The sequence below is a fragment of the Piliocolobus tephrosceles genome, chromosome 8 (assembly GCF_002776525.5).
Source record: "Piliocolobus tephrosceles isolate RC106 chromosome 8, ASM277652v3, whole genome shotgun sequence".
NCBI lineage: Eukaryota > Metazoa > Chordata > Mammalia > Primates > Cercopithecidae > Piliocolobus > Piliocolobus tephrosceles.
The window spans coordinates 73,367,471-73,439,559 of record NC_045441.1 but is presented as its reverse complement, the minus strand read 5'-3'; the positions used below and the strand labels follow the sequence as shown (position 1 = coordinate 73,439,559).

At 38.6% G+C, this 72,089-nt stretch overlaps 1 protein-coding gene and 2 pseudogenes across 2 annotated transcripts in view; 2 read left to right on the top strand and 1 right to left on the bottom strand.

Moving 5' to 3' along the window:
• UMAD1 (UBAP1-MVB12-associated (UMA) domain containing 1) overlaps positions 1–117 on the top strand; it is a 240,687-nt gene extending 240,570 nt beyond the window's left edge. For both annotated transcript variants that reach the window (XM_023224888.3, XM_023224889.2), the window contains one exon: positions 1–117. This exon is cut by the window's left edge and continues 1,832 nt beyond it. The gene's annotated coding sequence lies outside the window, so the exon portion shown is untranslated.
• A 30,197-nt stretch (positions 118–30,314) lies between these two features.
• LOC111551091 lies at positions 30,315–30,427 on the top strand (annotated as a pseudogene).
• A 2,682-nt stretch (positions 30,428–33,109) lies between these two features.
• On the bottom strand, positions 33,110–34,271 carry LOC111551050 (annotated as a pseudogene).
• Between the last annotated feature and the right edge of the window lie 37,818 nt (positions 34,272–72,089).

The following is a 72,089-nucleotide window of genomic DNA, read 5'->3' as shown; positions in this document are numbered from 1 at the left end:
ATTTATGTCTACCATGTTATCAATGTTTATAAGTACCTTCATGTGTCTATAAAAATGTTATATTTAAATAAATGTGAATTAAAATAAAATATTTTATTATTTTGAGATCCAGAAAAATGGGTTTTTTTTGAATCATTTACATCTGAATGCAAGTTGTTAATTCTTTAGGAGCCAAAAAGTTTAAGTTTATAGTTTGTATAGTGCTTGGAAAAATACACAATTTCCTCTTACATGTAAGTTTTAAGGAATAACTTTGAAAATGGTAAGATCAGTAGTCCTGGCTTAATAGGACTGGAGGGATTTGAGAGAGACGACATGAGCATTTCTAGATTGATCCCATCATCACAACATTTAGTAAGGGCCAATGTTAATGATCTTCTTTTTTAAGCAAAAATATTGTGAAAATGACCATTTAATTTTTTATTCAGTATATAAATTAATGTTTCTATGAAACATTAGAAATCAATAAGCTAACTTCATTTTACCTAAGAGAAAATTGAAGCCTAGAAAGACTAAATGACTTAAATCACTTAGTGATAAATAAATGCCTACCTTAATAGTGTTAGTAATTATAATATATGATAACAAAGCCTTATGATATGGTGGGAAAGAGTTCAGGCAATTGAGGCAGCCAGACAGAGCTGATAATGGCTCCCTCCCTCATAAGCTGCGGAGCTTTCAATCAGTCCCCTAGCTTCTGGTGCCCTCAGTTCTCTCAGTTGTTAAACACTAATTGCTCATAACTTGCAGCGTTATGCTAAGTTATAGTTGGTGTATGTCAAATGCCTGGCAGCCTAAAGCCTAGCGCATCATCAGTATTGTGAGAAACGGATTGTTATAATTCTCGTTATTGACCATACATACACAATACTATAATGAAATGCAAAATACATATTAACTGAACTTCTTGAAGAGTAACATAAAAAAAACAGCTACCTACATTAACTGTAGATCCCACTCCTTCCCAGTATTTTGTTCCGTATTAATACCTTACTATGAGCAATATTCCTAAAATATGTTAGTTGACCGTTCTGCCTTAGCTAAGAATTCCATAGTGAACATTTTGTTCTTTTTCTCATTATTACAGTCTTTTTCCTAATATATGTTATTATTGCAAAGTACTATAGGTATACAATGTGCAGGTGATTTTACTGAATCTTATTTATTTCTTTATTTGTGATGGAGTTTTACTCTTGTCACCCGGGCTGGAATGCAATGGCATGATATAGGCTCACTGCAGCCTCCTCCTCCTCCTGGGTTCAAGCGATTCTCCTGCCTCAGCCTCCCAAGTAGCTGCGATTATAGTTGCCTGCCACCATGCCTAATTTTTTTCTTTTTAGTAGATGTGGGGCTTCACCATGTTGACCAGGCTGGTCTCGAACTCCTGACTTCAGATGATCCACCTGCCTAGGCCTCCCAAAGTGCTGGGATTACAGGCATGAGCCACTGTGCCCAGCCTTGAATCTTACTTTCAGCCCTAAAATACGTTCAAGACTTGCATGTATTTTTTTCCCAAGCTTTCTTTAAAGACATGTGCATTCTTTCCTAAAAACAGAATGAGAGAGACTATTCTGACCATGTATTGCCCTGGCTAATTAAATTTTGATCAACTGACCTTTAAAAATTGTACCATTAAAACATTAGCAAAGGCACAATTTTTATTAACCATTGCAGACAAATCTATAATAGTTTTTTAAGTTAAACATTCATTGACATCAACACTTGTTTTTTTATTTTCTTAAAGAAAAATGGTAAATTGAAAACAGTATGAAAAAATTCTTCTAAAATTCCCAGAGATTTCATTTCTCATAATTCTAAATGACAGGTGAGGAGAAGCAAGGAAAGAATCTCATCCATGTTCTGAAACCATAGTACATCAGACTACCTCTGTACCTCCCATGGTAACAATTGATCAGTAAATGAACACTGCCTTCAGTAATCTAGCAAAGAATATGTTTCTTTCAGAGATTAATGCATTATCTTATTAATTATGTCAATAACTCACACAAAATATAAGTTTATTGGAAATGTAGTTGAAGGATGTTTTGTCTTTTAAAGTTTGTGGGAAATACAGGTTTATGGACATTATCTTTTGAGCATTTGTCCCATATTACTGAGGGCATGACCTAGGTATTATTGGGAAATCTAAAACTTTCAGAATAAGTCAATTCCATTCATTCTACATTGGCTTGAAGGATTAAGTATTGTTATGTTTCAAGAAAAGAACTCTTTATGCCATATGGTTTGGCAGATAGGTGTGTGTAAGAAAGAGAAAGATGTATTGATTGATGCAAGGAACTCTGTTTCAGTCGATATGACGATATGTCAGTCTTTTAAAACTTTAAATAAACTTTTTATTTTGGAATAGTTTTAGATTTACAGAAAAATTATGAAGATACTATAGAAAGTTCCCATATACCCTTCACTTAGTTTTCCCTGTTGTTGACATCTCACATAACTACAGGACATTTATCACAACCAAGGAATCAACACTGGTACACTGCAATTAACTACACTGCACACCCTGTTCAGATTTCATAGTTTTCCTCTAATGTCCTTTTTCTCCTCCAGCAGCCTATCTAGGATAGTACACTACATTTATTTAGTTGTCATATCTCCTTAGCGCCTCTTGGCTTCAACAGTTTCTCAGACTTTTTATTTTTGATGACCTTGACAGTTTTGAGGAGTACTGGTCAAGTATTTTGTAGAATATTTCTCAAGTGGGGTGTATCTGATGTTTTCACATGGTTAGACCAGGGATATGAGTTTTTGGAGAAATATTAAAAAGGTGATACGCCCTTCAGTGAGATTATATCATATTGAGAGTAGTATGTGCTATAAACATGACTTATTACTGATGACGCTGACTTTGAATACCTGGCCAAAGTAGTGCTTCTCAGGTTTCTCCACTGCAAAAGTTATTCCTCCCAACCTTTCTATACTCTACTCTTTGGAATTAAATCACAAAGCATGACCCACACTCAAGGAGTGGGGAATTAAACTCCACCTCCTTGAAAGGCAAGTATCACATAAATTATTTGGAATTCTTCTGCATGAGAGAGTTGTCTCTTTTCCTCAATTTATTTATCAGTTATTTATTTATATTAGTATGAACTCAGGAATCTTCAATCTTTTTTCCAAGTCTTAATCAGTGCTATCCAAGAAACATATTTACATTTTTATGAAAGTCGATAAAATTTGGAACATTTTACATGGTGCAGATGAATACCATTTTATGTTGGATATGATAGTATATTCTATGGTTTCCTCAAAATTTATCTTCCTGTTAATGTCAGGCATGTATCTCCTTAGCTTATCATTAATAACCATATATACCACAGACCTTCCTTGTAGGGCTAACAGTGTTGCATTGTAAGCAGAGCCCCCGTAGATAACTGGCCTTTTCCTACCTTATTCCTAAGATGGTTGCATCTTATAAATAATGTCATTCTTCAGCAAGTGGTATGGAAATGAGATTGTAATGTCCTTATTTCCTCTTTAAAGAATCAAGAAAACTCATGACACAAAGAGCTCTTCTCTGTAAAAGGTGAGACTTTTTTTTTAGTAATAGCAAAAATAAAATTGTACCTTCTTAATTTTCTAAAGAAAGATGGATTTCATTTTCAACATTAAGAGGTAGTTTTAAGAAGCAGTAGAAGTCAGCCTGGGCAACATGGTGAAATCTCATCTCTACAGAAAAATTAGCTGGGCTTGGTGGTGTGCACCTGCAATCCCAGCTACTCTGGAGGCTGAGGTTAGAGATCATCTGAGTCTAGGGAAGTCGAGGCTGCAGTGATGCAGTGAGCCATGATTGTGCTACTCCAGCCTGGTCGACAGAATGAGACCCTGTCAAAAAAAAGAAGAAGAAGAAAAGGAGAAGGAAGCAATAAAAGGAAGAAGAAGAGGAAGAAGGGGAGGAGGAGGAAGAGAAGGAGGAAGGAAGAAGGAGAAGCAGCAGCAGCAACAGCAGCAATAAAAGGAAACCAAGCTTCTTTTGGAGGGGAAAAGTGCCCAAGAATCTCATAGTTTTACTTCTCATTAGCGAAAGCTCACTGCGTGCTAAAACTAAATTGGATGAGTGGATCTCATTCAGTTTCATTTGGGAAGGACACAAATCAAAACAAAAAACAACTTATGTAGTCTTTACAAGACACTTGAATATAATTCCTTGTCACGAATTTACCCAATCCCAATTTTCACCCTTACAAAAATAAATAAATAAATAAATTTCTTACAATCAAAGGCAAAGCAAAGGGTAATTGCATCCAGAACAAACCATCAGTTGGCTGACTCTGAACCAGCCCCAGCAGAGAGCTTGCTAGTCACTGCCCAGGCCAGAAAGGGAGTCAGACAATAGAGCATTTCAGAGGTCAGTTAAGGAGACAGGTTCCAATTTAGGACTGCTGCCAGGGATGTACAATTCAGTGTCTGACATCTGGGTTCTGCAGCTGCCAAATCTACCCCTTGTGTGGCCACAGGTGTTGGCTATAACTCTGAGGCACATGGGAGAAGGAACAGGGTAATGTCAATGTCATTGTGCATATGTGTGTTTATGTGTATGGTTTTTCTTTTAATTTTTTCAAAAGGTACATAATTTATTTTGTTTTAAAATGAGTGTATTTCTACGTAATGGCTGGGAACATTTGGGAGACTAGCAAAGAAGAAGCTTTTGTTCAAGAACAAGGGCAAAACAAAGCTGAATTTTTACACCTACAGGGTACATTGTATGCTAACATGTTGTGTGTGATATTGTTAACTTAGTCATTTGAATAGGCCTTCTCAGGACAAAAAATAAATAAATAAATGGATGCCAAAACGCACACAGGCAGTTGGTATAAGATGAAACCTAAATACTCATTCTCTTCCTGTAGTCTTCTCCCCTCATCTTTGTTTTGGATCTTCAGGAGAATTTGTGTTTATCCACACATATTTTTGAGCCTGGAACAGACTGTTTGCAGTCTTCTATCTCACATTATACCACTTGTAGCCATCAACTAACACAGCTTAAAACAAGAACACTGAACTTTCCTCTCCTTTTTGCAGGAAAATTAGCTACTGTCTGTAAAGCAAATCTGGAAGTTTCTACCTCAGGTAGCTGTTTGAGTTTCCTAACCCTAAAGATGTAGGCAACAGTAGAAGAAATGAAGATGATTTAGAGAATGGAATGATCCTGGTAAGAACCTTAAAGAACAGATGGTCAGTAGGTTAGAAAAAAAAAAATACAGGTCTATATCTCCACAAATTAATTGGATATTTCTTCCATGTTTTTCCTATTCCATATCCTGAAATTAGAAATTGAACTTCAAGGAGGAGGAGGAATCTACATATTTTATCTTCATATTGAATCCCTTCTAAAGAGAAATGCTTGAGTCCTTGGGCCAATGTCTGTCCTGCTTTTAAAACTAATGTGACCTGCAATGTTTTTTCATTGTATCCTCTATATAATCTGCCAGGCAAGAAGATTTCTGACAGGTTATACTTTGTATTTTCTATTACAAAGATCAAAGGTAAATTGAATGTGCTTTTTCAAAGATTAACTCCCATCCCCTATTTCACTTAAGAATCTGTGCTCTGACTGGGCTTGTGCTTAGCACATGATAACTCCTCAGTCAGGATTTGTTGAACAAATGAGTGAACCAATGAAATAAATCATCAAGTTATTTATACATGAGATTTCCCAAAAGCAAAGGAATAGAATTAAAAAACTTTTGTCATTTCTCCAGCCTTGGGGAGAACTGTATTTGTGCAGTTGAAAATAATGCTTAGCTTACCAGACCTCTACAAATTGTGCCTTTTATCTGTTTTGGGTATTTTCCATGTTTCTCAGGTTGTGTTTTCCTCTGTCCATAATGACTACATATGTCTTCGTGATGAGTAAGAGCTGATTCTAGACAATACAGTGTATGTTGGTCCAAGGTTTTATCTAGCCGCCAAGTTTCCCTTGTGTGTTCTTGGTTATGGTAGTGTGTATTCCTGTCCCAGAATGAATTAGTCCTATCTGACCTGTCCTTGAAAAATGTTTTCCTTTTTCATTTGCTTGCCTCCAAGCACATTTGGGTATTTTTAAACACCTTGTTTTTTTTTAAAAAAAAAGATTTTTCCAGGAGCAGTGGTGCACCTTTGTTTCAGTAGTCTCCTGTATCTCTGTCCTACGTTTCCTACTCAGCCAGTTCTATCCCTTCATCATATAAGCATGTTTAGCGCTTTTCTAACTCCAACTATCCAACTCTTTTTTCCTTCTTTTTAGAGCCAAGCTTCTTGAGAGAGTGGTCTATATTTGTGCCTCCAGTTTCTTTTATTCATCGTCAACTTCTGCAATCAGATTTCACGTCCCTCATTAGAACCTCCCCTGAACTGATTTATACTCGGCCCACCTTTAAAACCTGCCAAATGCCTTTATCTCTCTCTCTCTTTTTTTTTTTAGACGAAGTTTCACTCTGTCACCCAGGCTGGAGTGCAATGGCAGTGGCACAGTCACACGATCTCAGCTCACTGCAATCTCTACCTCCTAGGTACAAGCGATTTTTCTTCCTCAGCCTCCCAAGTAGTTAGGATTATAGGCATGCGCCACCACACCTGGCTTTTTTTTTTTGTATGTAGTAGAGACAGGGCTTCACCATGTTGGTCAGGCTGGTCTTGAACTCCTGACCTTGGGTGATCCACCCACATTGGCCTCCCAAAGTGCCAGGATTACAGGCATGAGCCACCATGCCCGAACTATCTCTCTTTGAGGCAATTAATCACTATTGATTAATCCTACTTTCTTGAAATTGTCTTCCACCCTTGATGTCTATGACACTTTTGCTGGTTTTCCTTCTCTCTCTGTAACCATTCCATTTTAGACCTTTGGGGACGTGTTTTCACTTCTACTTGTAAAATGTTGGTGTTCTTCAGAATTCTGCCTCTGACTCTCTTCTCTACCTTTTCTTTTCCCTACATAATCATATCCATGCCTTATCTGCCAAATCAATCTTCAGCCCAGAACTCTCTCAAGTTCCATATCCATATACATAATTTGCCATCAAATGTCTCCCTTGACCTTTACTCTCGGCTTCTATAACAGATCACAGTAGCTGCTATTTTTATTTGCTCTACACTCTTTTTCATCTCCCTCCCCTCTACCCACTTTCCTTTGAGGAATTCTGCATCACTTTATGTAGTCCTGGTGGGAGCAATGATACTTATAGCCATTTCTATACCACAAGGTGATAAACACGTAACCTAGCCTAGTCCAGTTATCATCCTTCAACCAATACATAGATGTTAGGAGAAAGAAGCACCTATTTTGCTGGGTTACTACTGACAGCCATCCTTTCCTCCATGTTTCAAAGTCTTGACCATGTTATTTGAGGCCCTGGATTACCCAAGCAAGAAACTAAGAATCTATCTATTCTTCTTTCTTACCTCCATACTCAATTGATGATAAACTTTTGTTAATTATACATCTGAAAGATTTGTCTATCAAATGTGTACTCCAGACCTACTACTACTCCTACTTCAGTCCGGGTCTTTATCACTTCACCCAGCTGATCTCCCTACATCCAGTTAAGCCTCCCTCCCATCCATCCTCTACACTAAAGCCAGAGGAAATATGTTAAGAAATACAGATAAATTCCTTAGGGGCTCTGTGGTGTCTCTGGAAAATTGAGGCATTTTAAGGCAAACAAGGGCCCCCCACCTGCCCCTCCAGCCTCTGCAAATGATATTGCAACTCCTATATTCTGTGTTCTTGCCTATTGAGCAATGCCCTGCACTATTTAATATGCCATACCTTATTTAATTATCCTTATATTCTATTTCCTTTCTCTGAAATGCCCTGACCTTCCCTTCTTCACCCAGCTAAATCCTATTACAAGACTTTTTTTCCTGTATCATCTCCTCTAGGAGTCTTCCTTTATTTTTGCTGCGCTGCACTGATGTCTTCGCATGTTTTTGTGCTAACCTGTGCTCCCCTCTTTCAAGGTTCTTGATCCATAGTGTTGTAATTGTTTGTTCCCCGTCTGCTTCATAACTCTGAATTGATACCGACATAGACTTCCTTGATTAACATGATGCCTGACATACAGCATGTGCTCGGTAAAAGTTTGTCCAGTAGGTGAATGATTGAGTCACTACTGATTCAAGGAAATATATGAATTATATATCATCTATATTAGACTAGTAGATGTTGCCTTTGTGTCTGTTGGAAGCCTTTAGGAAACCTTTCAGATATCCGTATTAGAATATGCTACATTTCCTTAATGCTCCCAAACATATCTTGTATTCTAAATAAATTAACTTCTTAAATTTCTACCCCTTTTGTTTGGTGACCTGTATCAGCGTTAATACAATAAAGACATTTTACATTTATTATAATCTTTCAGACAGTGTTAAATCTTCAGATTAAATTTTTGGGATGTAAGTTACTATGAATCTGTGTATTATTATTATTATTATTATTATTATTATTATTATTTTAGAGACAGGGTCTTGCTCTGTTGCTCCCAGGCTGGAGTGCAGTGGTGCGATCATAGCTCACTGCAGTGTCCAAATTCCTGGGTTCAAGTGATCCTCCTACCTCAGCTTCCCCAGTAGCTGAGACTATAGGCACATGCCACCATGCCTGGCTAATTTTTCAATTTTTGTAGAGATGGGATCTCACTTTATTGCCCAGGCTGGTCATGAACTCCTGGCTTTAAGCAATCCTCCTGCTTTAGCCTCCCAAAGTACTAGGATTATAGGCACTGAGCCACCATGGCTGGCTGGATCTATCTATTATAACTTCAGTTTTATTTTTTGGTTTCCTTGGTTTTTTATTTTATTTTATTTTTTTGAAACAGAGTCTCATTGTGTAGCACAGGCTAGAGTGCAGTGGTGCAATCTCAGCTCACTGCAACCTCTGCTTCCCAGGTTCAAGTGATTCTCCCACCTCAGCCTCCCAAAGTGCTGGGATTACAGGTGTGAGCCACCACAACTAGCTAATTTTTTGTGTGTATTTTTAGCATAGACAGGGTTTCCCCATGTTGGCCAAGGTGGTCTCAAACTCCTGACAAGTGATCCATCCACCTCAGCCTCCCAGAGTGCTGGGATTATAGGTGTGAGCTACGGTGCCTGGCCTTTTTTTGGCTTATTTTAATATCTACCTGGGAAGAACTTTCTTCCTCCTTCTCTTAAATTAACATTATTTAATGCCAATTAAATTACATGGCTCTTTTCAAAGCAGGGACTTGAGTAGATTTAAATATGTACCATAAAATGGAATGCCTGATTTTTTAATGGACTGTAGCATTTTGTTTTTATGTAATCTAATCTTACTGAAGGATTTGGGAATGTTAACCCTTTTGGTGATGGCCCATATTGAAAGATAAGCTCATTTTGCTTTTGAGGAAAAATAAAAAGTATTTGAAGAAGGAAAACCATAATTTCGATTTTTCATGCAATCAAAATAGGTTCTAAAATATTCTTTAACTGGTCCATTTATTTGATAGACAGTTTACTGACTGAATTTAACTTTTTAATTTCTGTAATGGATTATAAGGATTTTGTGCAACATTAGTTAACTGAATTTCTAACGAGTTTGGTTACCACGTTAATTATTGCAGCCTCTAAGCTTTCACATTTTCATGGCTCCTCTTCTCTCCCAAGATGCATGTGCAGGTATACAATACATCATTTTCAACAAATGGAGAATAGTAGCCATTCTCTTAAAACTATGATTTAGCCTATAAAAAGAAAAAACAAAAAACAATCCTGTTGTTGGTTAACAAAATTCTCATTTCTGTTAAATAAATAACAAGTTGCAAATACTTTGTAACATCAAGAAGTCTTTCATTAGAAAGAGTTTCAGCAAAAATAGTCTCTAGAACTTAAAAGCAAATTCTTTTTTTTTTGTTTTTTCTTTGTTTGAGATGGAGTCTCCTACTGTCACCCAGGCTGGAGTACAGTGGTGCGATCTCTGCTCACTGCAAGCTCCGCCTCCCGGGTTCACGCCATTCTCCTGCCTCAGCCTCCCAAGTAGCTGGGACTACAGGTGCCCGCCACCACATCCGGCTAATTTTTTTTTTTTTTTTTTTTTTTGTATTTCTAATAGAGATGGGGTTTCACCATGTTAGCCAGGATGGTCTTGATCTCCTGACCTCGTGATCCGCCCGCCTCGGCCTCCCAAAGTGCTGGGATGACAGGCGTGAGCCACCGCACCCGGCCTTTTGATTAAAATGCTAGGTTAAATTAGTGCCAGGGGTCAATAGTTTCTTCTTTTCCAAATTGAAAGACTACCTGCTGAAACTCTCTATACCCACCTTAGTTTTCCCACCTGAGTAATTTTAAGTGACTCTAAGTTTCTACACTTGGCAATATTTAACTATAAGAGAGTGATTGTAGGAATTAAGCCCCCTTTAAGCAACCAATTGTCTTCTGGGTGTAGGTTATTTCCATTCATGCTTATTTCCACTGGGGCTTTTCTAGTATATGTTGAGATACACTTGAGGCATGATTTCTTTTTTATGTGGATTGTGATAAGGGCCTCATTTCCCAGTGTAATTTCTAACCACCCTAGGGGGCGAGACCAGTGGACTTGCTGCTTTTGTTGTGTTGAAGTACAGCAAATGTGATACCCTCCAGCCTGGGTGTGCTTTGTTATGCTTGTTAAGTACAGAGTGCCAGAAATGTGCCCTGAGCATGACAAAACATAATACACAAAAGACAAGTTCTCTATCCTTAGTACTTTTCATTCTAGAGTCTAAAATTACAGGTAGCAGTAATAGTATCAAGTCGACCACTAAAGACAGGTTTGATCATCATGAAATGCCAAGTAAGTGAGCCAGTTTAAATGAAAGTCAGGGAAGGAGGTGATTCAGAGGCCAAGCAATAGTTATTCAGAGCATCCAAAGAAAATTTGTTGGGGCTAGTATTATTTTTTTTAATTACCTTGCCTACAATATGTGATTTATAATGCAACAAGATATAGAAAGAATGGACAAATGGACAGGGGTGGTGGTGATAAAACAATGCAAAGCTACAGCACCTAGACATGAAGCCATATTCTCTTGTGACTAGCCTGGAAATAATGAACTATTGAGTACATGTCTCCTTTTTGGTCCCATTCTCACTATTGAAACTTATTTCCCACAGGGCCCAGTCAAGCCAACCTCTTTTTCACCTACTCATTCCTTACCTCCTTTCTGGTGCCATGTCACTCCTCTGTTGATGGTATATCTCCCTCTTTTGGTCTTATGTCCTGCCTGTGCACACACAAACGCTCACTGCAGCTCTGTTTCCAGCCCCCTCATGAACGTGTTCTCCAGGAATGGCCGACACATGTCATCTCAGATCCCCTCTGGCTCTGGCATTCGGATTTTCCCACTGTTTCTTCCACTTGTTTTCTCACAATATTGTGTGATGAATCTTAACTCTCTAAGTACATTGTAAGATATATAAGGGCGAGCTGACGATTATTTTATGTAATAAAACACATTGCATACAGTAGGTGCTCAATGAAACCTGACTTCCAAACATTATTGGAGTTATTGAATCTCAAATGATTGACCGCCTACGTTAGTGTCAAAGGTCTTCAATGCCGAAGTAAGATGTGTTATAACCACTGTCACTGGAGGGCGATTACTTTCCCTCCTCCCCACCTCTTTCCCACTCCCTATTTAATTAAATGTGTTCTTTAGTATATGCTCCTTCCCCTACAGCAGATCCTCTCCCAGAGATGCACCTCCTGCCAGCTAAAAAGTTGGCCTGCTATGCTCTTCTACTATGAACAGATGTACTCTCAGTATTGCCTATCCTTGCTACTTGGATAAGGAAGTTTGCTTTTCTCACTTAAAAAATGGTCCTCTTCCTGGACCCAGTCATGTGGAACCCTTGTGATTGAAACATTAGGTGCAAAGGCCAACAACATTTATAAATGAATTTATTTATTTACTCATTTATTTTATTTTATTTTTGACACAGTCTCGCTCTGTCACCCAGGCTGTGCAGTGGCTCAATCTTGGCTCACTGCAAACTCTACCTCCCCGGTCAAGTGATCCTCCTACGTCAGCCTCCTGAGTAGCTGGGACCACAGACATGTGTCACCATGCCCGGCTAATTTTTGTATTTTCACTAGATACAGGGTTTCCCCACATTACCCAGGCTGGTCTCAAATTACTGGGCTCAAGTGATCCACCCACTTTGGCCTCCCAAAATGCTCGGATTACAGGCATGAGCCACCGTGCCCTGCCTTTATGAATGAATGTAAAAAGTAGCAGCATGAGGACTTCATAAGGCAGGTGCTTGGTTCATTGATAACTTTGTAGAAACAACATAGTCCCAGTCCTGGGAAGAGTTTTGAAGCTCATGATTGATTGTAGAACTATTTCATCATCTTTAGAAATGGTTAAGTGCTGCCCCTTTTCTTCTTTGTCATTTAACAATTTAATTATGTGTCACTTCAGCTTAGGTTTGAAGCATAGCATTTTTTCCATAGGAGGTACTTAATAAAATCTGGATGGATGGATGGGCAGACAGATACAAGTAGGGTTGTATCCATTATACCTGCACCACAGATGGCCACAGACCTATGAACATATCATTTGCTCCTAATTGTATGGTAGGTCTTGATGACACTTTCAGTGTATCCACGTACTACTCCATTTCCCCTTGAAACGAAAGACAGTTGACAAATTGGATGTGATGGGTTGGTATTTAGTGATAGTAATAATAGTTTTTTTTAGCTTACATTTGCTGAGTTCTTAGGTACCAGCACTGTTCTAAATGCTTTACATATATTACTTATCTTTTAAAACTCTATTATTGCCCAAAGTAGAAATAACCCTTGTCCATCAGTTGATGAATGGCTACATAAAATGTGAAATGTTTATACAATGGAATATTATTCAGCCACAAAAAAGAAATAAAGTTAGAATACATGCTACAACATGGATGAATCTTTAAAACATTATACTAAGTGAAATAAGCCAGACGTAAAAGGACAAATATTGTGTTACTCAACTTATATGAAATATCTGGAATTTGCACCTCTATGCATATTCATAAAGATGGTAATTTGATTATAAATTACCAAGGACTTTAGTGGGAGGGATGGCAGTTACTACTTTATGAGTATAGAGTTTCCATTTGGGGCGATGAAAAATTTTGGAAATAGTGGTGATGGTTGCACAACATTGTGAATGTAATTAATGCCACTGATCTGTAACACTTAAAAATGGTTAAAATGGCAAATTTTGTTATATATATTTTACCACAGTAAAAAACAGTTTTGTAAAACCCTATTCCTAACCTAATTTTAATTTGAGTATAGCTGGAATGTTTAAACAAATAGGAGTTGTATATACTAACATAATAAGAAGTCTAGGAGGGTGCTGTGGCATTGGTTCAGGGTCATCCTGTCCTCGAATCTCTTGGCTTTCCCTAGTGACAGCAGGACGGCTACTGCAACTCTGTATATTGCATCCGTGTTTAAGGTAGGAAGAGGAGAAGAAAGGAGTGATACCAGTCAAATCTTTTCTTTTATCACACACACAAAATAAAAGCTTTCCTAAAGCCTCTAATAAATTTCCCTCAATGTCTTACCAGGTAGAACTGTGCCTCAGGGCTATCCCAAACTGCAAGGCGAGGGAGGCCAGCAGAATGAGTGCTTGGCTTTTCCAGCGTCTGTAATGGAGGCAGCAAGGACGTGGGTTGGAAATGTCTGTTGAGGAATGAACACCATCTGGCACAGTGACAAGAGACACCGAGAGGTGAAATCACAGTTTCTCAGCCTGAGAGTTGACATTTTAGACTGGGTAATTCTTTGTCATGACAGGCTGTCCTGTGCATTGCAGGATGGTTTGCAGCATCCCTGTCCTCTACCCACTAAATGCTGGTAGTCTCCCATTTCCAAGCTGTGACAATCGAAAATGTCTCCAGACATTTGCAAATGTATTGGTTGAGTGGTGGGGGATTGCCCCAAATTGAGGACCACGGGGTTAGATGATTAGCTGAAGTTTCATTGCTGATACGTGGTAAATCTGAGGTTTGCACCAGGACATCTGACTTTACAGCCTTAGTCCTTCTTTGACCAGCCTGTGCAGTTGAACAAATGGTCTTGTAGCTAACAGGAGTCACAGATCAGCTGAACTAAGTTACCATTGACTGAGTTAATTAGGCATCCATGAAATAGTATACTGACCATCTACAGGCCATTCCTGAGTGCTTATTATTTAGCAATAACCTCCTACAATTTAGAAGGAATAGAGAGTATATGATGGAGGAACAGGGATCAAGTCACTGTAACCCAAGTATTCTCAATGGGAACACTGGTTTTGGGGAGACCAAAAATATCTTAAATATTAAATGGTTTGTGGCCATCCAAAGCTCGTCCCTACCCAAGAAATCTTATCCCTTAGTATTTAATTCTCTCATAGTATTTAATTCTGTCATAAGGGAGTATTTAAATTAAATTCTTTTTTCTCTTTTGGAGAACAGTAATGAAAAAAAAATTGAGAAACACTTTTGTAGCCTAAGGAAGTAAGTGGAGCAAGGGATATTTTTTAGAGAAGGTGAGAAGTACTGTTTCCTAAAATGAGATGATACAGTTCTCTAGAGTATAAATGGTGAGTGATTTTTTTTTTTTTTTTCTGAGACACAGTCTTGATCTGTCACTCAGGCTGGAGTGCAGTGGCTCCATCGTGTCTCACTGCAGCCTCAACCTCCTGGGCTCAAGTGATCCTCCCACCTCCTGAGTAGCTGGGATTACAGGCACGTGACACCACGCCCAGGTAGTTTCCTTTATTTTTTACAGAGACAGGGTCTCACTATGTTCCTCAGGCTGGTCTTGAACTCCTGGGCTCAAGTAATCCACCTCAGCCTCCCAAAGTGCTGGGATTATGGGCATGAGCCACCATGCCTGGCAGTGAGTGAATTTTCAAAGTCCTGCTGGGTATTTTCATTAGCTGCATCCCTTTAGCTGTTGTTAAAGTCACTATTCATCCCAGTTAATTCACTTTCATTCTCTCTATTCATGAATGAGATGTTCAGAGAATACTTGCTTTTTATAAAGGATGAAGTAGACATGGACACTAGATCACTTTTGAGAGTAACTGTGTCTACTTTTTAAATGTCTTATCTAAAAATAACTGTACTATTTAGTTAAGCTTTCTTTGAGTCACTAAAATTGTAGTTGGGGGTTGGAAGAGCGGACATGTAATTCTTTCTGGACCCTATCTTTTTGACACTTTTTCTAGGTTTTAAAATATATGTGAGATACTAACATTACGGAGATACAATAAAACAACTCATAACTGCATTTTATATCTATGACTTCATCTGGCTGTGAAGCAGATGGCTCACAGAATACAGCAGCCACTCTTACATTGATAGTTGTGGTTTAAAAATCATTGTAACAACTACTGTATTTGCTAGAAAGGCACATAGTCCAGACTACATTTTGGCCTAGGGAACTGTTATTAATTCAAATATATGAGGAGTCATGGGATACTTTTAGAAAATATTCATAGCTAAGCATTGGATTTTTGTCTTCTCTGACACTGTAACAAATTCCGTAACAAATTCCTTCTTGGTTAGATGTGACTGGGATAAAGCCTCCCCGCATTTGACTTAATTGTTTCTGGTCCCAGATATTTGACTTGAAAGTCTCTCTACCTGTTACCCATTCTCGCAAAAACATAATTGAATATGTATTTTCATGTCTACTGAAACATCATTTTCCTTAAAATCAACTAAATATGCCTCTTCCCCCCAATTCGTTGCAATATTCATTTTATCATATATCAGCTTTTTTTTTTTTTTTTTTTTTTGAGACAGAGTCTCGCTCTGTCGCCGGGGCGGGAGTGCAGTGGCCGGATCGCAGCTCACTGCAAGCTCCGCCTCCCGGGTTTACACCAATCTCCTGCCTCACCCTCCCGAGTAGCTGGGACTTCAGGTGCCCGCCACCTCGCCCGGCTAGATTTTTGTATTTTTTAGTAGAGACAGGGTTTCACCTGACCTCGTGAGCCCCCCGTCTCGGCCTCCCAAAGTGCTGGGATTACAGGCTTGAGCCACCGCGCCCGGCCCATACATCAGCTTTTTTTCTCTAAACTGTAGGAAGGGAATTGTCTGATGACAAAGTAAAAAGCCCAAAAGTCATGAAATGCTAGGCTAAGGCTCTCCTGACAATAAGCACCCACTGTGGCCCTTTCTGCAAACCTCAGTACTCAGTGCCCTAACTAGTCATTGTCCATCCTTTGTAAGGAAACATTAATTTCTGGTTCCCTGGCTTTTGCATGATTGTGTTCAAATGTTTATTTCACTTTTGAATATTTGGCTCATCTTTTTCTTTCCACCTTATCCCCTTTATTCTAAGGCAGGGTGAAGTTGGAGATGATATGTATTGAGGAAGAAAAATAGAAAAACATATAGTCTCTGAAATTCCCTGGGATTTAAGTTAGTTTCCTTTAGAACCAGGGATAAAACTCTTTGTCTCGATTTATCCATCCCTTTTCACTTCTTAAATATGTTAAGGAATTCTTACATCTCTGGTACTGGCCTTTGGTATCCAGTAAAATAAATGGAGAGATGCTCAGTAAATATCTTTTAAGTGGGTGTACTAATAAATGTTCCTCAAAGTGTTTATTTTATTCCCATGTCTTATATCATTTGACAGAACCACACAATTTGGGTTCTGTGAGATGGATGCTAGGGCCTAGGTGATATCGTTCCGGTTAGGATTTCCTATAGGCATGTATCAACAGAGCCAAAGCACAATTGTTTTCTCCAATAAAATAGAACTTCATTTAAGCACATAAATACAGACATAAAGGAACATTCTGTGTAATTAAGAGACACAGGCCGGGTGCGGTGGCTCACACCTGTAATCCCAGCACTTTGGGAGGCCAAGGCGGGCGGATCACCTGAGGTCGGGAGTCCAAGACCAGCCTGACCAACATGGAGAAACCCCGTCCCTACTAAAAATACAAAAGTAGCCGGGCATGGTGGCACATGCCTATAATCCCAGCTACTAGGGAGGCTGAGGCAGGAGAATCGCTTGAACCTGGGAGGCGGAAATTGTGGTGAGCCAAGATCGTGCCATTGCATTCCAGCCTGGGCAACAAGAGTGAAACTCCATCTCAAACATGAATAAATAAAAAATAAAAGACACAATAGAGAGCTCAAACTCAAGAAATTCATATGTCTAGGTGTAGTTAAATGCCTCACTAACATTCAGCCATTCTCAGTCACTGTAATCCAAACCCAATATTTCCCTGGGCTTAAGCAAATCCTGACTTGTATATAGAACTTTCCAGGGCTTGTCCAATTGAAGCTCTGTGGGTACATTTCTAGTAAGCCTTTCATTTCTCTCTAATAACAATGATCTTTGCCTGCTGGTTTTCAATTCAAAAGGGGGAAGAAACCTATTTGCCATTCCAAGACTAAAGATATATTTGCTTTCCTAAAGTTGTTATTCTCTCATCTAACTTGAAACATACAGAAAGTCTATAAAAGGTGATACCACTAAACCTAATCAAAGAGGAATTTTCCTGCCACTTCTAAAATCCCTACATCTTCTGTATCTGCTCTAAATTCAGTCTGCCTTATAATTCAAGATTCATCTAGTTCAAATAACTCATTCTTTCATAACATTACATAGTATTAAAGCAGAAATATGAGATTTTTTTTCACAGCGTATTGTCATGTTTATAGTACATTTTATCTACTAGAGTAATCTAATAACTTAATACTCTCTTGAACACAGCTTCTTGTAAGCACATTAAAACCTATCCTAGTAAGCCCTTCCGAAGGAAGTGACAGTAAAATTCCCCAAAATGTTGCCTGCTTGGAAAGTTACCTAAAAGTTTAGTTGTGAGGAAGTTGACATTGAATGTTTCTCAGTTTAGACTGTGCTCCTTTCTAGAGGCTGCCCCATATGCATAGCTGGCAGAAAGGGACATGGACAGGCATTAGAAGCAGCTCCAGCCACTCAGAATTGGAGGTCTTGATGGGATTGGGGGTGGAGTTGGGGGGAGCGGTGAGAAAAGGAAGCATAAACTGTGGTTGATTTCATGCTCCTCTGGCTTGCCTCTCTTACCCTAGGGACAGCCCAGAGATGCTGTGGCAGGGGTGGGAGGCAGCTGGATAGATTAAGAAAGGCCTTTTGTCCCTTAGATTCTCTAACAGACCATATTTGAGATGACAGATGCAAAATAAACAGGCATGACTTTAGACAGGTCCAGAATGGTCTTAATATCCTGAAGCTTATTCTTATTCTTATTCAGACTTCGTGTTTTAATTGTTTGGAATATTTAGACAGACTAGGTGGAATTTCATCCTTTGTATGTTTTAAGGAGGGCTTCGCTCCTCTCTTTACCACCCAACCCCCACCCACTAAAATACTGAACTTTCATTTTAATCCATAACACTAAATGCTTTTGTGTTTTTCTTTCTTCAAAGATTGTCATTAAGAATGTCTACAAGGAAATCATGGAAAATAACAAAATCTCCCCCAAATTGATTTTTTACGTGTTGTTGGAAATAACCATATAATTAAAAAAAAAAAAAATCTTCATTCTGGGAAAAATAATCTGTCCAAAGATGTGGAAAACCTCAGCATTAAAAATAATATCCTAAGTAATCCAAAAGGGAAATTAACTTTCACTTTGAAGGCGTTCACTAGCACAAACACTAAAATAATGAGTAAACTGTCTCTCCTGAGAAAATGCCAGCTGTCACCTGCTGCCTCCCACTGGGCTCCAGGTCTAACGAGCCTTGCTCCCTGCCCTAACTTCTGACTCTGTGTCAGGAGACTTTTCTGAAGGACATTTTTTTCAAGCAATTAGAAACAATCTATTGTGGGTCAGGCGCAGTGGCTCATGCCTGTAATCCCAGCACTTTGGGAGGCCAAGGTGGGCAGATCACCTGAGGTCAGGAGTTCGAGACCAGCTTGGCCAACATGGTAAAACCCTGTCTCTACTTTAAAAAAAAAAAAAAATTAGCCAGGCATGGTGGTGCGCACCTGTAGTTCCAGCTACTTGGGGGGCTGAGGCAGGAGAATCACTTGAACCTGGGAGGAACAGGTTGCAGTGAGCCGAGATTGTGCCACTGCACTCCAGCCTGGGAGACAGACCGAGACTCCATCTCAAAAAAAAAAAAAAAAGTCCGGATGCGGTGGCTCACGCCTGTAATCCTAACACTTTGCAAGGCCGAAGCGGGTGGATCACCTGAGGTCAGGAGTTCGAGACCAGCCTAGCCAATATGGTGACACTTCATCTCTACTAAAAATACAAAAAGTTAGCAGGGCATGGTGCTGCGCACTTGTAGTTCCAGTTACTCGGGAGGCTGAGGCAGGAGAATCACTTGAACCTGGGAGGCAGAGGTTGCAGTTAGCCGAGATCGCACCACTGCACTCCAGCCTAGGCGATAAGAGCGAAACTCTGTCTCAAAAAAAAAAAGAAAAAAGAAAAAGAAACACTCTATTGTGTTGTTAAACACCAACATCTCTTATGGTCAAATCACTCAGAATTGGCCAATTTCCCTATTAAGTAAAACTGTCATTGTTATTAAAACATAATAGCAAAGCAAGGCACTGTGGAGTACAGAGGGTGTTTAAGTTGATGATGCGTATTTTACGACCCTCCATAGGGGCAAACATGATGAAGTATCCATTTACACACACATACAGGGAGTAGTCTCCAAGGGGGTGGGTTTGTTGAAAATTTCAGAAGTCACCTAGGGCCTATGAAATATCAATAATTTCACTTTTAAATTGTATAGTAGATTTACAGGTATGTGTAATATAAGCAATTTAATTATTCATTGTGTATAATGTAACACATTATCATATACAAGCTAAAAGTTAGAAAAAACAAAGGTCCTGAGCAATATCTTTAGTGTATAATCATTTACTGAAAAATTAGAAGTTGATTTGGGAATGCCATTGTACAGGCTTGGCTTGTTGAAACCACCCTGGTCCATGTTACCCTCCACTCAGATTGACATATCTTAGTGTCTTCCACCCTTCACAGGGTAATACAGGTTCTGCCACTCAAAGCTCACTTTGACCCTCACCCGTAAAATTTCTAAACAGCTTCATCTGTTAGTGGTTTTCAAGAATAGTAACATATGTGGACCATGCTGTAATAATCTCAGCAATACAGATTTGTTAAAGGTTCACAAATGCCTAAGCACAACTATATTCAAACTAATGTTATATTAGACTAAAACATTATCTGCTTTTGAGAAGTGGAGCTACATGCTGGAAGTTTTTTGGGGGTAGAGGCTGGGGTGAAAGGGATGGAGAATGAAAACTGAACAGGAGAGAAAATCAAAGGAGGAAAAAAAAAAGGAACTACATTATCTTCCCTTGCATGTTAACATGGAAACAACAAAGACACTGAAATATTCTTGGAGAATTTCCCCCCCGGGGGGAAAATATCTATGAAAATTTTTAAGAAGGGGTACACGGCCGGGCGCGGTGGCTCAAACCTGTAATCCCAGCATTTTGGGAGGCCGAGACGGGCGGATCACGAGGTCAGGAGATCGAGACTATCCTGGCTAACATGGTGAAACCCCGTCTCTACTAAAAAAAAATACAAAAAACTAGCCGGGCGAGGTGGCGGGTGCCTGTAGTCCCAGCTACTCGGGAGGCTGAGGCAGGAGAATGGCGTAAACCCGGGAGGCGGAGCTTGCAGTGAGCTGAGATCCGGCCACTGCACTCCAGCCTGGGCGACAGAGCGAGACTCCGTCTCAAAAAAAAAAAAAAAAAAAAAAAGAAGGGGTACATATGACCAAGTCACCTGAAAAGAACTTTAAGAAATATCTGTCTCCACCCTCGACCCTCAAAATATCTAAAATTAATTTTAGGACGTAAACCCAATTACTTTAAAAATACAGTTCCTAGGTTTAGGCTGTAAAGTTTAAGTGTTCTCACCACAAAAAAATGGTAAGTATGTAAGGTAATACATGTGTTATTTAGCTCCATGCAGCCAATTCACAGTATATATGTATTTCAGAACATTGTATTGTACATGATAAATTTATATAATTTTTGTGTGTTAAAATAAATAATCAAAATAAAATATATCTAAGCAAAGCTAAAAAAATAGAAATTACCAGATAGTATTTAAGAAAACCCAAGGTCGCTACTAGCAGCTATTTATAACTTCATGGAATGCTGGCATATCCAACGGTGTGTTTGTAATCCTTTCCTCTCAGGTTCTCTGATAGCAAGATTCTCTAAATTGAAATGACTGCTTTACTGATTGCCTCTAGTTTTCCCTCTTGTTCTCCCTGAACTATATTAACTTTGTGCTATGTTAGTGACTGTGTATGTTGACAGATTTTCTAGAGAACTGCTAATGAATACTGCCCACAAGAAATCTCACTTTTCCTTTTCATTGACGTATTTGTGTAATTTATAATTCTAACCCATGAGTTAATTCAATGCAGAGATTATTTAAAAGACTACTTGAGACATAGTATATAGCTAATCCAGGTCCTCATAATCTTTACCAGAAGTTATTTGCTCTTGTGCATAATTGAAAACAAATGTTCTGTGTTGTGTACAATTACTTTGATCTTAAAGGCCATGCTTAGTAGAAAAAGAGAAGGTTAGGATTCTGTAGTTTCCCTTAGTGCTTTCAAGGTATCTTCCTTATAGTCATACTTATCTATATATTAAATTATATTTTTAATAGTTTCTATATAGGCTTGAGTTTATGTACGTATATGATTGTACATGGATATATGTATCTAGACTTGGGAATGCATAGACTTAAAAATAAAATTATAGACCCTGTCATAACTTAAACAATTACAGATGGAATTTAACATAACATGTCTTTTAAAATCAGGTCTAAAGATTATTAGAAGGATTTGTTGAGAAAACTACCAGATTGGACATAAAACATGGTTTCTAGTCTTTCTTTGTTATGAAATGAGTGAGTCATTTAGCCAATTTGGGCCCCAGTTTACTTATTTTTAAATTGAAAATACAAAAATAATTGTAGATACTTGACCCTTTAAATGATAATGTGCTGAGAAAACAGGCAGAATGGTCAGCACATGTATTTTATTTCTTGAATTTCACAGATTAAGAATAGCGCGTTCACTTATAGCAGCAATGGCAGACAAGACACTCTCTACTTGAAACCAACTATATCCTAAATAAAACATTTTGGTTTGCTGCTGGACTTCCTGGAAGTGGGTAAAACCATCTGTAAGTCCAACCTCTCCTCCCCTCCAAAAAATGAAAAGGAACAAGCTGAGCCGATGTTGGAGCTTAGAGCCATGAACAGATAAATGAGCAAGAAGCAAGGGAGAGAAACTGTGGTTATGCTGAGGGAAAATGCCAATAGAAGCACTGTAAATTGCAACCGGGATACTGAGCCTGGGGTCAACAGCAAGGAAAAGGACCTGAATCTGAGATTTTGCATCAACCCAGGTCCCTCAAAGAGTAGTAAATGGCCCCAGGTTAGTAGTCCTCCCACCTACTCGCAGAAACACACCAAATCACCATAGGAAAGAATTTTAAGAATATCTCATCAGATTCCTACAATGTATAATCAGACAAGCATTAGTTCACAACCAAAGACACGAAGCAACAAGAGAAAGTAAGGCATCTATAGTAGAACTGTTCGACACAGAAATGCTGTTTATGAAGTACTTAAAAAGTAAAACATAGGATCAAAATAGTGAGCAAGCAACAGAAAATTATCAGGAATAATCAGGCAATTCTTACAAATAACCCAGTGGAATGTCTACATAAAATATGTAAACATTGAATGAAAACACAAGACATGTTAAAAAGCAGATTAGCTACAGATGAAAGAGAATTAATGAACTTGTAGGTTGAAGTGAATAAATTAACCAGAATATAATCTTGAAAGGGAAAGGGCCAGAAGATGTTAGAATAATTTAAAATGTTGAGGATAAAATGAGAAGCTCTAACGTAAGTCAAATCAGAGTCACAGAAGAAAAGAATAAATCAACCAAGAAGTGATAATAAAATTAATCAAGGAGAAATGTTCAGAAATGCTGAAAGCTATGAATCCCCAGTTCATAAAGGACAGTATTTCCAAGCAAGATAAAAAAGAAAACCAATGGCTAGCATAGCGGTGGCTCTCTAGAGAAACAAGGCAAAAAATTTTTACAAAGCCAGAAAGTAAAGACACATCACATACCAAGAAATGATCATTTCATTGGCAGCTGAGTGCCCAACAGTGATACCAGAAACCAGAAAACAGTGGAATAATAAAGTGTTGAGAGCAAATAGCTATTGTCTATCAATCATGAGAGTAAACAATCATGAGAGTAAAAGGCATTTGCCGTTAAATAGAAATTGAGAATTTATCATCAGTAGACTCACACTGTATTAATAGTTTGTTCTGATGCTGCTAATAAAGACATACCTGAGACTGAGTATTCTATAAAGAAAAATAGGTTTCATGGACTTACAGTTCCACACGGGTGGGGAGGCCTCACCATCATGGCAGAAGGCGAAGGAAGAGCAAAGGCATGTCTCACATAGTGGCAGTCAAGAGGATGTGTGCAGAGGAACTGCCTTTATAAAACCATCAGATCTTGTGAGACTTATTCACTATCATGAGAAAAGCACAAGAACGACCTGCCCCCATGATTCAGTTATCTCCCACCAGGTCCCTCCCATGACATGTAAGAATTATGGGAGCTACAATTCAAGATGAGATTTGGATGGGGACAAGCCAAACCATATCACACACTAAAGGTTATTCCTTAGAAAGATGGTATTTTGGAGCTGGGCACAGTGGCTCCCACCTGTAACTCCAGCACTTTTGGAGGCTGAGGCGGGTGGATCACTTGAGGTCAGAAGTTCGAGACCAGTCTGGCCAACATGATGAAACCCTCTCTCTACTAAAAGCACAAAAATTAGCCAGGTGTGGTAGCATATGCCTGTAATCCCAGCTACTTGGGAGGCTGAGGCAGGAGAATCTCTTGAACTCAGGAGGTGGAGGTTGCTGTGAGCTGAGATCGCACCACTGCACTCCAGTCTGGGCAATAAGAGCGAGACTCCACCTCAAAAAATATAAAATAAAAAGAAAGATGATATTTTTGACAAAAATTCAGTTAAGGTAAAAGTCAATAGCAAAATTATATTTTTACAGTCCTCACATCTTTGGAAATAGAATACTTAATTATTCATTGCTCAATTAAGAAATCATAATGAATTTAAAAAAATATTTAAAGCCAAATTGTAATGAACATCACATTACATAACATACCAAGAAATGGTATGTTTGACATAACATGTCAAAACCAGTATTTTTGAGGGCAGTCTATCAACCATAAATACTTACATTAGAAAGAAAGAAGTCTGAAAATGAACTAAGCACCATCATAAGTATTTGGAAAAGAATAAAAGAAAATAAAAAGAAGCAGAATCCCATTAGTTGAAAACAATATTACAAAAGAAAAATTATGAAGATAAAAGTTAGCTTTTTGAAAAGACTCATAAAATAGACAGTCTTTTGAGAAGACTGGGAAAAGAGTACACATAAGGATTAAAAGAGAATATAAATATAGCTATAGCACAGATTAAAAAGAAAATACTATGGGCAATGTTAGGCCAATAAATTGAAGGTGAAGTGAAATAATCTTTAGAAAAATAGAACTTACCAAAGCTGAATTTGGAATTAAGAAGCTTTAATGATTCTATAACTTTTTTTTTTTTTTTTTTTTTTTTTTGAGACAGAGTCTCGCTCTGTCGCCCAGGCTAGAGTGCAGTGGCACAATTTCAGCTCACTGCAACCTCTGCCTCCTGGGTTCAAGTGATTCTCCTGCCTCAGCCTCCTGAGTAGTTGGGATTACAGATGCATGCCACCATGCCCAGCTAGTTTTTTATTTTTAGTAGAGATAGGGTTTCACCATGTTGGTCAGGCTGGTCTCGAACTCCTGACCTCATGATCCACCTGCCTCGGCCTCCCAAAATGCTGGGATTACAGGCATGAGCCACTACCCCCAACCCATTCTATAACTATTAAAGCAACTGAATTAGTAGTTCAAAATTTCCTACAGGAAAGACCAAGCCATTTAATTTTATAGGTGAAATTACTAAGCATTCAAGAGTTAATTTCTGTCTTTTACAAACTTATACAGCAAAATGGAAAAGAATAAATACTCTCTAAATCATTCCATATAACTTGGACACCAAAAATAGACAAATACAGTTTGAGAAAATAAATTATAGGTCAGTCTCACTCAAGAGCCTAAATAAATTATACCAAATGGAATCCAGTGGAGTTAAAAAAAAAATGTATTTGTCATGACCAACTTGGCTTTATCCTAGGAATGCAAGGGTAGTTTAACATTTAGAAATCTAGAATTATGATCTACATAATCGATTAAAAGGGAAACCCCACATATAATCTCAATAGGAATAGAAAAAACTTTGGATAAAGTTAACCACTGATTTAGTATTAAAAGTCTTAGCAAAGTATGAATAAAAGAGAATTCTCTTTACATGAATGAAGTTATCAGCAAAAACCTCAGTAAACATCATTCTTGATGAAAATGTAAAAACATTCCATGTAAAATCACAAATGGGACACGTTTGCTCGCTATCATGTTTTTAATCACCATTAAAACTGAAGTTTCTAGCCAGATAATAATATGAGGAAAATAAGGCATTATGATTAGAAAGGTGCAAACATTTGTTCTATTCCAAGTTTGTTTTAAGAAAAAAGAGAAAGGAACAAACAAACCCGTAAGTATTTGCAGATAATATGATAATATACAAAGAAAATCACAAAGAATCTAAAAACAATGTGATAGTAATTAACTTAGTAAGGTGTCAGGCCCTAAAACCCATATACAGAAATTAGTTGCCTATTTTTTGTGTTTGTTATGTTTTATTTTATATTTTGTTTCCTGTTTGCTTTGGGTAATAGTTTCAGAATAAGTAGGAAGCAGGAGGTTAGGGAGACATAGTAAGTTGCTGAGACATCTGCAGAAACAGCACGGAAGCTGGGAAACTCTTCTCCCAGCTTGCTTGGTACTGATGGTTTCCTAGGATGCAGGACTTTCAGGTTCAATACCATGACTGTCCCAGTTTGCCTGGGACTGAGGGGCTCCCACGATGCAGGACTGTCAGTGCTAAGACCAGAAAAGTCCTGCACAAACCAGGAGGAGCTGGTTACTCTGTGGGAGAACTGTAAGTAGTCCCGTGTCACTGCAACTTAAAATGCAGGGCAGGAAGTAGTGGCAGACAAGATTGGGGAGAAAAGCAGGGACCAGATCACAAAGGGCCTGGTGTTCCATATTAAAGGAACTTGTACCTTGTTCTCCAGGCAGCGGCAAGCTGTTGAAAGGTTTTAAGCAGGGAGGTATGTGACAGTGACAATTTGCATTTTAGTTAGACTACTTCAGCAATAGTGTAGAGGCTGGATTTGAAGGGGCTCAGGCTGGAAGTAGGAGGTGGTTGCTATAGTCCAAGTAAAGATGATGAAGGCCCACCCTAAGGGGCTGCAGAGATGGAGTGGAGGGGACAGTCCTAAGGACTACTTAAGAGACAAAATTTGTAGAGTGACTGACTGGATGTGGGAGTGATAAACAAGAGTTGACAATGATCTCTGCCCTTCAGAAAAATGTTAGACAACATGTTGGCTAAATGAAAATACAGGCTGGGCATGGTGGCTCCTGCCTGTAATTCCAGCACTTTGGAAGGTCGAGGCAGGCAGATCATTTGAGGTTGGGAGTTCAAGACCAGCCTGGCCAACATGGCGAACCCTGTCTCTACTGAAAATACAAAAATTAGCCGGGCATGATGGCACATACCTGTAATCCCAGTCACTCGGAAAGCTGAGGCAGGAGAATCGCTTGAAACTGGGAGGCAGAGGCCACAGTGAGCCGAGATCGTGCCACTGCACTCCAGTCTGGGCGACAGAGTGAGACTCTATCTCAAAAAAAAAAGAGAGAAAATATAGAAAGAGAAATATAACCAACACTCATAACATCATCCAGTTTAAGGAATAAAATATTAAAGATACCATTGTATCCCGCTACATATACCTGATCCCACTTCCCTGATACCACTTCCCCTTCCCTTCCCAGAAGTAACCCCTACATTACACTGATACTTCTAATTGCCATGACTTTCTACAAAATTCTGCTACAGAGATGTACATTGCTAAACAACAAAACGTTGCTATACTAATTGCAATGTTTTGCATTTTTCTAAACTTTATAGAAACTATATCATAATATAAGTATTAGTCTGTAACATGCTGTCACCATTGCATATGAGATACAGCCCCTGCACAAGAGTTCTCTGAAAAGGAATGTGGAAGAAAGAGACTATATTCCAGTGAACAGTTTGCAAACTAAGGAGATGCAACCTTCAGTGTAAAATGAAGGTGCATTCCCCAACTGCTTTTCTAAACAGTGGTCATGAACAGTTTTAAAATGTAATACAAAAAAGGTACAGTTTATAGTTACAACAAAAATGTACACATCAATTGAGAAAAACAAATAGAAAATGATCAAAACACCATAACAAGCATATCAAAGGAGAAAAGTGAATGAACGATATATAACAGGATGCTCATTCTGAATAGTAATAAAGGAAATACAAATAAAACTGAGGTGAAACACCATTTTTTATGCCCAGAATTGGCAAAAATTAAGAAATTGGACAATGTCAAATGTTGGAAAGGATGGAGGTTAACAAGATCTCTCATATACCTTTGTTGGGAATGTAAACTTGTATAATTGCTTCGGAAAACAATTTGGCATTATCCAATAAATTCGAGAATAAGTGTAACTTACTCCTAGATATATATCCTAGAGAAACTATTTCCCATGGTTAACTAGGAACTTGTTCAGAGCAGCACAATTCACAAAAGAAAAAAAAAAAACTGGAAAGACTAAAATATCCATCCTTTCATAGGAGACAAAATAAATAAATTAGAATATTTACTTGGTGGAATATTATACAGTAGTGAAAATGAATGTTTTTGATGAATGGATAAGCAAAATGTGGTATAGCCATACAATAGAATCATATTCAGCAACAAAAACTAATGAAGTACAGTCATGTGCTACATAATGACGTTTCTGTCACAGTGGACTACATATGCAACAGTGATCCGGTAGGATTATAGTACCATACTTTTGCTGTACTTTTTCTATGTTTAGATACACAAATACTTACCATTGTGTTACAGTTGCCTACAGTATTCAGAATAGTAATATGCTATACAGGTTTGTAGCTTAGGCTATACCATATAGCCTACATGTGTAGTAGGCTATACCATCTAGGTTTTTGTAAGTATACTCTATGATACTTGCACAACAAAATTGCCTAACAATTTATTTCCCAGCACATATCCTTGTTCTTAAGTCATGCATGATTGTACTGATACATGCAACAACATGGAAGAACCTCAAAAATGTTATTTTATGTTTATTTCTTTCTTTCTTTCTTTATTTTATTTTATTTTTTTTTTGAGACGGAGTCTCGCCGTGTCGCCCAGGCTGGAGTGCAGTGGCTGGATCTCAGCTCACTGCAAGGTCCGCCTCCCGGGTTCACGCCATTCTCCTGCCTCAGCCTCCCAAGTAGCTGGGACTGCAGGCGCCCGCCATCTCGCCCGGCTAGTTTTTTGTATTTTTTAGTAGAGACGGGGTTTCACCGTGTAGGCCAGGATGGTCTCTATCTCCTGACCTCGTGATCCACCCGTCTTGGCCTCCCAAAGTGCTGGGATTACAGGCTTGAGCCACCGCGCCCGGCCTATTTATTTATTTTTGAGACGGGGGTCTGTCTCTGTCGCCCAGACTGGAGTGCAGTGGCACGATCTCGGCTCACTGCAAACTCCGCCTCCCTGGTTCACGCCATTCTCCTGACTCAGCCTCCTGAGTAGCTGAGACTACAGGCGCCCGCCACCATGCCCGGCTAATTTTTCTGTTTTTAGTTGAGACGGGGTTCCACTGTGTTAGCCAGGATGATCTTGATCTCCTGACCTTGTGATCCGCCCGCCTCGGCCTCCCAAAGTGCTGGGATTACAGGTGTGAGCCACCGCGCCCAGCCAAAAATGTTATTTTAAATGAAAGAAAACCACATATTGAATGTTTCCATTTATATGAAATGCCTAAAAAGAAGCAAATCAATGAAGACAGAAAGTCAGGCCAAGGGATAGGGTAGCAGGGGAGAGGGAGACTGGGAATGACCGCCAATTGGCACGAGATTTCTTTTGGGGGTGATGAAAATACTCTGAAGTTACAAGATAATGATGGATATACAACTCTGTAAATACACTGAAAGCCATTAGAATATATACTTGAAACAGGTGAACTGATGATGCAAATTATGTATCAAGAATGCTATTAAAAATGAGTATAGTAACACACTGCAACATGAGTCTTTACAAATTTAAATAGTAAGTTGAATGAAAAAAGTTCCAAAAGACAATGTATAGTATTATTATATAACTTAAAAATAAGCAAAATGAAATAATATTGTATATTGTTTAGGGATACATTCCTACATGACAAAACCATTATGAATATTGAAAGGAAGGATAACCATACAGGAAAGTTGCTGTCTCAGGGGCCAAAGAGGCACATGGGACAGAGGAGGAATCCATAGGTAGATGCAATGCTATTGGAGATTCTTTTAGTTCTTCAATTGAATGATTATTTAAAAGCTTAAATCTTATTTTGATTATAATTTACATATTTTATATTTAATTATGTATAGGTATCAAATATATTACATTTGATATAGTAAAATAAAATGCTTTAAAATAGTAATAATATGGGTATACTAGCAAAAAACAAGTCACTTTTGAAAGAGAAAATAAGATTGACCCCTGACGTCTCCACACCATCTTCCAAGCCGAAGACAATGCAGCGGTATCTACAACGTTCTGAGGAAGACAGTGAATGACTTTAAATTTTTAAGCCCAAATTATCCTCCTAAGGATAAATGCAACAGATGGATAGTAAGCATGAAAGAACGTAAAGAAATAAGAATCCATGAGCCTTTTATAGAATAAAAATAAGTAAATTCAAAACTCTTATATAATAAAATCTAGGCAGCTAAGTAGATGAATCAAAGAGTATAGAAATGGAGAAGATAGGCACAGAAAAGTTAGATGATGGGCACCAAATTATTTAAAATAGAAATGAAGAGTAAACAGTGGTTTGAATTATGGTTTCAGAACAACATGTAAATATTAAAAACCCAGACCTTATGGAGAATAATATAAGTAACTAAATGCATTTGGAAGAGGGTGAGAGGAGGAATAAAGTGAAATGATGTCTCTTTTATCAATTTTCATAAGGAAGTTGTCAGATATTGTAAAAATTTGAAATATAATTTTTAAAATATGTTGATTGGTTTTACAGCATATATACTAAAATTGGAATGATACAGAGAAGACTAGTATAGCTCCTGCACACACAGGATGATACACAAATTTGTGAAATATTACATATTTTTCATTTAAAATGAATTAATCTTTTTCCCCTCTAAAATGTCATAGAAATCGTAAGCACAGTAGGATATAACTATCAGTTGCCAGTCCTAAATTTTCATATTCAATATCTAATAGATACATTGCAAATTTGGTAATTTAAGATTTGTTTACAAATGTGCAGATATTTACAGTACGAATTTTGAAATCATTTAAAAATGAATGGCAGTAAAATTTACAAATTATGTGAAATAATTGTAATGTACATGTATTTTTATTCTAATAAACTTTTGAATTCCAGATTGGATTTTATTAGAAAAAAAATAAAAATAAAACATACATTGAGTCTTCCCCAATGTTTGTCACTGCAGGAGCTATTGACATTTGGGTTGGGTATGTTTTGATGTCAGGTCTCTCAGGTACTATAAAGATGTTTGACGTCTCTGGAGAATGCCAGGATCCTCATAATTGTGACAATCAAAAACATGTCCATGCATTTCTAGATGCACCCTAGGGAATTGGCACTGCCATAGATTGAGAACCACTGCTGTAACCTCTTACAGGTTTTCATATCTTTTCTATTAAATTTAGAGCAATGTTAGAGAGTTAAAATCTCTTAAAATCTCAAAAGGGAATCATTTACCTGAAATTCATTCAGCTTCATGTTGGTGTCCTTTTCTTCTATTAAACTAAAATAAAAAATAATCTTACTACAGAATAAGCCTGCTTAGTGAATGCAAAAATTTTCATTAATAAAAAAGTATTTGTTGAAACAAGGAATATGAAAAAATACAGTTACTTTGCATACTTTTATTGTGATAATATATGTGTAACACACAATTTACCATTTTAACCATTTTAAAGTATACAGTTCCATGGGATTACTTACATTCACATTGTTGTGCAATCATCACCACTTTCCATCGCCAGAACTTTTTCATCTTCCCTGATGTGGTTTGGCTGTGTCCCCCACCCAAATCTCACCTTGAATTGTAATAATCCCCATGTGTCAAGGGTGGGGCCAGGTGGAGATAATTGAATCATGGGAGCTGTTCCCTCATACTGTTCTCATGGTAATGAATAAGTCTCACGAGATCTGATGGTTTTATAAATGAGAGTTCCCCTGCACAAGCTTTCTTGCCTGCTGCTGCGTAAGACACGATTTAGCTCCTCCTTTGCCTTCCACCATGATTGTGAGGCCTCCCCAGTCATGTGAAACATGAGTCAATTAAACCTCTTTCCTTTGTAAATTACCCAGTCTTGGCTATGTCTTTATTAGCAGTGTGAAAACAGAGTAATATATTCCCAAATGGCATATTTAACATATATATAGTCATTTGCCATTTGCCAGTCTCTTAATTTGGGGCCAAAATCTTTTCTTTGAGAGTGGTCCCCTGATTGGAATTCCCCCTCACCATCTTTTTTGCATGAATTACCACTCTCTAAGATTTTCAGTTTCAATTTTTAAAAAACAAAACAAGAATTGAAAGACACTTGGAAAGGAACTGAGTGTAGAATCCTCCTAGATTCCCCCGGCCCCCTATGTTTCATGCTCACACCTATTTTGAAAGCAAACTAAAAAAAAAAAAAAAAAAAAATGAGAAGGAGTCTCACTGTGTTGCCCAGGCTGATCTCAAACTTCTGGGCTCAAGCAGTCCTCCTGCCTTGGCCTCCCAAAATGCTGGGATTACAGGCATGAGTCACTGCACCCACCCTGAAAGCAAATTTTTAATCACTCTATATTTATCCAGTTTTTCTAACGTACTCAGCCTAGTTTTTATGGAAACAAATATGTGTTCTTTTTGCATTTATATCTTGTCAGTTTTCTTAACATTTATTTAAATTATATAATTAAAAAAAGTTTGGGTTCAAACACCCAAATTGACTCTTGGAAAGCTTCCAGCTGAACTGGTAGGGACAGAAGTATAGGGCATCTAGAGAGCTATCTGCTTGCACATTTAAAGTGGAGGGTGACACGGCATGATCTGGCAAATCACATATTATATTAACATAACAGATTGAAAATAGCATGTACACTTGGGATGGTTAATTTTTTGTCAGTTTAGCTAGGCCATGGGGTACCCAGACGTTTGGTTAAACATTAATCTTCTGTGTCTGTGACAATGTTTCTTGATGAGGTTAATATTTGAATAGGTAGACTGAGTAAAGCAAACTGCCTTCCATAATATGGGTGGGCCTCATCCTATCCTTTGAAGACAACATGAATAAAACAAAAAGACTCACGAAGGGGGAACTCCTCCCGCCTGACTGCTTTGAGATGGGACACCAGTTCCTTTCTGGCTTTTGGACTTGAAACTGAAACATTGGCTGTTTTTTCAGTCTCCAGCCTGCTAAGTTTCAGATTGGAAATACATGTCAACTTCCCTGGGTCTCCAGCCTGCCAACTGCAGATCTTGGGATTTCTCGGCCTCCATAATTGCATGAGCCAATTCCTTATAATAAATCTCTTTTAGGATCTCTCTACTAGGATAAATGGGTATATTCTGTTTTTTTCTTCTTCTTCTTTTTTTTTTTTTTTAACCTTAAGAAAAACCAGTAGCTTTGTTTTTCCTCAATATACATTTAGAAAATTGGTCTGAGAAGTTGTTTCATGAAACAGCCCAGAGAACTATGTATAAAATTAAGAGTTCCAAACCAGTAAGAAAAAGTGCACAAATAAAGCACACATCCCCAGGGACCACTGCAGCCTAGGACCCTCCCATCAGAGGGGAGGCAAGGTCTTTGATGGTTTTTGAGTTCAGTTGAGGGATTGTGCTGATCTTCAGGAATTTGCTGTTTGCATACTTATTCTTGATGGCGATGAATTTAGTTAAGTTTTCATTTACTTTCAGCACATTTTTGGCCATGTGCTGCATGACTTCCAGTACTTCATTCTCTGTGTATCCTGTATAACACCGCTGCTTTAAGTTCCATTTTCCTTGGCCCAGAACCTTCTGAGACAAGCAGGAAGCAGCTGCTGCTGCCTTAGTAGGATGATAATGCATCATATCGTAGTCAATGAGAGTCAGCTCCATCAAATATTTGGCTAAAGTGTTCTGTTCAACATCATCCTTTCCAGCTTGTGATGCTTGCCTTAAGAAGTGTAGTGGCAAGGGTCCACCCAACTCAAATTTCGGTTCTTTCAAAATTAGTTTCCATTTCTTGGATTTGGGAAATAGTATAAGCATTGTCTGTGATGTAAACAAAGCCTTCAATATTTGGAGAAAACATCTCCTCATACTTGGAGGCCAAGAACAGAGCAGTAATCCAAACTAGTTGAAGCTTCCTATGGGAAACTGGCTGAACCAGTAAAAATCAATCCATTGTGGCAACACACACATACAGAGTCTCCTGAAGAAGCCTAAACTTGGAGTGGATTTGCACCAGCCAGTCTACCAGGATGGTACACTTATGTCCATTTATATCTCACCCATCTAAGAAATGTGGATTTATGAACTGCAAAATCTCCAGCTGCCTGAGGTACTGATAGATACCCTTAACGTAGTCACTGCAGAGCTGAGGGTTATTCCAATCTTCATTATCAATATCCCCAATTTTGCAGACCAAGGCATCAGAAAAAGCTTGGCAGATGTTCTCTTCTTTCATGGAGGCATCCTCAGGTATGGGAGAAGGACCGTTTGGAACCAACATTTCCATCTGTACTGTTTCACAGAAGCAGTAGGTTTCAGTTGTTTGTTGACATTTGTTGTTTTCCTGCGCTGAACTGGTACTTTGGTGTTCTGAGCTATCTTAACTATTTGTGCTACTCTAGTTTGTAACTCTATTTCTAATTTCTTCTAAAATGGTATGCCTAATAGTCACATGAGTCTTAGGTTTAGAATTAACTCCTGTCTCTCTCTCTCTGTGCATATACCCATTTATCCTATTGGTTCTGTCTCTTTGGAGAGCCCTAATAGAATACCTGACTACTAAATGCAATGTGGATCTTGGGACAGAAAGAGGACATTAGTAGAAAAACTGGTGAAATTTAAAAAGAGTCTGGAATTTAGTTAATAGTAATGTACCAGTATTGGTTTCTTAGTTGTAATGAATGTACCATAGTAATGTAAGATGTTAGCAACAGAGGAAGTCGGTTGAGGGGTATAGAACACTCTGTATTATCTTTGCAACCTTTCCATAAACCTAAAATTATTCAAAAATAAAAATTTTGTTTTAAAAAGTAGCATGTACCATATGATCTCTCTCTGTGAAACCGTTCCTAATTGTCTAGCTTTCTATTTGTATTTGTGGATTCTATTCATGAAATGTTAGTAATCTTTACTTTGGGAAATTATTTACTTGTTTCTTTGTGCTTTTCTGTATTGTTTGAATTTAAAATATATATATATATATGTTTTACTAAAACAGTGAAGTCATTTTTTAAAACATTTGAGGATGTTTTGAAAAGATGACTTCTAAAAATCTTGCAGAAAACACTATGATCTTTGATTTGGTGTTATTTTTTTAGTAGCATGGTCTTACCTATAACATTCTCCTTAGGAACCCAAAAAGGATTTCATGATGAGGCTCCAAGATTGATATTCTGTGGTAGGACTTGAAAAATTACCAGGTTGTGTTACCATAAGAACATGTTGTTCCTGTTTTGTTTTGTTTCTTCTTCTTCTTCTTCTTCTTCTTTTTTTTTTTTTCTAGTTCATTAAGGCTGCTATAACAGAATACCACAAACTGAGTGGCTTAAAAACAACAGAAATCTATTTCTTACAGTTCTGGAGGCTGGGAAGGCCAACATCAAGGCACCAGCAGATTCGGTGTCTGGTGAGGGCCTGTTCCCTGGTTTATAGATGGCTGTATTCTCACCCTTACATGGTGGAAGGGGCAAATGAATTATCTGGGGTCTCTTATTTATAAGGACACTAATCCCCTTCATGAGGGCTCTTACCCTCATAGCCTAATCACCTCTCAAAGGCCATGTCTCCTAATACCATCACATTGTGGGTTAGGATTTCAACATAAGAATGGGGTTGGGTGGGGAAGCAAACATTCTTTGAATAGCACCGACCCATACATAGCTTAATGGTTTATGTCAGTGTGTTACTATGGCTATTTGCTAGCGATAAGCATCATGAGGAAATGAAAGGCTTTTGGTTGCAATTCTCCTGTGGCTCTGTCCAGTGAAGCAATAAGAGAATAAAGAAAGTCAGGGATTTTTATCTCCAAATCAAAGCAGAGCTCACCTTTTAGTAATTGGAGGAATTAAAAGAACAAATTTCCTAAATGTTCTATGTTCTAGTACAAATAAAATTTTTTAATACTCACTCTGTTTATCCTCATATCCTCTATTTTCTTTGTTCTGTTCATCTTACCTCTATGTCTCCTGATGTCCAGCCTCTCTCTTTTGGATCCTTTTTTCTTTTGAGTCAGGGTCTCACTGTGTCTCCCAGGCTGGAGTGCAGTGGCGACATGATGGCTCACTGCAACCTCAACTTCCTGCACTCAAGCCTTCCTCCCACCTCAACCTCCCAAGCAGCTGGGACCACAGGCACACACCACCAAGACTGGCTAATTTTTGTATTGTTTTTTAGAGACATTGTTTTGCCCTGTTGCCCAGGCTGGTCCAGAACTCCTCTAGGCTCAAGTGATTCTCCTGTCTTGGCCTCCCAAAATGCTGTGGTTACAGGAATGAGCCACAGCACCCAGCCTCCTTTGACTTAACATATTAGGTCTATTGTAAATTCTCAAGGGAGCCATTTTTTTTTCCTTTTCCACCCTAATACTGTGAATTCTTTGCAGATGGAGAGACTGTTCTCTTCATTTCTGTTTCCCTTCACCTAGCACAGTCCTCACCCATCAAATTGTAGAGGATTGTAGCCACAGCTGCAAATGGAACCCTGGGTTTTCCAGTTGCTCCTACTCATTCAAGTTCTATGTCTCCCTTCTACCTATTGTTTTTCTTTCTCAGCCCCTTTTTCTTTTTATAATGTAGTTATAGGCTTATTGCCTATATTCTGTGCCTTCTGAATGTCCAGGCTGTACAGTTATTCTGCTGTTTATATGAGGCCAGGTCTTCCCTTTAGCTTGTGCTTCTATAAGGTAATAATGTAATCTATACCAGTAGTTCTGAAACTCTAGTGGGCATTAGAATCACCTGGAGGGCTTGCTAAAACAGACTGCTGGGCCCACTCCTAGAGTTTCTTATTTAGTAGGTCTGGGATGGCACTGGAGAATTTGCATCTTTAACAAGTTTCCAGTAGATGCTGATGCAAATACTGATGCTGCTAGTCCAGAGACTATACTTCATACATCATGGATCTACAGAAGCACTGGCTGGTCTAGTTCCCTTTGCAAGGAGGGGAAAAGAAATGCAGATGTTCAGTGTCTAGAACTTAGCCATAAAGTAAAGATAATAGGAAGAATATACATGTTTTGTTTTAAACCCAAGATATAAAGGCTTATTTCCATTATAATGATTATTCTTCAAATCATTTCTGTAGACCATAAGTAAAGTTAAAAGTGCTAAAGAAGAAAAGACTATTGATATTTCTATCAGAGCACATAAAAAGGTTAATTATGGCATGCACATCTTAAAGATCTCCTTGCCATCTGAGCATCTCCAGAAATACTTGCCATAGAACTGAAATAGAAATGATTATATGAGTAAATTATCACCCACACTCCTCACATGCATCATTTCATACCACAGCCTTTTCTCTTTTCAGGGAATAATGGTTTTACATTTTACTTTGTGATGGCACTCTAATTGCTAAATATAATAGGGGCATTATGCTACAAAGTTAAAAGACTGCAAGTGAAAAGATAAGTCAAATATAGTAATTTCACACAGCCAATGATTCTTCAAAGTATGTTTCTCTTTTTTTCCAGCTGTCTGCCAATTGTGAACTCTCACAGGCTCATGAAAATTGAATACTAAGGCAGAGAAAAGCTAACAGGGATCCTAGAATATTTCTAGTCCAGGAGTCTGTAACTATGATCTACTGGCCAAATCTGGCCCACCACCTGTTTTCATAAATAAATTTTTATTGGAAAATAGACATGCCCATTTTTATTGGGAAACAGCCATACCCGTTGTTTACATATTCTGTGTGGCTGCTTTTGCACTATAATAACAGAGTTAAATAGTTGCAACACAGACCATGTGGTCCAAAGCTGAAAATATTTACTATCTTGACCTTTACCAAAAAAGTTTACTGACTCCTGCTATAGTTCCAGCTACTCACTGTACAGATTAGAAACCTATCTAGAGGGAGAGAGTTGGGGAGGGCAGGAGAGAATGGAGGGAAAGGTAGGTTTACACATTCAAACAGAAACAGTATTGCAGAATGTGAGGCTTCTCCCTAAGCAACTCCTGTAAGACCTTTGGTCCACTGAAAGCCAGTCACAGCTGCCCTTCATGTATTAGTAGAGAAGGGGACATTGGAGTAAGTTTGTATCTCATTATAATTTTCAAAGAACCTCTTCAAATGTCAACCCCAAAAAGAAGAGCAGTGAGACAGAAGTGTGCCTTGATGTTAGTCCACAGTGTTATTTATGACATTTATTTGCACACGTATACAAAAGCACATTAGCAGCCTAACCTTTGGGGCTCATTTCTAATAATGAAAAAGTTATTTTTCATTGATGAGGAAGTCATTAGGATCATCTTGTCTTTCAGAAAATATACTAGCATTCTGTTATGTAGTATTCTCCATAGTGCCCAAAGCTTTCAGGAGAATGTGCCTTATTGTGGGAATTCTTATTTCTTCAAGTCACTGAATTGACAAAAGTATATGAGTGTGTGAGTATATGTTTACATTGCTATTTTACATAATTTATATATCCACATCTAAAATAAAATGATATAGTAGTGCTAGGTGTTCCCTAATCTCTCTCATTTATATGTTAAAAATTTATCTATTCTGTACATGAACAGAAGTCCCAATTCCATGGTTTCGGGTAAGTGCAAAGATATGTACAATGAGTTAAAATGGAGTGTTTTCACAAAAAGGAGCATTATTTTATTTGGTCACTCATCAGTTCTTTATTGGGTACCTCCTCTGTGCCAGGAACTCACTGTACTGACATGATACACACCAAGAGACTAAGAGAATCTGGTAGTCTGATGGGGGAGGTCACATGCAACACAATGTCTGCAAGTTCTACCATGGAGAGAGCCCTGGAAGAGACATTTGAGTGAAGTCCAAAAGATGAATAAGGGTTTGCACATGCCAGGGAAATGAAGCTCACTTTTAATGTTAATTCTCCTGGGAGATGTTCTTGACTCCTTTGTCCAAACCCCTTAAATGTCCCTATTCTGTGTTCCTATAGCATCTATCTATCAAAGGACTTTTCTGTCTGCCCAGCATTCAGTAGGTGTCTAGCAAATGAATGAATAATGAGTGAGTGAACACATGAATGAGTGAATGAGTGAATTATGAATATACAAAAGTCAGAGGTGTGAACCACTATGGCCTATTCTTGGAACTGCATATATGGCTAGAAGATAGGGCATGGGGAAGGAGGGACAGGTGTACTGGGATATGAGCCTGGAGAGGTAGGTCAGGGTAAGATTGTGGAGGACCCTATATGCCAATCTAAGGATTGAATTGTATTTATTATTTCAGCAATTTCATGTTGGCCCCCATTCTGTGCCAATCTTGTGTTAGTCTCTGGAGACACAAGATTCAGCCCCTCCCCTTGTAGACCTTACTGTTTCACTGAAGCTATATATATGTATACACATACACACACACACACACACACACACACACACACATATATATATATATATATTTTTTTTTGAGACAGAGTTTTGCTCTTTTTACCCAGGCTGGAGTGCAATGGTGCCATCTTGGCTCACCACAACCTCTGCCTCCCTGGTTCAAGCGATTATCCTGCCTCACCCTCCCAAGTAGCTGGGATTACAGGCATGCGCCACCACGCCAGGCTAATTTTGTATTTTTAGTAGAGACAAGGTTTCTCCATGTTGGTCAGGCTGGTCTTGAACTCCCAACCTCAGGTGATCTGCCCACCTCGGCCTCCCAAAGTGCTGGGATTATAGGCATGAGCCATGGCGCCTGGCCACTGAAGCAATATTAACTGTGGATAGGATATGGGCCCTGGATGTAGACTGCCTGGGTTTTGGTTTTAATTTACTCTATACTAGCTGTGTGGCCTTCAATTTCTCAATGCTTCAGTTTCCTTATCTTTAAAATTGGAGTAATAATAGAACCTACCTCATAGTTACTGTTGTGATTAAAATGAGATAATGTATGTAAAACTTCTTGGCACATAGAAAGTACCCAACAAATATTAAGCACTCTTTTTACTGGGGAAAATGGACCTTAAGCAAGTAATTAAAAGTGTGATGGGGAATTGCAGAAGATGAGGCCCACAGTGCAAAGACAATGTAATGGTGGCAGGTAGTGGTATGCCATGGAAATGATCTGGAGATTCAAAGAAGTACTCTCCAGTGGAAGAATGGGTGGAAATGAGGCTGGAGAGGAGGCAGCAGCCAGCTCATGGAGAGGGTCAGGGTCAGATTTTGGACTTTGTTCCAGGGCCATTGAGAGCCACTGAAGAGATTAAGCATGGGAATGACAAAATCTGAGTTGTGAATTTTTTTGTTTTTGACACAGGATCTCTCTCTGCCACCCATGCTAGAGGGCATTGGCATGATTAAAGCTCTCTGTAGCCTTGACCTCCTGGACTCAAGCAGTCCTCCTGCATCAGCCATCTAAGTAGCTGAGACTACAGGTGCATGCCACTGCACTTGGCTAATTTTTAAATTTTTTTGGAGAGATGATGTCTTGCTGTTTTGCTCAGACTGGTCTTGAACTCCTGAGCTCAAGCAATCCTCCTGCCTTGACCTTCCAGAGTGCTAGAATTACAGATGTGAGCCACCATGCTTGGCCCAGAGTTGTGCTGTTAAGAGATGAAGAGAAGTGGACAGATGTAAGAGATTGCAGGAATCAAATTGACAGGAATTGGTGATTGATTGACTATAAGAGGAGAGGGAAAAAAAAGAATGTAAAATGACTCCCAGATTTCTGGATTGAGCCATTGAATTAATAGTGTGCCATTTACTCAGGATCTATGAAAGGAGGAACAGACTTTCAGGGACAGTTGAAGTTGAACTGCCAGTGCAGATGGTGATGGAGCTCAGAATATAAATGGGCATGGAACCTGGATGTGGATGAGATTGTCAAGGAAAACATGTAACAAGAAAAGACAACCAAGATGGAATTCTGGGTGTAGAAGAAAATTCCAGAGGAGACTGAGCAGGAGTATTCAAAGAGGTTGGTTTAAAAACTAGGAGATGATGATATGACAGAAACCAAGGGAGAAAAAAGGAGGGCATGGTCAACATTATCCAATGCTGCTTCATTTTGTGGCTCAAGCCTGTAATCCCAGCACTTTGGGAGGCCGAGACGGGCGGATCACGAGGTCAGGAGGTCGAGACCATCCTGGCTAATACGGTGAAACCCCGTCTCTACTAAAAAATACAAAAAACTAGCCGGGCGAGGTGGCGGCACCTGTAGTCCCAGCTACTCGGGAGGCTGAGGCAGGAGAATGGCGGGAACCCGGGAGGCGGAGCTTGTAGTGAGCTGAGATCCGGCCACTGCACTCCAGCCTGGGCGACAGAGCGAGACTCCGTCTCAAAAAAAAAAAAAAAAAAAAAAAAAAAAAAAAAAAAAAAATGGCCCAGTGGATTTGGCAATTAGATCTTTTATCAGGGTTATTTAAAACTCTTCTAGATCCCGAACATGATGGTTTCTGAAGATCCAACCACATATTACAGCAAACATTAAAATGCACCTAATTCTATATTAAATTTATGTCATAAAAATTTAGGACATTAACCTTTTTCCCTTTGAAATTATTACAAATTAAAATGTTCTATTTTCTTCTGTATTTGAGTCAGTGAATTTTTCTTTAGATCTCAAACATTTTGTAGGTTCTTGAAAATGTAGAAGACCTAGGCTGTCATCAATAGTGACCATATTCAGGCTGGGCACGGTGGCTTATGCCTTTAATCCCAGCACTTTGGGAGGCCAAGGTGGGCAGATCACTTGAGGTCAGGAGTTTGAGACCAGTCTGGTCAAAATGGTGAAACCCTGTCTCTACTAAGAATACAAAAAATTAGCCAGGCGCGGTGGGTGCTGCCTGTAACTCCAGCTACTGGGGAGGCTGTCTGGAGAATCTCTTGAACCCAGGAGGCAGAACCTGCAGTGAGCTGAGATCGCACCACTGCACTACAGCCTGGGCAATAGAGCAAGACTCCGTCTCAAAATAAAACAAACAAAACAGGTAGAACCACATTCAGAGAAGGCTACAGGGGCCATGGAGTGAATGACTGATGGAGCCAAGACAGTAAGTATGAACTTCTCTTTCCCAGACATAGCAAGGAAAGAAAAGAAAGAGATGGAGAGAGCAAAGAGGGCCGTAAAATCCAGGTAGGACATGATTTATTTAAGATTGGAGTTTCTCACATGGCTTAGAAGAAAAATGTAGCAAAAAAAAAAAAAATTGATGACTGAGGAGAGAATAGTAATATTTGATCAAAATGCTGCTTAAGGAGACAAGAGGAACAGATCCAGAACATAAGAAGGATTCACCTTCTTTAATATCCCTGTTTGTCTGAGTCCAGATGGAAGGAGGTAAGAACAGGTGGTGGATAGATGGTCACATCCTATAGCTATCATTAATAATGAAATGTTAAAATCACAACTCTATCAAGTAAATGCCACCACCATTTGGCATTGTTCTCCTAAAGATTGGAGACTACAATAATGGCAGTGAAAGGCCCCAGCAGTTAACAACTCTGTTTCATAAATAATTTCAAACTACTCTGTGATGCAGAGTGCTGTGTAGATGCCTGTTGGGGTTTGGCCCCTGATTCCTTTGAGCCAGGAAGAGTCAATGTACTCTCTCTATAATAGATGTTGGAAGTAAAATGCCCACCTGTGTCAAGCAGATTGATTTGTCAAAAGTACCATCTGATAAATTGGTTGATTTACAGAGAAGGCAGGAGCTTTATGGGAAGTGCATTAACTCTTTGGGGCCCTTGGGGCAAGAGTAGTAAATCATTGCTGCAGTACTAAGTGGTTTCTCTAATGGCCCCAAAAGTAAATGCATCCCCCAAAGTCTCAGATGTTCACAGGTGGTCATTTACCCTCTGAGACTTAAAATGATTACAAGCACTTTTCAAGAGCTATATCAGTGACCCAATTCCCACTTTACAGATAGGGAAATTGAAGTTCATTCTAGGCCAGTTAGTAACAGTTTAGAGTAGATACTAGCGAGCTTAAGTGGCCAGCTAATACTTAGCATTGCTGCTCTGACACCAAAAGGTATTCCAGTGATCATCTCAGCAAATATTTGTCATTCGAAGTGTAACTGTTCACAGTAAAATACTCCATATTCATTCCCACGGAGTAGACAATTAGCTCCAATAAGATTGACTTGAATGTCCTTTTGCAAAAATTTTATTTTGGTTGTGGCTTTTTGTTGTTAGATGTTTGTCAATTGTAGAAATAGAAATGAAAACTCAAGTCAATAAAGAAGATAGAAAACTTTTTATGATAGATTCTGGAAGTAGGTCTCAAAATTTGTGAGCAAGTTTATTAAGCTCATACACTGAATACATTGGGTCATCTTTGGAGATGTTGCTTAAAAAGCCATGAGTGTTTCAGAGCTGAAGGGGGCCTTGAAAGGCTTAACTCAAGAGGGCTTATTTTACAAATGAAAAAATTGTCTCTAAAGTGGCCCAGCCAGACCTTTTGCCTTAAGCTTGCAAAGTAAGAAAACCCGTATACCTAAAGGCGACACAGAGTGGGGGTCAGGGACTCCCAGGACTTGAAGACTAGTGGCCACAGAAAGGGGGAGAAAGCATTCTACATGGTCGTTAATATTATCCAGATTTATCGTAAAAAGGCCCACCAATTCTTCGGCCTCTTTCCTCAAAAGGAAAAGACAACACACACACACACACGTACACACACACATACACACTCACCTACATACATAAAGAAAAATTAGTTACCAAATGATAAGCATGTAAAACTTGAGGCAAAGAAGTTCTATTCCAGGGCTTATCCACCTCTAACCTCAAAGCTTACTTGCATGTACTCTGTAAGCACAATTGAACCTTGAATATTTTTGATGATGCTTCCTAGTGTATTATGACTGTGTTATTATAAAGTTTACATAGAAGAGCAATGATCTGTGTAATTTCTTGCCTAAAATGGTAGTCTTTTGGTCAGTAGACGAAGAATGAGAGCAGCTTAGTGTTCTGGGATTGCATGGAATGGGACATTGGTTTTGTTTGTTTTGTTTTATCTTGTCATTGGTGATTAGATTTAGGACATAAGTGCCAAAATAGGCCATTTTGATCAACACTGGGACTTCCCTGTTAAAATCTTGGCTGAGTTCAGTGAGTTTCACAAACACGTAAAAAGCAAGCTTAAATACTGGCAGAGGGTGGCCTGAAAAGGAAATTCAGCTTTCTTGCTGAATAAGAGATGCATATAATTATTAATCAAAATAAATATAAGGATCAAATAATTATAATTGCATTAAACTCTTTGGGGATTTGAGACTTTTCTCGTATCTATAAACTAAGAATAGCTATTATTGAATTCACTTATGAATCACAGTCCTTTACATTTATTTGTCATCTTACACATCACAAAATGCTTTCACCTGTTACGATTTTGTTTGATGTTCACAGTAAGTGCAAATGCGCAGGACAGGTATTATTAGCCCCATTTAATAGATGAGTGAGTTGAACTTATGAATGGTCCAGAGCTCTTTCTATAGGCAACATTGCCTCTTAAGATCCTGTTGGTTGTCCCTTTGTGATGAATAATCACTTCTTTGCTCAAGGAAGAACTAGGTCTTCAAAAGTTGCTGTCATTTTATATAAATGTTGACTGAAGGTATGCACAACCTGACCTGGAAATATAAGAAGTATGTCATTGACATATCTTTATGATATTCAAGCAGGTTACCTTTTTTCTACCAATAATAATTGAAATAAATTAAAGAGAGTACAGATTAAACATATGTTTTCAGTTGATGGTGGGAATGTAAAGAGGCTCTTAATGAATTTGTTAATGGCTCTTTCCATTTTGCTCAATGCTCGGTTATCAATGCCAGTGAGTTTTGGACTTTGATCATAATAACATTTATCTGTTTCTTTAAAAGCTGTTTTTTTTTTTTTTATACTGAAGGTTACCCTAGTTGCATAGTGCACTTTTGCCAGCATGATGGCACTTCTGAATGCCTCCAGACCAGTGCTCCCTAAGAATCTGTAAAATATTCTTTTCATGCCAGCTGTTGTGCTCCTTTTATTCCCCCAATTTGCATATGGTGTGTTACTGAACAAGAGAGTTTTTCTTTCGATTTCACCCAATGCAGGTGTGCAGTCATTCTGTGAGAGCTTTTATAATCAGCTATGTAAATTATCTCTCAGGTCCAAGGGCCAAAAAATAGTTTTTCATAAAGACAATAAAAAACCATAATATTTATACTTTATTTTTTTAAGTCTTCTGAGAAAATCTTTCTGCCAGTAGCAACGTCACGAACAGCATCAGTCATTGTGGGAAGGGTTGGCAATTATTTTTCTAGCTGGTGTAGGTTTGTAGAAAACAAAAATTTTCCAAAGCCATAAATATGTAATAAAATGTATTGGCTTACTTTTCTGGAAAAGCCCACTAAAATTTCTTTTTTGTATTTACTTTTAAAATCTTCCCAGATACTTAAGAATTCCTGGACTCTATATCCTCTCAGCCACTGCTTTTTATTTTCTCTTGCAATCATTTTCTGTAATATGTGCTTGTCTCAGACCCAGAACACCAAACTGAAATACTCAGGTGGACATGTTTTTCTTTTTTGCTCAGTTCTATTTATGTGTACAGATGCTAATTGGGGTCAAATCACATTATAGAAAATCTGGGCTTGTTAAAATATGAAGTGCCCTTAACCTTTATTAAGTATTGTTGTAACCAGAAGTCCTAAAGATATATAAAAGGTCAAATATTTATCATGTGTACAAATCTGACCCCAATAATAATAGATTATTATTCTATAACTCTTTTAAAATGTCAAAAATCATATCACATCTTATATAAAGGAAATATGTGATTTTCATGAAAACTAATTTCATTAATTATTCCGATGTCACTAGCCACCAAATTTAAGATGATTTTGAACTTAATTCCTTCTCAATAAATATAAAATAAATTAAACTTTTATTGATATGAATTATTGCTTTACTCCAAATTTTCACAATCCTTAAATAAAAAATATAAAGCAGGAACACAGACATTTTCACCAGATGGCTCCTTTCATCTTTAAGCTTTGTTCAAAGTTTTGGCCAATTCTATGAAAGCCCCAAAAAAATAAAAAATAAAAACTGTCTCTGCTTTGTCCTTAAAACTTAGTTTCCAAGTTGAAGTTCATAATCACATTAAAGTCACTTGACTTTTAATGTTTACATTTTATAGAAAGAAAAAGGAGTATTCAAGTTGGTTTCTGGTAGATTCCAAATAAGGCATAGTAGAGCCTTAAATTTCTCATAATGATCAGAAGGAAATGCATCCTTTTTTATTATGTGGTAATCTGTTGGCTGAGCTCAGACTGCCAACCTCTCCGTACCCTGCTTTGGTTGACTAGATGGCTCACTCCTCTGGGTGTTACATAAATAGCCTATCCTGGTAGAGAAGGGGACTCACACGCCAACTTTAGGCTCAGACTGACTTGAGAGGGTAATAGTCTCAATGGGCTTTGCAGAAAAAAATTCATTTTGTACCATAGACATGGGCAGTTTTTCTAAATTCTGTCATTTTAAATATATCTTCTGGTCACTTCTCTGAGTTCTCTATTGATAAGGCCATTGGAGAAACATAAGGATTTTTACAAAATATTTGTCTTTCCAGGAGACTGCATTCTAGATATGAAAATATACAACCCCCACACATTTTCCTAAAGATCGTACTAAGTCATCCTCCCTCACTCATTCTTGCTAGAGCGCACTCCCATGTTCCTTTTGTAGGTGGCACCTATTATCCACTGTAAATTTTGCCAACTTGCTTTCTTCAGCAGATTGTTGGTGCTAAATAAATGGTGTGATTTGTAGTAATAATGGTGATGATAATGACTCTTTTTTTTTTTTTTTTTTTTTTTTTGAGACGGAGTCTCGCTCTGTCGCCCAGGCTGGAGTGCAGTGGCTGGATCTCAGCTCACTGCAAGCTCCGCCTCCCGGGTTTACGCCATTCTCCTGCCTCAGCCTCCCGAGTAGCTGGGACTACAGGCGCCCGCCACCTCGCCCAGCTAGGTTTTTTTGTATTTTTAGTAGAGACGGGGTTTCACCGTGTTAGCCAGGATGGTCTCGATCTCCTGACCTCGTGATCCGCCAGTCTCGGCCTCCCAAAGTGCTGGGATTACAGGCTTGAGCCACCGCGCCCGGCCGATAATGACTCTTAAAACACCTAACTAATCCCAGTGAACTCTCAGTGATGTTTAGGCTGTGGAACACGTAGTTGACTAACAGTGATAAATGACTGAAAACGAGGTGATAAATTACTATGCAGATTGTTGATGGCCTATAATTGTCTTAAAAGGGGGATATTTTATAACAGACTAATCCCATTTAAATAAATGTGTGTAGAGCATTTTAGATATATAGGACTGTATCTGTATATTTTTAATATTAACCAACTCCATAAAATTCAAGATGCAGAACAACTTAGATAAACACTCCTTAGGTCAAGGGCCATGGGAGGTAAGAATTAAGGTTGTGTTTGCTCTTTCTTGAATGTTGCATTGTTCCTGGGTCGGTAAGCATAACTTTAGAGACTCCACCAATATAAACACTAAACTACCTAGTTATGAGCCTGTGTTTACACAGTCCGGATCAAAAGCACAGACACTCAGGTTCATTTGCATTTGCTGCCAAAAATGTCCTAATTCTTCTTTTGAAAGGGAGCAATAATTCATATTTTGATGCCATTTACTCCCAAGGTTAATTTATATTTACAAATTTTATAACAGGCCTCATGTTCTTTACCATGTTGCCAGCACTTTCTTTTCTTTTGAGTTGCATTGTTCTTTTCTAAGGAACTGATTGTCGTAGGATCATTGCAGGGAGCACAGATGAAAAGCCTGTTATTCCAAAGGATTAAATTGCAATTCTTAGTGAACCATTGCCAAGCAATTTTTTTACAAACCCGAGGAGGATTGGAAATAGGAAATGTTATGCCTTGAAAAGGGGTGGGAATGGTTGAATGGATGAGGAAGAACAATCATCCTAGTAAGTGTTATTAAATTCTCTTCAAGTAAAATCATGGAGCAAATAAATGATGACAAAATCTGTAAAATATCCAAATGGTCAGGAATAATAAACAACTGAGTTTGTAAAGAAGTAATAATATCATGGGATAGATTTTGATTGAATCTATCCCACGATTCAGTAAAAATTTACTCATGATTTTTATTGAATGTAGCATGTAGCATTAATGCACAAAAGTAATTAAAATTCCAGCTTTACTTTAGCATCTTCCGGGTTCAAGGGCTATGGGGGCAGAGGACCTAAGATTTGCAAATCACTTGAATATGACCTCTTTGGGGAAGGAAAATATAGTAGGAAAAAAGCAATGAAAGGGAGTCTGTATCTTGGAGCATGATAACTGAGCACATTCCCCAAAATCTGACCTGAAATTAGGAAGAGAAATTAGTTCTGTTTGAGGTTCTAAACACCAGAAAAGTTTCATATAACCTGAGAGGGGAGAGGATAAGTAAATTTTGGAAAGAAAACACCATAAAGAAGAGATGTTTCAAAATTCAATTCTGAAATATGTTAATGAACTCAAAGGAAGATAAAGGATTTAAGTGCCCAATGTAATGGAGAAATTAGAGTAAGGAGAAAAGAAACTGACAATTAAATGTGTGCTCTTTGCAACAGGGAGCCTACAGGATGCCATTGTGGTTTCTGTTTATGTATCACTGTAAGAATCAAGAACAAACTCCACATGAAATGCTGTAACAAAGAGTTCAAAAATATTCACTGAAAGTGTACCATGTTTCAGGCATATATCAAGCACGATGATACATGCTTGGGATTAAAAAGGTGGATGAGATACAATATCTGTGCTCTAAAAGTTCATAGTATTTGGGAGAAAAGAGAGACATACAAGAGGATGATTGCAGTCAAAACATTGGAGCAGATGCTACAAGGATATGTAATACAAAGGAAGTTCAAGAGCTGCAACTTGCTTTGCCTGGGAAAATCAAGAAATGCTTTGAAAAAGGGGTAGTGTTTGAGTTGGGTCCTGGAGGATGAGTAGGAGTTCTTCAGGCACAGAGAAGACAGATGCAAAGGATAAGGTGCATGCAGTGTGATCAGTTCAGGGTTGCCTGGGTTGAAGGAGTCAGCAGGAGAGGAGTTTGGAGGTTGCTGGGGTTAGGCCATGGAGGGCCTTTTGTAGTTGTTGAGGGGTTTAGCTTTAACGAGCAGGTCCAAGACAGCATTACCAGCTTTAAAACAAGGGAATGACCCAATCAAACATGTGTCTCAGAACAGAAGCTCTGGCAGGGAGGGGAAAGATGAGGCTGAAGTCCGCAGGTAGCAGTCAGGAGGCAGTTGCAGCAGGGACAAAGGCGAGATGAGAGATCAGATTCCACAGATAGTTTGGAGATGGTATGAGTAGACCTTCGTGAGCTATTAAATGTTAGGGGTGAGGAAAGGGAAAAGTTGAAGGGGTTTCCAGCTCCTAAGATCATGATACCATTAACTGAAATAAAGAACACTGCAAAAGGAATACATCATTTATGTCTACAGCAGGGCAGTATGGGGGGCGGTGTGCAGGGAAGGCTAGCAGATAGGTTGTTAAAATCCTTCCTGTGTAGTGGAGGAGACTGCAGCTCGGAGAGAACCAGCCAGAATGATGTTCTCACCCTGCCCCACCCTATTGTGTCCTTGAGGAGACTCATGAGTCAAACATTTGGTTGGAATTTTGCTAATTTTTATCTATTACAAAATGCTATTTTATTTATTTATTTGTTTGTTTGTTTATTTTGTGATGGAGTTTCGCTCTTCTTGCCCACCCAGGCTGGAGTACAATGGTGTGATCTTGGCTCACCGCAACCTCCGCCTCCCAGGTTCAAGCAATTCTCCTGCCTCAGCCTCCCAAGTAGCTGGGATTACAGGCATGCACCACCACACATGGCTAATTTTGTATTTTTAGTAGAGACGGGGTTTCTCCATGTTGATCAGGCTGGTCTTGAACTCCCGACCTCAGGTGATCTGCCCACCTCAGTCTCCCGAAGTGCCGGGATTACAGGCATGGGCCACTGCGCCGGGCCACAAAATGCTGTTTTTAAAAACAGGCACATTCGGCTGGGCGCGGTGGCTCACGCCTGTAATCCCAGCACTTTGGGAGGCTGAGGCAAGTGGATCACCTGAGGTCAGGAGTTTGAGACCAGCCTGGCCAACATAGCGAAACCCCATCTCTACTAAAAATACAAAAATCAGCCAGGCGTGGTGGCAAGCACCTATAATCCCAGCTATTTGGGAGGCTGAGGTGAGAGAATCACTTGAACCTGGAAGGTGGTGGTTGCAGTGAGCCGAGACGGTGCCACTGCACTCCAGCCTGGGTGACAGAGTGAGACTCCATCTCCAAAAAAACAAACAAACAAACAAAAAAACAGGCACATTCAAGCCTGCCATGCCCTGAATGTTATTACAATAGAGACCAACAACATGCCAACTCGTCTCAGACTAACCTAGACTGTGGCTCTCAGAACAAATGAAGTTCCCTCTCATTACTTATAAATGGAATAGTGTCCTGATATTACAAGGCAACTTGTTTAAAAACTCATATTTTTACCATTTCCAAAAGCTTATTTTTGTTATCAAGAAAATCTCAATACTATGCAACTAGCAAGAAATCACAGAAATATCAAAACAGTCTTACTTTTCCAATTCATTGATATGCATAAATAAAATAAATTTAAACTAATGAAATGTTTATGAAATATTCTTATTTATTTCTCATATTCTAGCTGATATATTAATAGTTTGGATATTTGTTGCTGCCCAAATCTCATGTTGAAATGTATAATAAAAAAAAAAAAAAAAAAAAAAAAGATAAGTTAAGAAAAAAAAAAAAAAAAAAGAAATGTAATCTCCAGTGTTGGAGGCGGGGCCTGGTGGGAGCTGTTTGGGTCATGGGGGCACATCCCTCATGGCTTGGCGCTGTCTGCGTGGTAGTGAGTGTGTTCTTTCCGGGCCCATTCCCTCTCTGCTCCTGCTTTCACCATGTGACATGCCTGCTCCCAATTTGCCTTCTGCTTTGAGTAAAAGCTCCCTGAGGCCCCCTCAGAAGCCAGGCAGGTGCCGTCACCATGCCTCCTGTACAGTTTGCAGAATCATGAGCTAATTACATCTCTTTTCTTTATAAATCACCTAGCCTCAGGTCTCTCTATTTCAACGTGAGAACAGCCTTACACACCATCGTACATGGGTTGTGATTATTTATAAGTTTTCGTTTGGAAAGGGGTTCTACTTATTAAAAAGTTTTAAAAACACTGAATATAAAGTATATATTACATTTATTTCTCCTGAAATTTATTTGTCAGATTGTTAATCAGGTCTTCAATTTATTGGACTTGTTTAAAATTCTAAAATTGTTCTTTTGCTCTCTTCACACACATATCCATATTCTTCTGCTGGCTCCCCACTTCTCCCTTTGAGCTTATGTAAGACAATAACAGGAACAATCTGATTTGGCAGCATAATAACCAACTAAAATATGTCTCTTCTGTTTTTCATTTTGCTTGATCATGACAACATCAAAATGCAAGAACGGGTGAACTGTTTTGAAGTCTAGGTTTTGAAAACACTTGTTTACTGGTGTGGATGTGTGTGCATTTATATATTTAACATTAATAGCAGATTTCTCTGTCATTTTTACATTTTTGTTTCAAAAACAGTGGCCTGGACAGATCCTGGCAAAATACATTGAATGGTTATGGTAGCAGCTAAAATTTTAGTAGAAGAATAAAAATGTACATTAATACAATTTACACTTATTTTATTAGTTTGTGTAATCTTATATGAGCAAGGATCAACTCTTCTGTTGTATATAACTTTTTAATATGTTATTTGAACTTCATCAACAGCTTCTTGATTGGGTCTCAAGCATTAATCAGGCCCCTCACAAGTACTAGGAGAGGCTTAAACATCTTGCATCCATCATAAAGAATAAGTAGGACCATAATGACTAATCACATTAGCATAATTTAAAAATGCAGAGCGTGAATAGCTTTTTTCCCCAAGATTTGTAGTAAAACCATATGCACAATAAGACTGAAATGATTCATTACACCACTGGCTTGTTTATATTATAACATATTTATGTGCCCAGCAGAATGAAACCATAAAACTGCCATTAATGAGTACAGGAAAGAGGTTCTGTTTTTAACTAAATTACATGAATTCATAATGAATATATTTTTAAAAAATTATTTTAAGGGGAAGGGATCTTGCTATTGTGTTGTGTCCTTTTGGGACATTACAAAACCCATTCTCATCATAGATCTTTTTTTGTCATCTACACTTTGTACTTTGCACTTAGGCCATAAGTAAATTTAGCAATTTATGAACAAGTTTCTGCCCTTAAAGCCAAACAATGAGTTATAGGTGGAGTCACTGCATATTGCAGAAGCACGCAGCTAAAGGAAATGTATTCTTAGGGGAAGAAACAAAACAACAAAAACAAAAACACCTTTTTCTTTGTAGCCACTTACAAATAAAAAAAAAAATCTTGCCATCCAATGGATATGAGTTCACTGGTCCCCTCTTAGAACTTTGGGATGTCTGTTTTAGGATCGAATTTGTCTGCTAAATATTGTTTATGGAGTGCCAGGCACTGAGCAAGATGCTTCAGAGGCAACAGTGAAAAATGACAAACATAGTAGTTGCCTTAATTGCCATTGCCTTACCATCTAGTAAGAAAAGCAGAAAGAGAAACAGACATTTAAATTATAGGATAAAGATTTTATCATGGAGGAACTAATAAGCAAGGCATCCAGGTGCAAGGACAGTGTTGATACCTGGAAGGTAAGCAGGAGTCTGCCAGGTGAAAGGGCATGAGGGTGCAAACAGAACTATTCCAGGCAAAGGCCAGTATTCCATGTGGAATGTTTAGGGAACTGAGAATAGTCATTATCAAATAATTGTTGAATAAATGTTGACTGCATACAACTAAACCATAAATCCCAAGACAAAATATAGCAAGAGATGAAGCTAGAAGGTATTCAGGGGTCCAGATTTATTCACTTAACCATATTCAGGAGCTAGGGAAATATCAATATGCAAGATAGACATGGTATCTTCTCTCAGGGAGCTTATTGTTTTGTTGGGGAAACATAAAAATAATCACCATAATAATGTCAAATTGTAATGAATGCAATGAAGAAAACAAACAAGTTGCTAAGAGAGAATAGCAAGAACTTACTTTAAATGGGATTAGGATGATGTCTCTGAGGAGGTGAGATTTGAAGAATGAGAAGGAGTCAGATCATAAAAGTCTGGGGAACCTTATTAAGGAGCTATGGCTTTATCTTGAGAGTTACCCATGTTTAAAGATTTTAAGCAGGGAAGAGATGTCATCAATTTGCATTTTACAAAAATCACCCTGGCTGCAGAGTCTGGAGATGAATAAGGCAGGAGGTAGGGAAACAAGTTGGATGGTGTATTTGTTTCATTGCTATGAACGAATGCCTGAGACTGGGTGATTAATAAAGAAACAAGGTTTATTTGACTCACAGTTCTGCAGGCTGTACAGGCATAATGCCAGCATCTGTTCAGCTTCTTGTGAGGCCACAGGAAGCTTACAATCATGGTGGAAGGCAAGGGGGAAGCCAGCATATCACATAGTGAGAGAGGGAGCAAGAGAGAGAAGGCGGAGGTGCCAGGCTCTTTTAAACAGCCAAATCACATGTGAACTCACATAGTGAAAACTCACCCGTTATGGTGAGGACAGCATAAAGCCATTCATACAGGATCTACTCCCATGATCCAAACACTTTTCACTACACCCACCTTCAACATTGGAGATCACATTTCAGCATGAGATTTGGAGGGGACAAACATCCAAACTATATCAGATAGCTTTTCCAGAAATCTGGGTGAAAGAAAATTTCCTAGTGCTAGAATATTTTAGTTACTGTGGTATTAGGCAGGGATAATATTCAAATACTTAGCTATTTTGGCATAAACATTGATGAATCAGAATGGATGCAAGTCTTAGCACTAGAGCAGAGTCTTCAGGCATCTGCTATACCAGGTTGGATGGGGTAGGTGGACCCCAGAGGTGGAACCAGCACAACAAAAGCTTAGGCCAGCAGTTCTTTAAAACGTATATGGAAGTATTTCAGTATTTTAGCAACAGATGCTGCTATACCAGTCTAAGAATTAGGTATAGAGAGCCAGGGAAAGATCCAGGAGATGATTAGGAAACAGAAGGCTTACGTTTTGGTAATGCGAAAGAATGCCAAAGGGAGGAGTTAATGATTAGGCTCTGGTTTCTGCTTGGGAAACCAGGTAAACTCATGTATGTATTTATTCAATCACATTTGCTCAGCACTTTACATTTAAGACATCTATCTGAGAGATTTGCAATATCAAGTGGGCAATTGGATATATGAGTAAGGAACTGGGGGAATGATCTGGGCTGAAAAAGTAAATTTGGGAGCTTCCAGCATAAAGATATCATTTAAAGCTACAAAATAGATGAAGTCCCCTAGGGAGAGAAACAATAGAACCCGGGACAGAGTCCTGAGCAACTCCATCATGTAGTTTGTGAAGAGGAGAAGGAGCCTTTGATGATTAACAAGTATTCCTGATGAAGGAAGGAAATCAGTCTTGGAAGGTTTCAGAAGCTGAGTGGAGAGTATTTCCAGAAGGAGGAGGGAGTGGCTGGCTGTGTTGAAAGCTGTGTAGAGATTGAGTAAGAAAGAGAAGACTGGAGTCTCTGAGGGATTTAGCAACGTGGAGATCGTCAGTGACCTTGATAAGGACAATTTTAGTGGGTGGTGATCACAGAAGTTGGATTGTCTAGAGTTGAAGGTAAATGAGCAGTGGAGAAAGAGAGATGGTGAGTACAAAACAACTTTTTGCAGTGATGTGGGCTTCTTTGATTTTTATTTAGGGGAGGGACTTGAGCAAGTTTAATTGCAAGTGGGGGAGCCATTAAGGTATTTCGATAGATTCTAGGGGTGTGCAAACTAGGGCTCCTGTCTATTTTTGTAAGGAAAATTAGAAGACAGCCACTCTCATTCAATTATGTATTGTCTATGACTGCTTTTGTGCTACAAGGGCATAGTTTAATAGTTGTGACAGAGACCTATGGCCCACAAAACAGAAATGTTTACTCTCTGGCTCTTTATAGGAAAAGTTTGCCAATCTCTGGATTAAGCTAAAATATTACATGACCTTGCCCATTTAATTTCCCCCAGGAAACGCAAATAAGTACATATGTATATAAATGCATGCATAAGCACATAAACCAAATAAAGAATCTGTTTCCCAAGGCAAAGGTGCCATGGAAATTCTCTCTAGTCAGTTTGCCAATTCATCAACAAAAAAGATAAAAAGACTGACTTTGCTCTTCTGTCGATAATAAACTTATAGCTGTTGTTGACAATAGAAATTAGCCCACTGTAGTCACCACTACATACCCAGTACCTGGTGCTGAGCCTGACACATGGTAGGTGTCCAACACATCTTGTTTAAATCAAGGAAGGAAAGGTACCAGCTGCTGCACTGGAGGATTACTTGGAGCAAGAAGCAGAGGATATTTCCTAGATTTGGGTAGATAGTAGAGAATTCCCAAGGTAAATGAGCTTATATGGAGCTATCCCATTGAGGTTTATGGAACCTGGAATAAATCACATTCCTCTAGAATTAATTTGAGAGGTGAAGGGGGGAATGAGTTGGGGAGATGAGGCCAAAGCTCATGTCAAGAGTAAGCTCAATATGGAAACAAAGTCACAAAGAGGCAGCGTGTAGCTTGGCTGCAGGAAAGGGCCATCCCTGCAGCTCTTTATTTATTGTGGTGAAACAGCAAATAGAGATGAGCCAAATTTATATATAGTCCAAGCCAACTTATCCCTCAGGAGTGGGACCAGGAATTGGTCTGTTAAAAAGCAGGTTAAAGCAACAAGTCAAAAAATGCAATTTTCCACAAACATTTTAACTGGAAAAAAAAGTATGTCATCAATTTTCCAAACATTTGACATAGGGGCAAGGCCTTTTACTTTTTTTTTTTTTTTTTTAATTGAGACAGGGACAGGGTCTTACTCTATCACCCAGGCTGGAGTGCAATGGTGTGATCATAGTTGTCTGCAGCCTTGACCTCCAGGACTCAAACGACCTTCCCACTTAGCCCCCCAAGTAGCTGGGACTACAGGCACATGCCACCACATCTGGCTAATTTTTAAAATTTTTTGTAGAGAGAGGCTCATTATATTGCCCAGACTGGCCTCAAACTCCTGGGATTAAGTGATTTTCTTGCTTCACCCTCCCAGAGTGCTGGAATCACAGGCCCGAATTACCAGGCCTGGCCAGCAAAGGCCTTTTCTTTGAGCACAGGACATCGCAGGACATCACTCTTGAATAAAGCACACCTCTTACATATTAACTAAGATTTAAAGTATGGATTTCTTTAAAGGAGAGTGAGAGCTTATAGAGAAATGGGAAGAGATCTGAGCACAGTATCCTTCTAGATTTTTTTCTACAATCTTTTGCAGCTTTATTACTCACACTTTGTGATGCTTTCAACTTGTTTTCATAGAAACAGCTCTTTTGTTTTCATATTTTATTGATTTATATAATATTTAATGAAATCACATCATTATTATAATAAAATACAACTGTCATAAACAGATTTAGGAAATAACAACTGCTTCTCAGGGAGCACATAATTCATATCAGAGAGTAAGTAGCCTACTGATTTTGTTTTGTGTCAGGGAGCATTACGATACAAAGGGAATAGAGACTTACTGATTCTGGTGAGTCCAGGAAGGGGAGGCAGGTTAAGACTGTTTTCAGCAAGAGTGGTACAAGCATGTTACAGGCAACAGCTGGTGCTCCTTGAGTCACTGACAAGCTGCCAGAACAGCTAGGTCCCCTGAATATTGACTTGGGGCAGCTGTACCAAGTCATCCCACTCTAGGGACGCTGGAGTATTGTGTGTTGGAAAGCACGTATTAAGCATTTGCTATAGCTGCTCCTGGAATACAGTATGTGGAATAATAGCTGACTCCTCCTAACAATGCAACTTTCAGAGAATTACAACTGATGAGAAACCAGCCTTACTTATCCCGTAGCAGATTTAGCTTTGGAAGGTATACTTAAAATTCTCCAACTGCTAGATCTAGACAGAGACAGTAAAATCTCAGTGAACATATTCTGGCAGCTTGTTACATGGTAACTAACAAAGAACACCCAAAATAGTAGGCAGAAATCACTGAACAATATAAAAATCAGAGTAGTGGTTAATGTATTACCATGGACTGAGACTGGGGAACCCTCTGTTCTCCATCAAATGCCTACCCAGCTTTCTAACTTAATTTATGCTAAATTTGGGCTGATAAAAATGATTCTATTCTCTACTGCCAATATTTTGGAAAATTATTTCCAATAATGTGGAAATGAGAGAAATAAGATTGCCCTGTAAAATCAAGGCTAGCATTGATGAAAAATAGATATTCAGCATCTCAAGAAACAGAATAATTCCAATATAAGAACATTTATAATATTAAATATTCTATATTGAGATATTTAATGGTAGAAGTTGAAGAAGCCTAAAAAGTTCAGATGGCTTCTTTGACAGATGTGGATATTAAGACCCAGAAAGGTTACATGATTTAGTCAAGGACCCATAGCCAGTTATGAGCTAATCCAGTTTACAACCCAAGTTTCTCAGGTCCTAGTCTAATGTTTTCTCATCATAACACCCTCCTTCTACATGAAATCCTCTGATAAGTTGGGGTCCTTAGTGACCTGGCTACTGTAGCTGAGTAATAAATTACCCCATAACTCAATGATGTAACACAACCATTTAGTATGGTCACTGAGTCTGTGCATCAGAGATTTCGCACAGGGCACTGTAGCACTGGCTTGGCCCTGGTCTTCACTTCAAGGCTGAAGACTGGGATTATTTTAAAGCTCATTCACATGTCTGCTAATTGACCCATCTTGGAAGTCACACAGCATGACTTCCACTCTATTCCTTTTTTGTTGAGGCAATCATAAATGTCCACCCTAATACAAAGGAAAAGACGCCACTTCTTGATGAGAAGTAGAAAGTTCCTAGAAGAGCATGTGAGACCGGAAGTATTACTGTGACTACTTTTGGAAATTACAGTTTGCTACAATTAGGAATTAAAGGAATTAAAGAAAACCAGAGGGAGAAAAGAGGCAGAAGAACAATAACAAATCATACCTGCAGGCTGAGTGTACCTACTCCCATTTCTCTCCCTCTAGGGAACTTTGCAATCTGTGCTTACTGCAAATCGAATAGGAATATAGCATTTTAACCCAACATGATTGAAGCTTTTATTTCATTTAACTGTCTAGTTTGGTGTGTTGGAAAGTATGTCTATGGGATATATCCCTAGCATAAAAGCCTTCACAATGAGGAAAAAGGGAGAAATTATTTTAATTGAAGAAATTATTCATAAAAAAATAGCTTATGTACTAGACTATAAAGAAAACATCAATAAATCTCTTAAAACACGAAGTGCACAGACATATTCTCTGACCACAGAATAATAAAACTACAAATCAGGAACAAACATTTCAACAAAAATTTCCCACCCACTTGGAAATAAAAAAATACATTTCTCGATATCTCTTGGGCATAAAGAGGGAAATAAGACTGCAATTACAGAATGTATAGAAAATAAGAATGAAGACACTACAAAAGTCATGATATGTGACGCAAGTTAGATTTAAGTGGCATGTAAACCAATGAGGAATGAATAAATGACAACACCAGCAGCAGCAATGGCTGACACTTCACGTTTTGGACACTTGGAACTTCACATGTATTCATTTTATTTACTCCCCATTTATTGATTTATTGAGTAAAAATTCATTTACTCCACACAACAACCTATAGGTAGATACTATTATGTTCATTCTCATTTTCCTCTGAGGAGGAAGTTGATGTACAGAAGGCATGAGTGACTGGAGCAAGATTGTGCAACTAGCCCGTCATATGCCAAGCAGTGTCCAGGCACTAAGGTTGCAAAGATGACCCAGGCAGGCAAAGTCCATGCTCTTTGACAGCTCCTCATTACTGCTGGGCAGGGCTGGAATTCTGCTTCCCACTGGGCCTCCACTGATACCTTCCTGGCAGGGAGGGGTAGAAGTGCCTCATAACTGCTCTACATGAGGCCTCCACTGATACCTGGGTGAGGAGGTGGTCTCATTTCCACTGGGTCATGGTGAAAACACTGAAGCTCTACCAGGCCTCCTCTAATGGCTCCCCAGTGGGGGGTGGGGGTGGAAGTCCAAACTCTTTATGTGGTCTCTACTGGTACTGGGGAGGGGGATGGTGGGGGAAAGTGTGTGTCATTACTGCCTGGCGCTCCCTATGCATTCTTTCACAGCACCTTGGACAGCATGCTGGGGAGTGTCTCAGTGTAGCCTAGCAGAGGGTTATAGTCTAGGCTTCCTAGTAGGACTTGGTTAGCATGGATGGGAATAGGGCCACAGTTTTTTTTTTTGTTTGTTTATTTTATTTTTGTTTTGTCATTTTAGGAGTAGTTATTGTCTAAAAATTTTCTGTTTTACTAGGCTGACACTTTACTGGTTCTTTGGCTTGACAGATCCTGCTTTTGTTGAGGCTTTTTTTTTTTTTTTTTTTTTTTTTGGTTTGTGCCTGTTGGTGTTTGTGGCTTACCAGCTTATTCAGCTCAAAGCCTGGGATATATGAGGCAAACAAACAAAAACCACAGATAACTATTACTATGTTGTTCCTCAGGTTCCAAACCCCCCATCTGGTCTGCCTTCTTCTCTCCATCTTTCAATGTTTTGATATTCCTTTTACATGTAATGCCAAGAGGTTTTCATTTGATTTAGCTGGAGGAATAGGGGAAAGTATGTCTATTACATCTTCCCAGAAGCAGAAGTCTCCTGTTTTAAGAAAAAATATATATATTCGACAGCACATGCTCATTCTCAGACCAAAAAGACAAACAGAATGACAGAGAGATATATATAATGATAGGTAGAGGGGAAAAATGGGATCCATGCACTCAAGCATTTTTCACTTTTGCATTTGTCACTTTTTTGACAGTTCATCAAAGTTACAAGAAGGAAAGCTAAGAATATATAGTACTACAGATTCAGTAAGTTTAGTGGATTTGGTGGCAGGTGAATGAGAAAGTTTTCCACTGTTAGATTCTATTGTCCCCAGCAGAATAGAAGGGAGTCCACCAATTGAGAAAGGAGAGGCTCAGGGAAGGCTAGCATTTGCAGAGAGGAAGGTGTAATCAGTTGCTTTGAAAGGTGATAGAGTGAACTGGTGATAGAGTAGATTGTTGAACATACTGAAGCCACATACATTTTGAAGGAAATCAGTCAGCATAGTCGCTTGTTATCTTCCAGAACTAGGTACAGAGTAGGTGGGTAGATTTCGGTTTAATCAGTAGTTGTTGCCAGATTCAATATTAGAAGGGGAAAGGAATAAGGACATGGAAGGTGTGTGTAAGGGAGTGATTATGATGATGGAACACAGGATCAGTACCCCAGCATGGCACAATTGCAGAAGGCACATTGTATTTTGCAACACAGTTACCCTGCATAGATTCTAATCTGGATAAAAATGAATTTGAGGCTGGGCACAGTGGCTCAGGCTTGTAATCCCAGCACTTTGGGAGGCGGGAGAATCACTTGTGCTCAGAAGTTCAAGACCAGCTTGGGAAACCTCCTCTCCACAAAAAATAAAAAACTTAGCCAGGTGCGGTGGTGCACATCTACAGTCCCAGCTACTCAGGAGGCTACAGGAAGGAGGATCACTTGAGCCCAGGAAGTTGAGGCTGCAGTGAGCTGTAACTGTACTACTGCACTCCTGCCTGGGTGACAGAGCAAGACCCTGTCTCAAATAATGATGATGATGATGATAATAATAATAATTTTAAGATGGATTTGAGAAGGTGGACAGTAAACATGAACATATGGGGATGAATGGGTTGGCAGTCTTAATGGGGTTGAATAACTCTTAACATAGAACTGATAAATTAGAGGCACTCAAAGACAAGAGATGTTGGCCATAGGGTACAGAGTTGAAATTTAGGAGGTGAAACAGATTTTGGAAATGAAAAGCTCTAGGGTATGAGAATGGGTAGCTGAAGTGGGGTGGATGGAAGACCATTGGCAAACTAGATACCCTTACCAACCCTCCTATTGAGAATAATTAAAAACAATGAATAAAATATAGAAATATGTTTTAAAATGCATCCATGAACTGATAATAAAGTAAGGCCAAAACAAATTCAAAGCAAGGCCCTAGCAAGATGACAGAGGTGCTAATGCTGGCTTCGGTACTGAGCAGTTTTGACAGATCCAGGGGATCTTGAGCTTCAGTTTTCACAGCTTGTGAGATGTGGACAATAGGTCACAAAGCCCAGGTGCAGCCCAAAGAAGGTAGTGTAAAAGACAACATCCTACATAAAGTTCGAAAGGGTATACCAGAAACAAAATTGCCCCCACAGCAGACAATAAGAAAATTTGCTTATCTTAAAACTTGGCACTGGGTAAAGGGGAAGGAAAATCTCCCCGAAAGTTTATAAGTACAAGCCAGCTCTTATGTGTGAGTTTTGCTGCCTGAGTTTCACTACCTGGGTGGTCTGGAAAAACTTCAAGCTGAGAATTTAGTTTAAAGTGGCCTCCTTCAGTAGTACCCGTGGGCATCTGGCAGAAACAAATGCAAATCCTCTTTAAATGAACTCCCTTCAATCTAGGCTTCAAAGAATTCCCATAGAAATATGAATCCACAGTTAAGAAACAAAACCACCATGAATGACACCCAACACAAATAACAAGCTTCTGAATATCACCCACAAAAAACTTTGGTCAGGTACTAGAAAGATGATACAAAATTTATATACAATTTGTAAGGATTAGATGGGCAGAAAAGTTACGTAGTCATCATTTGCAGATGATGATTTTTTTACACAGAAAATACAAAAGAATCTACATAAAAATTAGAATTAAGCCTTTTTAGCAAAATTACTACTTATAAGGTTAATAATTTAAAAATGAATTTCTTTATAGCTGCAAATAAAAACAGATAACATTTACAATCCTATAAACGTATTAAATACCTAGGGATAAATTTAACAAAATATGTGTAACATCTGTACACAAAAAATCGTAAAGGCGATTTAAATAAGTAGAAGGAAATACTATGTTTATGGATAGGAAGATTCAATATTGTAAAGTTTTCACTGTTGTTGTAATTGGCCCATATATTTAATTCAATTACATTCAAATCCCAACAAGATGGGGTTTTTTGTTTTGTTTTGTTTTTCTTTTCAAGGTTTTTTGTTTTGTTTTGGTTTGGTTTGGTTTTTTGAAGGAGGAAGGGTTGAAGAGTGGATAGTGGAACTTGGCAGGTTGCTTGTCAAATGTATCAGAGTTGGCTGATCAGAACTGAAAATCAGCTGGGAAAAGCACAGGCTTTAAATACATGATCCTGAAACAACTGGTTATTCCTATAGGAAAACTCAGTTTGAACCCCTATTTCACACCACATGCCAAAAAATCAATTCTAGATGGATTAGAGACTTAACTTTAGGTAGAGCTTTAAAACTTTTGAAAGATAATATAAGAGAATGCCCTTTTCAATTAAAGGAAGGGAAGGGTTTCTGAAGCTATATTGAAAAGCACAGGTAGTAAAGGAAATTATTAAAGTCAACCACATTAAAGTTAAGAACTTCTGTACATCAAGAGATACTAAAGAGAGAAAAAGATGAGCCACAAACTGGGAGAGGGGATTTGCTGTACCTTTGTGATAAATAATTAGCATCCAGCCTACATGAAAACTGTAAGCCCATAAAAAAAAAAAAAAATACAGCCTAATTTATTTTAAGTGGGAAAAGAATTTAAATGGGTACTTCACTGAGGGGAGAACACAAATGGTGAATAAACATATGAAAATATGCTCAACTTCACTTGTAATCAGGGAAATGCAGATTAAAACCACAATGGTATATTATTTCAATCCCATTAGTTTGACAAAAGTTTTAAAATGTCAAATAACAAGAATGAGAAAAGATGTGGAACCACGGAGTTCTTATACACTGTTAGTGAGACTGTGAATTATTTCAACCATTTTGGAAGAAAATTTGACGTTATCTAAAAGGTTGAAAATGTGCATGCCTTTGATCCAGTAATTTTGCTCTTGATATTTGGTCAAGAGAAATTCTTATACACATGTACTGTGACACAGGTACAAGGATATTCTTAGTAGCACTACTTGTAATACCAAAATCTATTCATTAACAGGAGAATAGATTAAAAATATGGCATATTCATATAATTGAATACTATATAACAGTAAAAATGCACACATTGTAGCTATGCGCAACAACATGGATGCATCTCAGGAATACATTGAGTGGAAAAAGCAAGTCACGTAAAGATCTATGCATTAAAATTTCAATTTATATAGTTCAAAACCATGCAAAATCGCATACTACATATGTTCAGGCATATGTGCATATGGAGACAAAAGTGACTCCATCTTGGATGCTAATCAACCATGTTGACTTCTGATTAGCCCCAGTCCCATGAATGCCTCCTGATTTCTGTTTTAGTTACTATCCTTAGTGTACGAACATGTACTCCTACTTTTAGATCAAAGCAACCTTGATGTTATCGCACAAATTATAGGCTGTGACGCACATATCATTCTCACCTGTTCTGGAGGGTTGCCTTTCATTGTCTTGCTGGAGCACGTATACCTTTTCCTTGTGGTATAAAGCCCCGGTTCTGAGGATTAACAATGCGGAGATCTGCTTGTCTTGTGGCCACCCAAGACCACGCTTCTGTCTGTAAGTTCTCTCAATAAATCAACCAATACTGACAAGTTGGATTTATTTGCCTCCTTCTTTGGTTTCTTGGCTCCTTTGGCATTTGGGGGCCATTTGGCATATATGGAAAAATGTGCATGTGATAAAACAGAAACAAAATAAAGGGAATGATGAGTAAAGAAGGATGAGATTGGAGAGGGAGACATAGAGGATTAGATGTGGTGTTTCTTAGGATAGTGGCTGCATAAGTGATCACTGTATTGTTTTTAAAAAACACTAAACATTCGTTTTATAAATATTTTTGTATATATTAAACATTTAATAAAAATAAAATTCCAAAAATCTTTGGAGTTGAGGAGATGAGAGATGTTTATCACAGCATTATTTCATGCTGGAAATTGGGAAACAGCAAAGGTCACATAAGAAACTGGTTAAATAAATTAAGGTACATCTATACAATGGAAGAGCATGCAGCAATGACGGATGATGTGTTAAAAATGTACATACTGATAGGAAAGATATTCCTGGTACAGCAGGTGAAAGAAGAAGGTTACAGAACAACATAGTATCTCATTTGTATAAGGAACATATAAAAATACACATAGATAAGAGTATAAGAAGTGACGCCTATAATCCCAGCATCTTGGGAGGTCAAGGTGGGAGGATTGCTTGAGGATGGGAGTTCAAGGCTGCAGTTAACTATGATTGTGTCACTACACTGCAGCCTGGGCAACAGACTGAGACTCTGTCTCAGGAAAAAAAAAAGTGTTTAGTAGGTACAACAAAAAGTTAACAATGTTGGGATCTGGGGGTTGATGTTAGGATTATATTCAATTTATTTTCTTAATTTCTCATAGTTTTCTACCACAGACATTATTACTGTTATATCAAAACCATGTCAGAGAAAGAATAACAAAGAATGTCTAAGAAAAATCAGACAGAAGAATGTAAATATAAAATATTTGGCAATGACTTTCACAAAATATGCTCCTTATTCTTTTCTTACAGCTAAAAAAAGACTTGATGATAAGTAGGTGTGTGTGTGTGTGTGTGTGTGTGTGTGTGTGTGTGTGAAGTTTCTGGCTAAATATAATAAAGTTAAACTCCTCCCAATTTAATTTGTAGGATTAAAACAATCCCACACAAAATCCCAGTGGATTTTTTAATTGATAAAATGGTTCTAAGGTTTATCTGGAAGAATAAATGGGACTATTAATAATAGAATTCTGAAAATTAAGAAATAAGAAGTTAGACTTGCTCAAAAGGATATTGAAATGTATGAAAGTGACAACCCTTTCCACAATGATAGTTAAATAGGAAGCTCTTAAACATCGAATAGAAAGTGCTTAGGCATCTCTTTGTACTTTTAAAAATAGTATATGATGAAGTAATTGTAACAGAGAAAGTGATGAATCATTTATAAATGATGTTAGAATAATGGCTAAAGAAGGATAAATTTTCACCTTAAACTGTATTCCAAAATAAATTCTAGATAAGTTAAAGAAATACAAAAAATTAAAAGCTTTATAAACTACAAGGGAACACAGAAAATATGTAACAGATTCAGGTTGTGGTAAGTCACTAAATCCAATGACTGTAGCACCAGTTGATAGTCTTGACTGCAAACTCTTTTTTAATTCCCTTTGCTTCCTTTGGCTTTCACAACACTTCCCTAATTTTTCTCTTACCACTTTGGCCACTACTTCTCTAGTGCCTTTGCAGGATTATCCTCCTCTGGAGACCATTATATGTTTGAGTTCCTCTGGGCCCATTCCTTCTGTACACTGTCTCGCAAGGATTCTCATTATGCCCATGGCTGTAGTTACCACCTCCTGTCAGGTGACTCTCAAACTCCAGCCTAGCCATTTCCAACTTTTCAGTATTAGTCAGGATCCATGCAGGAAATGTATGGCACATTCAAAATGGGTAATTAAGAAGACTTTAGTTAAGAGATCATTTACAAAGGGTTTAGGGAAAGCAACAAAAGATAATGGTACAGTATCCCAGGGAACATTACTGCTTTAAGCCTAAACAAGGAAGGAGGTGGAAATGATTACTGAATGAGAGTGAGAGAGAGGAGGAGGTGGCAAAGGAGTGATGAAAGTAGGAGAAGGTGGGGAAGAAGGGCAGGAGAAGGAAGGGGAAGAGAGAATGCAGTATGGAGATAACAGGGAATAAATAATCAGCCTCAACACTCTTTCTTCAGTCTTCTGCTTCTACCTCCCATTGGCTGAACCTAACTAGAAGCCAGAAAATATGGGAACCAGGTGCTGAGGATACATGGGATGTTGATTCAATTCATACAGGTCAGTATGAATAGAGAAGGGTGGACACAGCAGAATAGAGAAGGGTGGAGAGTGGCTCTATGTGGGAAAGCAGAAGATACCCACCTAGTATTCACCTCCTACCTGGCTTCTTCTCCAGGACATCCCAAGAGCATTTCAAACTCAATGGGTCCAAAATTGAGCTCATGAACTGCCCACTGCATACCCTCTCCTCTCAAAAGACAGACTAATAAAATCCAAACTGGTCCTTTGTCAGTGTTTTCTTTCTTTTTGTTAGCAAGTTTATTTTCTTGCATTTCTTGCATTATTTTAAAAATTTTACTGTATCTATTTAAGGTGTACAACATGATGTTTTAATACACATATAGAAAGTAAAGAGGTTACTATAGTCAAGCAAATTAACATCCATTATCTCACATAATTACTCGTTTTTTGTATGTGGCACCTAAAATCTACTCTTTTAGGGAAAATCTCAAGTACAGTACAATATTATTTCATGGAGCCCCCCTGTTGTACATTAGATCTTCTAATGTTATCTTATGTCATCAAATGCTATCAATGTCAATCTGAATTCTCATTACCATGGAATGGATTGAACTGGGGCAAGAGTAGGAGCTAATAGATAAATGAGGAGCCTGTTCCATTAGTGCAAGTAGAAATGATGATAGAATGGACTAAAGCACTGTTGGTAAATATGAAGAGAAATGGACAGATTGAAGTGGATAGATTAAAGAGATATGTAGAAAGCAAAATTGATAGGACTTGGGGGTTTGATAGAATTGGATATTGTGGGTAAAGGTAATATGGTTGTCAAAGATGACACCATAGATTTTAGGAAGGAGGCAGAACTCTTTAACATGGACTTCTTAGCCCTGCATATTCAGCTTCTCCCAGCTTCATCCCCCAACCTCTCAACCTTTCCAACTTCATCTTATACCAAGCCTCTCTCAGAATCTGGTGACATTTACTTTCTTTCATCCTTCATATTTCTGTGCTTGTTCCTGAGCAGGACCTTTGCACCTGTGATTCCCACTACCTGTAATGCCCTTACCCAGCTATCTAACTCCTTTTCATCATTCATCATTCATTCACCATTTCCCCAGGGAAGCTTCCCCTGATTTCCTTAGTTAGGCCTAATTTCCCTATTAGAGCTCTCATATATTGTGTATGTTCTCTTTGTAGGATCTATCCACCGGCATCTCACACTCGTTTTTGTGTGACTTTTCAGTTTAATGTCTGCCTTACCCTCAATCCCCCCACTAGAATATAAACTAGGATATAAGACAGGGACTGTATCTTTTTTTTGGCTCACTTGTGTATTATAGCCTGGAACCTTGTGGTTGCTACACACACACACACACACACACACACTCATTAGTGAATGAATAACAGTAAAAGCAATGGAATATATCACAAAGAAAAATACTGGTATATTTAATTACATTAAGACTATATTCTTCTCTGCATTAAATAAGAGTACATAGCACATAATGAACAAGTGATAAACTTGGAGACACAGTCATAATATACAGACAAAAAAGATTATATCCTCAATAGAGTTCTTACCACATCGATAATAAAAATACTGATAATGCCTAACAGGAATTGGCAAAAACAAAATAAAAAACTCCAGAAAATCCCATAAAGAAAAAGGGTTCTAACAGCTTCTCACTGTAAAAATTGGAACCCCAAATCGAACTAACCTAAACAGTAAGGAAATAATATATTTTTGCATGTAACCAGAAAGTCAGGTTGACTTCTCTGAGGATCACAAGATAACACCCAGCAGCATGTGGGGACAATATGCTTTCCTGTTCATATTCATCAGAGGAGAAATAGAATTTCTCTCTCTCTTTTTTTTTTTTTTTTTTTTTTTTTGGCTTACTGCAACCTCCATCTCCTTGGTTCAAGTGATTCTCCTGCCTCAGCCTCCCGAGTAGCTGGAACTACAGGCGTCTGCCACCACGCTCAGCTAACTTTTGGATTTTCGGTAGAGACAGTGTTTCACCATGTTGGCCAGGCTGGTCTCGAGCTCCTGACCTCAAATGATCCACCCACCTCAGCCTCCTAAAGTGCTGGGATTACAGGTGTAAGCCACCACGCCCGGCCTTAGAATCTGTTTTCTAGCAACGAAATACAAGTGCTTCTTCTCAGACTTATTGACTCAGATTAGGACCAACCTGGATTAAATCTCCTGTCAGAGGAATGCCATGTTTTGATTTTGAACCTTTCACTAGCAAAAGAGATTGGATTACTCTGCTTGGTTCAATAGTAATCAGGACTCATTCCTAGAGCTGGGGTCAATTCCAGAAACTACATGGTTGTTGAGGAGTGAAACACAATGTCCACTGTAATCGGCCATAACCATAGGAAAGAAATGGTCAACTTTCGGAGTGAGGGATATAGAACAAAATAAAGACAGCTGTGAGGCATCATTTTTCAACTCAAATTTAAGCTGGCTTTTAAAAATTACACCATTCACTGAAAATGGATTATAAATTGGTTTAACTTTTCTGGAGGGCAATTTGGCAATATATGAAACACCTTTAAAACATTTATGACCAATTTTGGAAAGTATACATATGTGTAGAAATAAGAAGGAAACACAGACGTTCATGTGGCTGCCACTGAGTGGTAAGTTTACAGATGATTTTTATTTTCTTTTTAATATTTTCCATAGTTTTTTAAAACAGGCCTAATTACATTTATTTAAACACAAAGAACGTGAAGTAACCTGTTATTTCAGAATATGGACAAATTCCAGTCAAAAATATCCGCTAGAAGCTTGAGAGGTGGGACAAGTAGTTTGGGGGATTTATTTGCTCTCTCAAGGTGATGAAAAGAAAAGTATCGAATCAAAGAGTCTGAGTTACGGAATCCTCTGCTTCTGGGGTTCTAGTGCAGCCCCATTGGCCTGGAATTCAGGAAAAAAAAAGATACAAGGCATAAAATCCCACAGAAAGTTACATAGTTGCAACAGGACATTTAGCATTTATTGCTTGTTCTTCTAATTAAACCTCTAATTCAACTCAGTAGGCCCTTGCCTGCTAGCTTTAGTGAGTAAAGTTGAGGCCCTATGACTGGACTTAGCTTGATTTAATGTCATGTTCATTGAGGAGAATGGTTGGACATTTAAAAAAAAAAACATGAGCATAGGAAATATCTGGAGTCACTTTTAACACTAGTCTGAACATGTAGGATAAAGGAATGTGTGTTACTGAACTGGGATTGCCAATAGATATTTAACCCAATGTGATTTGGTGATGATGTTCTTTCTTCAGATTTAATTTCATAATTTCCTCACTTATCTCAGACCACTCCATCAGTTCTCTTTCTGCCTTAACTGGTTCCTCTAAGTAACATGGGATAAGTCACTTAACCTCTGCTGTATCCTTTCAAAAATAGTCCTTTGTCATGGAATGTCCTCTCTCTAAACATCTCTAAAGTTCTGTTGGTGTGAAGAATTAGTAAGTCTCTTCTGGTTATATGAATTTAAGAAAACACTTAGGTTAAAGAGGGAATATTGAATTTTAATGGTCCTCCCTTAAAAGGCTTTACAACAGATTTTTTAGCTAGATGAGGTGGGAATATATATGCTAGCACCAGATTCCACTTCTCAGTCATCCAGCAGTTACAGCAAGCCAGGAGCTCTGCCTGTGCCTGAGTTGGCCATGAATAGACAAGTGAGGACTGCAGAGGCAGGAAATACGGGGTTAGGTTGATTTCCCTCTATTAGCAGCAGCTTAAACCGGCATGCTGGGCAGCACTGTCTCCTATTGGCTACAGCTGCTGAGAGCAGCAGGCTGAGGGTTGACCTATATCTGTCAGGTGTAGGTCAAACCCTGAATTTGTTTGTTGCAAACTTCAGTCTTCTAGAACGCCAAGTTTCACTTGTGCTCAACCACATACAATATTTTTAGCAGGATCTGTGATATCCTCCACCTGCGAAGAGCTTCCATCTGTGGGTTTCCCTCTCTGGATTCTTTTGCTTTCTTTCTCGCTGCCTCTCCCTCCTGTCACCCTCTTACCATTTTTGTCTCCTGCTTCCGTGTCATCCTCTGGCTGAGAAGGGTTGAGATGGTCACAGCTGTGCTCCTTCTAGTAATCACAGTAACACCAGCCCTTCTCTGCCTGCCCCAGTTTCCATCTGACCAAGCTATGCCCGTTCCTTTCAGTTGCAGTTATTGCCCCAGGTTGGCACAGCCTGTGCACATATGTGTTCTTCGGGGCCACCATGGGTTTCAGAATGTGTCAGTTGCTAATTACAGCTGCAGATGTGGACAGAAATACAGCACACATTCAAAATATGGGTCCTAAAGTTCCTACACAGTAAATGTTTCTTGATAGTTTTAAGGCCATTTTTTTTCTTTTTTTTAAAGATAGACTTTAAGTATTTAGACATGTATTTTTCTAGATGAGAGAATAAACGACTTGAATTTTCATTTATTCAGCCACCATCTGTGACAAAGGTCCTTTCCCTCTGCCTTTGGTCTCAATCAATATATGTATGTTGTTTTGGGACCTCATTGGTATTATGTTTGTATTTATTTACACTGACATCACAATGCGAAACTTATCGTAGTCAGTTCTGCCTCCATGCTAAAGCATCAGTACACTGTGGGCTTCCACTTACAATGCAGAAACTGCATTCCATGACCCGTTATCATTTCTTCAATGAGGCCTTGTAGTAATAGTAAAGAAGCCCAAATGATGGAAAAATTATTCTAGCACCTCAGGTCCCCAAGCATACAAACTACATCACAGTAATTTGAGATGGAAAAGACCTATTAAGTCATCCCACTGATTCTCTGAGGACCTGTGGTGTTTTTTCCCTCTCCGACATGCCGATCTACTTTTTAATGCCTTTTCCAATTGTAAATGGCGCAAGTGATGGGGTTTCCACCCTTCCCAAGGGATGATGCCGTACAGCCTATAATAGATCTCTCCATTAGGGCATGTGACTCGTTCAGCTGCCTAAATCATCTTTGTTTTGACTTTCATTTCCATCACTCCTCCTGCTGTCCCCTTGGACACTAAATAATTTCTCTCTGTGCCCGCTATTTACACCCTTCAAGTACTTGTGACCGATGAGCCAGTCCCGTTAGAGCCACGTGGTCATGCTGGGAGACTTGTCTCTTTCGTCTTCCCTCTGAAGGCAGTCCCTTCAGACTTATAAATCATATTTGTTGCTCTTCAATGAATGCCCATCAGTTTCTTAATAATTTGCCTCATTTCTTTGTTACTGACGCTGCTCAGGAAAATCCCCTTTGTCTCTGTTGCTGCAAAACAAGAAGATGATGGTAGTAGAATCTCTGCTAACAGAAAATAAAGTGGAGCTTTTCAGCTACCAGGTATCTTCCTACCCAGGACAATGGAATCATCTAATCAGTTATCTTTAACTCTCTTACTTGGGGTGCACAATTGCTATGTTAACAGGTGTTAGGTGTGCATGTGGAGACAGGGATAGTTCATCTATATTTTATCTGGCCAGCCTTTGTTGTGGTGTATTTAGTTAATGCCCATTAGCTGTTTAAGTCATATTTCCCCACCAACCTCAATTCCCAGTTGGAAAAGCTTCCTTGAACTCCCTCAAGAGAATGCTAACCTCCTCCTTTCCATTAATACGCCCATGTTTACTGATACTAAATTGTGTGACATCAGCATCTTTGTCAGAGGAGGAATTCCTTTGTTATGAGAGAGGCAGAGTGTGCCCTTTACCTTGAATGAACATGATTGGTACTGCAAACCGGGATATTCTGGCAGTGGGTTTTGTAATTCCAGGGTCAATAGTGTTCAGCCTGTCCCGTCTGTACCCCTCTCCAGAGCCTACTCCCTGGCTACTCTGTGTGCTTGTAACACCATCTAAAGTACTGACTTTAATAAGGTCTGGCCTATTGTGCTCATTGTTCATATTTATGCAATAATAATAATACCAACATAATGCTTCACAAACTGTTTTTGTCTAACTGCATCATCCTATTTAGTAGTCACAACCATCCTGTGAGGAAGGAATTATCATCTTTCTTTCACTAGGGAGGATACTGAGACTTAGAGAGGCTCTATTGCCCCAAATTTCACAAACATTCAGTAAATTCTACTTTGGAGTCCCTCTTGTCATCTCTCTGAAATCACTGGAGAACATGCTTTGTGAACAGTATGTGAAGAGGCACTAACTGCATATAAGTTCCTAAAGTCACTGAAATGATGGCCATGGCATAATGTTTATCTGTGTTCTCCTTTTGGCAAAAATAGAGTAGCTAGACATCATCCACAGTTTTATATGAATCCTATTATCAGTAGGATAATTCAGTTGTTATTCGATGACAGAAAGAGTATA